The sequence below is a fragment of the Chionomys nivalis genome, chromosome 5, assembly GCF_950005125.1.
Source record: "Chionomys nivalis chromosome 5, mChiNiv1.1, whole genome shotgun sequence".
NCBI classification, from domain to species: Eukaryota; Metazoa; Chordata; class Mammalia; order Rodentia; family Cricetidae; genus Chionomys; species Chionomys nivalis.
The window spans coordinates 51,756,002-51,828,090 of record NC_080090.1 but is presented as its reverse complement, the minus strand read 5'-3'; the positions used below and the strand labels follow the sequence as shown (position 1 = coordinate 51,828,090).

Below are 72,089 nucleotides of genomic sequence, written 5' to 3'. Positions count from 1 at the left end.
GGTTCGCACCCGGAAGCTGGATTCGTCTTATTTGTAAAGCTCCCACTTACTTGAGTTTCTCCATCTTCATCATGGCTTCCTGGTTCACACTGTTCAGCTGCTGCATTTTGTCCATAGAGGATTTCTATGAATGCAATTTAATCTTGCATTAGCATGTTTTAACAGGTAAGAATGCATTAAAAAAAAAACAAACTAAAAACAGACTGCAAAATATTTATACACTATCCAAAAAAAAGAAAAAAAGAAAGAGTTAGAGCCAGGCCCCATCTGATCTGCATCCATAAGATAAGAATTTCAGTGTGAATTCCCAGAACCTAGAGGTTGAACATGCCTGTAACCCCAGGACCAGTGGGCAAACACATACATAGGCGTATCCAGAGAGCCCTCTAGTCAGTTAGATTAGCCCAAATCACAAAGTTCTAGTCCACAGAGAGACCTTGTGTCAAAACAATAAGGTAGAGAGGAAAGCTGGGTGGTGGCGCACGGCTTTAATCCCAGCACTCAGGAGGCAGAAGCAAGCAGATCTCTGTGTGTTCAATCAGCCTGGTCTACAGAGTAAGTTTCAGGACAGGCTCCAAAGCTACAAAGAGAAACCCTGTCTCAAATGACCAAAATAAATGAACAAATACATAAACAAATAAATAAATAAGATAGAGAGGCTAGCAGTATGATTGAGAAAGACACCTTATGAGCTCGCTGGTCTCACCCTTTTGGGCATATACCCACACACTCAGGAGCAAGACCACACACATACACCTGTCACCCAACACACAAGATAACAATAAGTTTAGGCATTTATGACAAACAAGTTAGGAACAGTTTTTTCTCTTCTTTTAAAAATGCTGGGCAGTAAACCCAGGGTCATGTGCAAGTTAAGTACAACCTCTGAGCGTATTATTCCCACGAATTTCTTTACCTGACACAACTGTTGCTAGATACATCTTATTATGGCTAGACACTGTGTTAAATGCTGGTAATTTTTAAGAATTTTTTTGATCCTGAACATGGTTCTATTTCTTTAAGCCATCAGTCATGAATGGAAAGCTATGACACCAACTAACTAAAGCACTGAATGTAATGGGAACAGAGACCATGACACCTGTCCCAACACAGGCGTGGCAGGAAGGGCAGTCCCTCGGGTTTCTTAGAAACTAAATGCCTGTGTTGTGTGTCTTTAAAAAATGAGAGTAAATAGGCAAATGAAAGTGTGAGTGTGTGTATACTTGGGTGTGAGTGTATATGCAATCGTGTGTGTGTATGCTTGGAGAGTCTTCAGATTCAGGAGTGTAAGCTTAGCCTACTTGAACTAAGAGTCTATCCAGTTCCAAGTAGCTGAATCTCAGATCTGGTTCATGTTACCTGGTACCTTCTAAGAGATCAGCACTTGCACATAAAGAGTAATGAGAATGAGTCCCCCAATATTTGTCCATAAGCTCCACAGAGTATACCAGTTGTACAATGAAAAATAAATCCATCTGTTAAAGTGATGGTGTTGAACTGCATCTGTGAGGCCAGGCAGAAGAATAACAAGACAGTCCAACCTGACCTTGCTTAAAAAGCAAGCAAATTTCAAATATCTCAGTTATTTGAAGAAGACTATGCACCTTTACAAACTTTGAAAAAAAAAAAACAACTATTTCTTAATGTCTCAACTACAACATTAAAACAATTCTATCTTCTGTATTATCAAGAATATATCATTTCAAAATATCATCTCCAAACTAAAGTCTACTTTGTATAAATATAAAACAAAATCCAATTTTAACAATTATCTTATAATTGACCAGTGACAAAATTTCAAGGCAGACTCATAATTTGTACGTGAGATTGCTGACCTGGTGTGTATGCATCTAGAAAATATACTTAAACCTTACATTTTTCAAAAGAAATTCTGAATACGTCTCCCGGCATGCTTCTCTGAAGTGGATAAAGTTGATAATGCCACTTAAAAACCGAACTGTCCGTTTTGCTTCTAAAAAAGAAAATAACACTGTAAACCATTGAAACAAAAGAATGCAAAGATATATCGGTTTTACTATATGACTTGGCTCACAGCATAGAAAAAATGTATGCTTTAACGAGGTGCAGAATTATCTGTTCTAACTTAGACTGGAATTATCTTTGTGTTTAGAAAGGAGGAGAGAGAAGGAGGAAAGCAAACTAGTTTGAGCTGTATAGGAGAGCAGAGACCATGACGAATCCTAATTTTAAAACAGAAAGTGAATGAATGAATGAATGAATGAATGAATGAATGAATGAAGCAAAACCTTTAGACAGCAGAGCACATGCAATATAGGACAGAAACCACCTTCAAAGAGGAAAGAGGGGAGCCCTGTGAATGCACTTGGCTCTTAACAGAGAATGCCAACAGCAGGCATGGGTCTTACGGAGGCAAGACGGTAAGATTTTAGAGTGGGGGCCAGAGCAACTAGAATTGCTGAGACTAAGAACTCAGAGACAGAGGCTGTGGAGAGTTAGAGAATTCTGGCGGTCTCAGAGAAGCTGGTTCTAATCAGAATGCAAACATGAAGAAATTACAAAGGCTGAGAGAAGAAACAGAAATATCTAAAGCAGTAAACAAAAGCATCAGTATTACATGGCATAAAATTTGTAATCTAAGAAAAATAAAAAGAAAAACCAGAATATGATTTATAAAAAGAAAAATATCAAAATACCTTGAAATAGCACCAATGACAAATACAGTAAAACAGGCCATGACAATGTCTCATTTGTTCAAAAACAAAGACTTATGAAGATAAAGACAGTTCCTAAAAGTATCCAACTCCAACTCAAAGAGATGAAAACAGAAGATATTTGAAATAAAAATTGTGCTGGGAACTGGAGAGATAGCTCAGTAGTAAAGAGCACTGGCTGCTCTTCCAGAGGTCCTGAGTTCAATTCCCAGCAACCACATGGTGGCTCACAACCATCTCTAATGAGATCTGGAGCCCTCTTCTGGCCTGCAGGCTACATGAAGGCAGACGTTGTATACATTGAAAAAAAAAATTGTACCAGAATGATTAGAAAAAGAAGTTTAAAGCCAGAGAAATTCATGGTATGCAGGCCAGCAGGAGCCACCTATGAGCAGAGGCAGGATTGACAGCATCCAAAGGCTGTGATGAAATCCCGCAAAAAGGAGCAACAAAAACTACTTTTTGCTTAGCAGGAGAGTAAGGTCTAAATCTCATGACAACCATAAATAGTGAATAACTCTAAGTTGAAAAACAAAACAAAAATTCAAAAATTCCCCAGAACCCCAAAATATATTTAAGTAGCTAGGAAGTAGTAATAAAATTTAAAAGCAAGGACAAGAAAATAAAGCGGACACATTAGATGGAATGAAGATAAGAATAAGAGTAGGTTTTCTTATCAGGAACAAAGGAAGTTATTATAATGCAGCAATAAATCTTTTCCTTTTCTGTATCTTCAAGGGATTTTATTATTGGTCTTTATTGGTCCTCCTTGTAGATACTGTTTTCAACTGTGCCAGCATACCTTTAAAGCACTGAAAAAGTCATCAACTTAGAACTCGGTAATTAAGAAAATTAGCTTTCAAAACTAAGGGGAAACAGGCATGTCAGGACACACCAGGAACCAAGACTCATGTTACTGAGGCCAGAGGCTTTTAATTTCTAGGGCAGCCTGGGCTATATAGTAAGATACTGTTTATAAAAACAACAAACAAAAAGCCGGACAGATGAGTCAGAGGCCAAGAGCACTTGCTGCTCTCACAGAGGACCTGAGTTTGGCTCCCAGCATCCATATGGCACTCACAACCACATGTAACCCTAGCTCCCGGGATCCAACAACAGGATCTAAGGGGACGAGGCATGTACATGGTATGTATCATACATGAAGGTAAAACACACTCACAAAAATAAATAAATCTTTCAAAAGCTATTTTTTAAAAAATTCAGTAGCCAAAATAAGGCAAGAATTGGAGAACATGGAAATATGTAAATATTATAAGGAAGAAACAAAAAGATTAAAGGTAAATTTAAGTCTGATCATATCAATAACATTAAACACAAATGAGCTAAGCACTCCAATTAAAGGGCAGTGAGGATGAAAAGAATAAATTCACAAAAGATTTCAATATCTCTATTAATCATTCAACACAGCAACTGAAAGAAAACCTGAAGGAATGTTACTAACCAACTGGTGCAAACTGTGGAGTGCCCTGCCCAGCGAGGAAACCCAAATGCAGGCTGTGTAACAGCACTGCAGGCCTGTGGATGCGCATGCAGGTCCTAAGACTCAAAAGAAATGCATCACAAGAGTTCACTGGACGGTGGCCGAGTCTGACACTGTGTCCTCTGTGGTATGCCATGTGCTGCAGTGAGCAGGAACAGTAGGGGTAACAGAGCAGATTATTCCAGAGAGAACGGCAACAGAAAGCACAAAGGAAGACAGAAGGGGAGCTGACAGAAAGTAAACAGCACGGGGCTCCAGCTGCCCACCTCACACATCCAAAACTAAGGACCCCGGCTACAAGCATGCCAACAGATGAATGAGGGAAGAAACTGGCTGTGTGAACCGTGCCTGATTTTATCCTATGGCAGAGTGATACCAACACAGAAATAAAGTTATCTTCCAAAATTTTAGGAACACTTAAAAAAATAAGAAATTTTAAGAAAAAAATCAATTTAAAAAACAGCTTTATAAAGATATAAAGGACAAAAAAGAAATACTTTCTAAAAATTTTTCTTATAATTTTCTTTTACATTTATTGGCAGAAAGGGAAAATGGTGAATTAAATGACTGGAAATTTACTTACTTGGACACAGAATATCAGTGATCTCAAAGTCGTTCACTCGGCAGATGGGCATAAAGGAGTCCCTTGGGGATGCAGAACAGTGAAGAGCAGGGCATTAGATGCTAACCCATGAACACAAAGATCTTAGTTCCAAACATATTTCTAGATCCATCGCTCAGTGTTCCAGGGCCAAGTCAGATCAGCAGTTCACTGCAGTGCACAGTCCTGCAGCATCAAACTTCTACATTGCATCAGTATTGGTTTTTATACAGGTTACAACATTCATTTAGTATAAAGGTAGTTATAGAATAATAAACAGCATATATTCTTGGTGATTCTAAGACTCTTCAAAAATGCAAAGCTACCAAACAATTCCAGACTTAGAGGACCTTAGAATGTCACCTGAGAGCATCCTGAAAAGTGCCAGAGGGGAAGACTGAACTCTGAACACATACGAGATAAAGTAGAGGGAGCCGTTCTTCCATACTATTAGAAGAGTTTAATGTAATGTAGTTAAAAAAAAAAAAATCACCCTTTACTCACAGATGAACTAATAAATTGATGACTGGTAAAAAGTTCTCCATTAAGTGTGGATACATGACTTCTATGTTCACCGGGATCTGCAGGAAATAAGTCATGAAATCTATATCAATTAGACGAAATGAGAAGAATCTTCTACTATAAGAAACCTTAAACACAGGGAATGGTCTAACGATATTAGTTCATTCCCACCAAATCTGAAAACAACGCAAATCGTAGGGCACAGCCAGAGTTGACAGGAATATATGATGCTCAGTCCCCAGAACCTCAAGTCAATGGAAATGACATCAGGCCTTAGGCTAGGCACTTAACTTTGTTGTTCTTTTTAACTGCTACAACCCTACTTTAGAGGGATACCTCGTTTCGTAAAGAAACTAAACCTTTGCAAAGCTCCATAGTAAACAGAGGGCAAAATCTTTGCTCTTTAAAAAACTCCAGTTATAGGCTAAGAGTGGTAGCATGTGTCTATTATACAAGTACACAGGAAGATGATGAGTTCAAGGACAGTCTGGGCTGTCAAAACAGTAAATATATATATAAACCTGATGAGACCCCACAGACACGACATTGTCACAGATCTTCAGATAATACCCTGATAATTTCATCACAAAACATGGTCAAGAAAAGCAGTCTTTCTGACTAGAGCTATGTGGTTTGTTTCATTTCAATTGCTTCAATCTTACTACCTCCTAGTTTAATCTTAGAGTCCTTCCTACAAAAACAATTTTTTTCCTAAAGACTTGGCAGTTGTTAATTAAAGTCTCTGAAGCCAAACACCTGTAAACAAACTGTACGGAACCAGCAATTTCCAAGTGTCATTTGGTCTTTCATTATAGTTTTCATCTTACTAAGGAGTCTCATGTAAGCTATTATGATGCCTAATATTCCTTTGTAAGTGAGATCATTTTTCTGTAATCCTTTAGATTTGTTGAAAATGAAGTCAACCACTTCTCAACCTTTTGAGCAGAATGCACTATGAGCAGACCTGCTTACAAACAGGAACCAAATGCTATCTCAGCTCTTAGCTCACCATGTAGAAGGCCTCCAACCGCATCGCATACACTATTTGCAAGGCTCTCATGTAGATTGTGTACAAGACTTCAGGCTACAACAGAAAAACAACTGTCAATGTCTCAGGCAGGGGCTGCGCCATTGCCATCCGCACCATCAAATGCTGCAGTCGGTGAACGCAACAAAAGAAATGGAGAGAAAATCACCCACTTTCCCTCAAAATACCTCACAATTCCTCCAAATTCTAAGACACCTTATATTGCATAATAATTTGTTCTTGTGTAGTGAATAAACAAAGAAATTGGTTACTTATGAATGAGAGTAATTTTATCCAAATCCAACCCAATCAATTAACCCAGCCCAGACAGGAAAGACGGGTGGGTCTTCCAGGACTCTGCCAGGGATGTGGAAATGCTGGAAACCTCAAGATTTTATTTTCACTTTTTGAAGAAAGATCATTTAGACTAGCCCACTGTTACAGCCAAAAGGTCACCTCAGATTTCAGTTTAGCTGCAATGCTTGGAATAATGGAGAAATAGCAAGATTTAGAAACCTTTTCTTCTACGTTAGTAGATCCCAAATGCGGGCCCAAGAATTTGTTTGCTCTTCTGTATTCAGGTTTATTAGAACAGAAAGCCTAAAACATGGTGAGAACGTGGCAGTGCTGACCTAAAGCTACATGACTCACCTCAAAGACCAACCATTTTCTCTGAGGCCATTCTTCCCATTTAAAAAAAAACAAAAACACTGAGATAAACAATTTTGTATTCGATATGATAAAATAAACCTTCCCATATTATAACTTCAAGGCCAACACAGGGAACTGGAGGGAGATTTGGGATTTTGCTGTGACACATAAACAGCTCATTTTTGCATTTAATAACCAAACATATAAAGAATAACACCTGTCAGAATAAGTCAATTCCACCTGGGGCATAATGTAAGAAAATTAATCTGTGTGTTTCCAAAGAAGACTGTTTTTAAGCATGCGTGTGTAGGAAGCTACTTGGAATAAATCCTGTCAAGGTCTCCAATAAATGATACCCTCATACCACCACTCCAGTAATATAAAAATTTAATATACTTTAATATATCTATGGTTTAAAGCTTTTTTTTTTTTTTTTAAAGGAAAACAACTGTATTAAAGTACTGAGTTCCCACTGGGCCTGTAGAAGTTGCTCCACATATAAACTTAATGTTATTTTAAAATTACACCAGGTGAGAAATTTTTCTCTAGATTAAAAATGACTGGCCTACAACAAATATGAGGGCACCCACCTTCCATTCCACACTACAGACCTAGCAGCTACTTTATTCTTAAATATCAGTATCTCCGTGTAAAGAGAGACACATTTTACCTTAGGGATTGGATGAAGATCATTCTTGGAGAAGTTCTTGCCATCGGCTCCTGTTAGTAATTTATTGCGGATATGATCCACAATCTCAGCTGCACTGTATCTGGGGAAGGACAAAGTTTCCATGATGAGAGTCTCCTCCTAGTGAGAAAGAAGAAAAAAAAAAAACGAAGATCAGAAATATGCATAATGAATAGTCCTTATTATCTAGAAATTGATACATAGGAAAAACTGAACAAGCTGTGGCTGAACTGTTCAGAGCAGTATGGTCATCAAATATGGGAATAAGGCAAAGAATTTTAAGCCAGGCATGGTAATGCATACTGGTGACCCCCAACACTAGGAGGTGGAGGCAGGAGGATCAGAAATTCAATGTAACTACATGTAAAACTCAAGATCAACCTGACTCTGTCCTGTCTCAAAACAGAACAAGATGAATTTTATTCACACATACATACAAACACACCCTGAAAGAAAGGTGATGTTTTATCCTAAAATAATTTTTATCACAAAGTAATAAGTCATTTTTTGCCAATATTCCCAATGTCCTATTCCATAAGGAATAGAGGCTTTTGACACACAGGAGGAAAATCATGTTGTTTTCTTTTTACACAAGGGCCAGAGCATTTAACAAGATGCTGAGAATTATTTATCAAAGCACAAGACAGACAGACAGCAGCAGCTAGATATAAGCAATACTAACACAAGGCAGGAAATAAAACTGCATTTTGATTTGATATCCTACTCAAACACACACAGTAAGAAGACTAATAAGATTTAAGATGCAAGCAGGGGTGAGAGCTGGGGCAGAGGGAAGGGAAGACGTAGAGGGAGAGCAGGAAAGAGAGGTTTTAATTTAAGGCAGGAATCCCTTTCACCAAAGCAAGAACTCAAAACACATAAAACAGCAAAAACCTATTTGTCCTAATGTGTGCAGATAATAGATTATTCCTACCAGTGTCCTCTTAAAATAGCACTTGTCATAATTCTGTCTCCCTTACACATCCCAGAGCACAGCTGGCAATGCTTGGAGATATTTTCAGTTGTCAGGACAAGAATGCAATGGCTAGGGGCCAGGCATTCTGCCAAATACCCTACAATGCTTCGGGTGGTCTCTCACTGCAGAGCTGTCTGTCCAAAGGACACTACTTCCCAGCGTGAGCAGAGACCCAGAGCAAACATATTCAGTTTTGCAAACAAACTGAAATGGTTTACAAGTTTTGAAATCTACTTTAGGGTCTCACTGTTTCTTCAAACAATTATGGCTTAAAAAGAGGCCCCAACAATTTGCCTCTCCTCCCAGTGAATGGAGGAAGCTCCAACAATTACCTCTCCTCCCAGTAAATGGAGGATGCCACCCCAAAACACAGCTGTTAAATAACGCCCTGGCTCTCAACCCTTCAAGACACTACAGAACGCAGGAACTCTAAAGATTATTCCCTTTCACTCTAGTGTGTCCCTAATAAGTAGAAGACACTTGCTCATGCTACTGAGAAAGCTGCTGCAACCTCAATAGGATACATTAGTCCCTAGTTACAGGACATTTCTTCCAAAACTGTGAGGAAAGCTGTGATGTCCCTTCTAAGCCTTCTCCGCTACACAATTAAAGACTACTTCCTTACATGTGGCCACTACTTTATGAGACTATTTTTTGGAAACCTTACCATTTTTGAGAGAGAATACATCTTTTCCCCACTCCTTCAACAAAAGTCAGTAGATTTGTTCCTAAAATGGGACTGGTTTCTGGCAAGTATCAAGCAGGCCGATATTAATTATGCAGTGGACACCACTAGGCGTCTATTCATAAAGTTCTGACACTACTTCCAGGTCAATAAGATCACAACCCACAGATTGAGGGGTTAACCCTCACACTGCTCCCCGCTGACACGATGGTCACAAGACCAGGCTGTTTTACTTACGCTTCTGACAGTATACTACACACTGGAGTTCCTACCATGCCCTCCTTGGACAACCAGTGCCAAGTATAAGGGAGGAACTTGGAAACAAAATTAGAGACTGCCTCTGGTCCACATGGACCCACACAATACAAACATAGACTAACACAAGGGAAGAATTGACAAAATAATATTTCAGGGGTAATAGGACAGTATGATAATATGAAGAGGCCCAGGAACCACCAGGTGTCTGGCTGTCCCAGAGTTTCTCAAAATCAGCTCTTGAGGGTTTTTATAAAAGTTTTATCATGTATGTATGATTGATTTTATCAATGCCAGCAACTTCCAGTCTCTCCCTTCCCCAGGATCAGGGGACAGGGGCTGAATGACCTAATCCTATAGGACTGCCTTAGTTTTCTGGTAAACCCCCTCACTCCCCTCCTGCCACCCTACTCCCTCCCCTACCCCCTTGCCCAAGGGCCAGAGTCTACCAGGCAACAGCTAACTATTAACTTATAAAAGTTCACTTATCACTGTGATGATTCCAAGCATTTTGGTATCTGTGCACCAAGAACTTTGGACAAAATGTATATTTCATACTATCATACTGTCCTATTTAAATTACCCCTGAAATATTATTTTGTCAGTATCTTCCCTTGTGTTAGTCTATGTTTGTATGTGTGTGGGTCCATGTGGGCCAGAGATAGTCTCTGATTTTGTTCCTCAGGTGCCGCCCACCTTTCCTTATTTATTTCGATGTGATATTTATTTATTTAAAGATATGGCCTCACAGGCCTAGAAGATCCCAATAGGTTAGGCTGACTAAGCACCAGACATTTGCCTGTCTCTCTCCACAATGCTGAGAACCAATGGACCACATGCAGAATTTCAAAAAAAAAAAAAGAAATATGTAGGTTCTAGGGGTTGACTCGGTCCTGCCTTTCCTAATTGAGCTATTTCCCCAGACAGGCAATATCTTCTGAAAAGTTAATACCAAAAGGATTCAACACTCCAGAATTAGTCCGTCTAGGGCAGAGTATTAATATAGCAAGGAACCACCTTGACTGACTGTGGGTAACTGTAGCACTCATGTAGAAGAAATGCATTACAATCCAGTGAAAGAAACTCGAAGAGCCTCCGCATGGCCCACTTACACGAGTCTGGATCTCCCCTGTACTCTTCTTACATCAGTATTTGAACTTTAAGCTATTTTCATTTCTACTACTGAATTTCATAATTGCAAACTTTTTTTCAGAGATAGGATCATCTCAAATTTGGATTTGGGCCTTTCACACATTAGTCATCTATTTCAGTATAAATTATAAATGTATGGGGCAGTAAATTATCCTACCCCAAGTATAGTTGTTTGGTGTGTTTCAAAAAACTACAGACCACTGCAGATTCAGGAAAGGCTTGGCAAGGTCCTTTTGTAGAAAGACGTTTCTAGATGTTTCCATTTGAAATGTGTAGATGCCGGCAGAGGCTTCTCCACAGTACAGTTCCTTCTCTGCAGAGGAAAGTACTTTGCATAAGAAAAGGCTGTATTTCTGATCCCTGCCCAGGTACAGATCACTACAGATGGCAATGACATGGGAGACTTCATCAGTAGAACAAGGCAGCCTTCATTCACTGTGTACCTCCTCTGGCCGCATTCCAAATCCCCAGTCACTCCCTTTCCCTACAGAAGCCCAAGCCCCTATCCCCTGACTAATCTCTTTATAATCATCTAGTCCAGGCCTCCTTTGTGTTTAGGCATAGATTCCGGGGGTTTTCTCTCAATATCCTGAGGTCAGTTTATTTCATGGTTTAAAATGATGCTTTCAGAGGGGGAAAAAGTAAATAAACATTCAATATTTTTCATCTAAGTCTCAGTTTTTTAAAGTGGTCATAAAAACATTACAAAGAGGGTACTTGCTAAAGCAAGCCACACCTAGATTAGTAATTTTAACACTGGAGTGGGTATATAATGTCTTCATGATTATTAGCACACCCTCTGCTGATGCTACTTATATACATTGCCATGGGGTTAAGCCTTAGAAGACATCAAACCCTCACAAATGTGCAATTAGCTTACCCACCACACAGATTTCAATCTTTTCCGCTGAAGTTTATAAAGCCTTTAATAATCTAATGCTCTTTCTGGTACAAGTCAATCCCTTCAAGACTTCCCCTAAACTTCCAATGTTTCATTATACCTGTCTGGGAATTTCTGAATTCCCTACCAAGAGGCTTACACCTGCAATTAGTGGGTATAATAACCTCTTCTCATATCCAAATCCTCAGTCTTTCATAGTACAGTTTCAGTTCCAACTCATTTGTGTGTGTGTGCGTGTTCAGATAAAGGAAGAAGTCTTTAATTTAACCTCTTAGCTCAGACTAAAGTACTTTATATATTATTAAAATGACTCTCTGACATGTTAGCTCAAATAGGACAGATTATCTCTAATGGCTGTGTCTCCTTTATTTATAACACTACAATGCTAAACACAGTATGTACTGGAATAACAAATTTTATACATCTAGTTTTGCAACGCAAAACCAAGCAAGTAATTCCCAATTTTAATGAAGTAAATAAGAAACTTCCTCAAAACCACGGGAAGGGCATTGTGTTATACACGAGTAGAGCCATATACACGCAGCTCCCTGATTTTTGGATTAAGAATGACGTTTTGCCTTTTGATTCATGGTTCTGGGTGCAATCAAGAGACGTTGGAGCAACGAAGATACAGAGCAAACTGGCAAGCATTCACAACGAAACAAGTCCCACTGATACCACTCTTGTGGCTCACGCCTGTAATTTTAGCAGTTGGAGGTGGAAGCGATAGGATCAGGAGTTCAAGACCAGCCTCAGGTACATAGTGGGTTCTAAGTCAACCGGGAATACATTACAGCCTGTCTCAAATCAACACACACAAGCTTAAGTCAGCGAACCCAGGCGACCCGACCCTAAACTTCCTGGCCGCCCTCCGGCGCCCGCTCGCACTTACCTGCCTTCCCAGCAGGTCCCGGAACAGCAGATACAAAACAAGCAACCAACCAAAAACACCGACCGTTGTCACTTTTCAAATCAGCCGCCTTCCCATACGAGGCCCGCCCCTTTCCGCAGAGCACGCTTCCGTGACGACGGGTACCCGGAGGGCCCAGAAGACCCGCAGTGGGTGGGGCTTGATTTGCGGCACAGCAAGCTTAACCCCAGGCCGGCGGAACCATTATTTAGGAAGCTAGCTTCTAGTCGGAACTACGACTCCAACGGACGGGGTGGTGTGCAGCAGCTAGGGGCCGTAGTTCCGGGCGGTGTTTACGCGGTTGTTAGTGACTTCCTCCGGAACTTTATCTCCAGCGTCCCGGTTAGCGAGCAGACGGTTTCCGGCCCCTCTAGTAGGATCAGAGAGTGACAGTCGGTAAAGGATGTTTTGTTGTCAACCGAATCAAAAGCATTGTTGAGAATCCTGGCGTAACAATAACAGTGTCACTATCGGATAAGCATTGATGGGGTCAGGTTCTGCCTTGGGTATTTGTACACATCATTTCACTTGATTCATGAAAGCTTGGCATGGGAACGCGAGTGAATGGATTGCTATTTTGCCTTAGAAAGAACTCTCTACGTTAAAGAGATTGCGTAAAGCCGCCCACCGTAGTTCAAAAGTAGTCTGGCTGAAATTTGGGTACAGTCCTCTGTAAGCAAGACTTGGAGATATGGGAGGTACCTAATCAATAGTTCATCTGAACAGCTCCTCCCTCATATTTCAGAACACTGCTCTGAAAGAAGTAATTTGGAATGATCTGGAGTAAAACTAAGTCTCTGAATCTTAGTTTCTTCTTTCTCTGATAATCCCTCCCCTGAGGCCAGGCACCACAAGTGCTTGCTTTCTACAGACCAACGTAATAGTCCTGTCTGCTTCATAGAGTAACTTTAAGATTCAGGGAGTTATTTCATAGAGTATGCTAAATAAAGTGTCTGGCAAAATTGTAAGTGCCCAGTAAGTATTAACTGTATTTTGATCTATTTGTACATGATTTGTAGTTGAAAAAAAATAAAAAACAAAGACAACAACAAAAACCCACCACAAATGGTAAGTGCTCAAAATATTTAAAACATTTATGTGTCCAAACAGGAAACAAATGAATTACACGAAGATCAAGAGTAGAAAGACTATATTGTCTTTCTCAGAAGAAAACGGAGATGAATGTGTGGACAAAGCTATTTGAGGGATAATTTTTACTATATATTTAGCAGTTAGTAGTATGTTAGAATTTAAATTTGTTAATAAAACAAACTAATGGTTTGTTCAAATTTCTTTATTTTATTGAAAAAATTTCTGCCTCCTCCCCGCCTCCCATTTCCCTCCCCTTCCTCTCCCCCTCCCCTCACTCCTCTTCCCCTCCCCCCCACTCCTTTCCTCCTCCCTCTCCAGTCTGAAGAGCAGTCAGGGTTCCCTGCACTGTGGGAAGTCCAAGGTCTTCCACCCTCCATCCAGGTCCAGGAAGGTGCTTAATTACAAGGATAAAACTTATTTTTTTTTTCCAAAAGTTAGTTACCTAATACTGGCTCTTTAAAAAAAAAATGTGTGTGTGCGTGCTCACTTGCGCGTGCCAATGACTGTGTGCAGGCACATGTACATGAGCATACATAGGGCAGAAGAAAACCTTGAGTGAGATCCTTGGAGACACCATCTACTTTCTTTGAGGTAGGTTCTCTAATTGGCCTGCAGCTCACCAATCAGACCAAACTGCACCACCAGTGAGCGTTAGGAGTGCCTACCTCCTCCTCCCCAGTGCTGGCATTTCAAGTGTGCACCCCCATGGCTGAGAGCTGCTGAACTAGCGCAGGCCTCACGCTTGGGAAGCCCATTTTACCTAACTGACTGAACTCTCTGCAGACGAATGCTTGTCTTTCCTGACTCAGCTTTAGCTGCAAAACCTTGCAGCTCTTTTAAGAGGTCCTGCCACGCCAGGTGGTGGTGGTGCACGCCTTTAATCCCAGCACTCGGGAGGCAGAGGCAGGCGGATCTCTGTGAGTTCGAGGCTAGCCTGGTCTACAAGAGCTAGTTCCAGGACAGGAACCAAAGCTACAGAGAAACCCTGTCTCAAAAATCAAAAAAAAAAAAAAAAAGTCCTGCCACGAAACACTTAAACAGTGTTGATGAAAAGCTGAACACATGCTTTTTGGTTTTCAGTTGTAGCAGGAAAAAAGCTGCACCGCTTTAAAATGCCGACTTCCTGGGCCGTTCTGCCAGTGCAAACTCTGACTCTTTGAGGCAGGAGGTCAGCTACCGAGAGAACGTTTGAGTGTTGCAGCTTGCTTGCAGGCAAGGACCTTGAAACGCCATAGAGTAGTGGCAATAAACGTGGCTACAGCCAGTACCTCAGCCATGAGGCTGAAATCTTGAAAAGCTAAGGAATGTGTTGGATCTAGCCATCAAAGCCATGGCTTTAATCCTCTCCTTAAAGACCCATGTAGTCAGAAAAAGAGAGATATACAGTAAAGAGAGATTCAAAGACAAAACCTCTAAATGGTTTACCGTGTGTTAAAAATATATGCAGGCTAAAGGTTAAAGTCCTTAAAAAAAAAAGAAAAGAAAAGAGTAGTTGGGTATGGTGGTACACACCTTTAATCCCAATGCCTGGGAGGCAGAGGCAGACAGATCTCTGTGAGTTCAAGGTGTTGTAGCACACGCCTTTAATCCCAAAGTTTGGGAGGCAGACTCAGACCAACCTCTGTGAATTCAAGGTGTGATGGCAGACACCTTTAAGCCCAGCACTTGGGAGGCAGGGGCAAGTGGATCTCTTTGAGTTCAAGGACAGCCTGGTCTACAGAGTTATTCCAGAACAAAGATATACAGAGAACCTGTCTCAAAAAGTAAAAATAAAAGAAATAGAGGTTAAAGTAAAGCCACATAAATATGGAAAATATACAGAGAATCTTGATACTGTATGCTGTCATGCACTCTTTGAATTGTTTGAATGCTGAGGAAGGAGCAACAGCTGCTAAAAGATATTTGCTTATAAATGCTGCTGAATTAATCCAAGATAGGTATTTTGAAAATACCTTGACTTTAAAATTGAAGTCAAAAGATATGTTACTTTGGAGAAGAGGATTTGCTTTTGTTTCCACAGGAAATGAGAGACTGTGGATTCATTTTGAATTAAGAAAAATCAGGTTCGATCAAGGAAGACCACCTGAGAAATCTCTGGTAGGAACAGATGGCCCAGATGACAGAGTTCTACATTCAGAACAGGTTCAAGACTGATGCCTGAGATGATCAAGCCTCACAGGATACTCCAGTCAGGAATTGATCATAACTCTAAATTTTCTTTAGGTCCCCATAAGATTATCAGCACCTCCAACCAGCTGGAAGTAGCCTGAAATACTATGCCCACATTCCCAAAAAAAGGACTATGGATATTTTCCTTTGGGAAAAAAAAAAGATGGGGAAGTAATGTGGGAGAATTGTCTGTATTCTGCTAATCATATTTTAAATAAACGTTGATTGGCCAGACAGGAAGTATAGGTGGGTCAACCAGACAGGAAGTAGAGGGAGGGTGATGAGAACAGGAGAATTCTAGGAAGGAGTGAAAGCCTTTCTTTTTTGTTTAAACAGACAAAGAGGAAATGGTGTAGGAGGGTCTTCTTTTTATGTGTTGCTTTCATTGATTAAATAAAGAGACTGCCTTGGCCTTTTGATAGAACAACAGCTTAGATAGGTGGAGTAGACAGAACAGAATGCTGGGAGAAAGGAAGCAGAGGCAGAGAGCCACGGCCATGAAGCTGCCAGGTCAGACATGCTGAATTTTCCTGGTAAGCCACTATCTCGTGGTGATAACACAGATTATTAGAAATGGGTTGAATCAAGATGTGAGAGTTAGCCAATTAAGAGGCTAGAACTAATGGGCCAGGCAGCAATTTAATTAATACAATTTCTGTGTGGTTATGGCAGGTATAAATTAGCCGGGTGGCAGGGACGGGGCTGCACCACCAGAGTGGCTGCCCAACATGGTCTACTAACTCCACATAAAACCTGAGAGGGCTTAAAAAGGAGAGAGAGAGAGAGAGAGAGAGAGAGAGAGAGAGAGAGAGAGAGAGAGAGAGAGAGAGTTTAACACAGCTTTTTGCTGTTTGTGGGTGGCGTGCCACAGAGAGAATTTCCTGAGTCAGCAGCCTTATAAGAAGGTGCACCATTTTAAAATGCGGCTTCCTGGGCCCTGCCATCGGTGCAAACTCCCGGCTATGGAGCATTTCTGGGCCCACTCAGGGTTGGGAATAAAGTAGTTGAGACTATGCCCATGGCTCAGCTCTTCCTGCCCAGGTAGGCAATGGGATCAGGTCTCCTAGAAAGTGACGGTTTTGAAATACCAGTTCCTGGCCTGTGCCGCCATCATGATCTCTATCTGGCTCCTGCAGAAGACAGAGCTTTTGAATGGAACATTTGGAGTAAAGTGCTACGATTTGTTTGATGGCAACTAGACTTGCTATGTGCCTGAAAGGGGGACATTGTGTGCTGCAGCTCAGAGGCACAAGCAGCTCCACCATGCTAGCACTGCAATGTGCAAGGCTCAGAGGCACCAGGGGTTCGCCTTGTTGGGCTGGGTGTGGCAAGCTCAAAGTACCTGTTTTTGACCTAGGAATGTCACAGCTTAGATTCTTAAGTGCTTATCGATTTAAAACTGCAAAGCAAAAATATTCCTGGATAGTAAAGAATTACAGATTCACAATAGGACAGGTTCAAACATAAAAGACCTCTAAATGGGTCATAATGTTAGACATACGTAGGCTTGGGAGAGAGAAGAAAAAGAATATAGAGAATAATGTTAATGCCTTAAAAAAGGGTAAAGTCTTTAAAGAGACAGAGTACCTAGTTATAGATTAAAAAAATAAAAATAAGCCACGTAAAAATGGAAAATTCACAGAGAGTCTGGATTATGTATTTTATTGTGTTTTCTTTAAACATTTTTTTATTAAAAATTTCTACCTCCTCCCGTTTCCCTCTCCATCTCCCTATTCCTCCTCCCCCTCCCTCTCCAGTCCAAAGAGCAGTCAGGGTTCCTGCCTTGTGGGAAGTCCAAGGTCCTCCCCCCTCCATCCAGGTCTAGGAAGGTGTGCATCCAAACAGACTAGGCTCCCACAAAGCCAGTACATGCAGTAGAACCAAGACCCAGTGCCATTGTCCTTCGCTTCTTAGCCCTCCTTGTCAGCCACATTCAGAGAGTCTGGATTGATCACATGCTCCATCAGTCCCAGTCCAGATGGCCTTGATGAGCTCCCATTGGATCAGCCCCGCCATCTCACTGGGTGGGCACACCCCTCATGGTCCAGACTTCCTTGCTCATGTTCTCCCTTCTTCTGCTCCTCATTTGGACCTTTGGAGCTCAGTCCAATGCTCCAATGTGGGTGTCTGTCTCTATCTCCATCCATCGCGAGATGACGGTTCTATGGTGATATGCAAGATATTCATCAGTGTGGCTATAGGATAGGGCCAGTTCAGGTGCCCTCTCCTCAGCTGCTCAAGGAACAAGCTGGGGACATCTCCTTGGACACCTGGGAACCCCTCTAGAGTCAAGTCTCTTGCCAACCCTAAAATGGCTCCCTTAATTAAGATATATACTTCCCTGCTCCCATATCCACCCTTCCTCCATTCCAACCATCCTATTCCCCCAAGCTCTCCCCACCTCCCCTTCTCACTTCTCTCTCCCTATCTCCCCTTACCCCCACCCCACCCCCATGCTCCCAACTTTTGCCTGGCAATCTTGTCTACTTCCAATATCCAGGAGGATAACTACATGTTTTTCTTTGGGTTCACCTTCTTATTTAGCTTCTCTAAGATCACAAATTATAGGCTCAGTGTCTTTTATTTATGACTAGAATCCACTAATGAGTGAGTACATATCATATTCATCTTAAGAACAATTTAACAAAACCCTTTTTCCCTTTTTATTTATTTATTGTGAGTGTGTAGATCAGAGAACAGCTTTCAAGAGTTGCTTCTCTCTTTCCACTGTGTGAGTTCCAGGGAAGAAAAAGAATCATAGGGTTTAGTTAAGTGCCTTTACCCAGTAAGCCGTCTTCTCAGCCCAAGAGCCTTTTTTTTTAAAACAAACAAACAAACAAACAAAAAAAAAACATGGTGCCTCTAACAGAAGAAAGAAATAGCCTCAAAACGTGTTTAAAAAAATAAGTGTACTTTGATTCTTTTTGCCCTCCCCATGTGTTCATATTTTCTATGAGGAATAAAGAATGACAAAATATCCCGTTCAGTTTTTACAATCTGAAAGCAATATCCCAAAATTTGATGTTGCAATACTGTCTGGTCATATCAGTATTTTGACTATGTCACATTGTGGCTGATTTATAAATTCTGTGGTGGTATCTTTGATAACCTCGTTCAGTTTACTCATGAATCATGAATAATATTTACTGTTGCCTTAAAAATGATGACCATCCATCAATAGCGGTCTGAAGTGAAATTTTAAACATACATTTTAGAGCCGGGTGGTGGTGGTGCATGCCTTTAATACCAGCACTTGAGAGGCAGAAGCAGGTGGATCTCTGTGCGTTCGAGACCAGCCTGGTTTACAAGAGTTAGTTCCAGGACAGGCCCCAAAGCTACAGAGAAACCCTGTCTTGAAAAACAAAACAAAAAAACAAATTCATTTTATATTAAGGATATCTGACAGAAACCTTTAAATTACTCATTATGAAGAAACAGTGAATATAGGGATATATACAAAAGCATGAACATGCAGGCATATGATTCCACACTTGTCAAACATCTCATATGAGAGAAATCACTGGTGCATCTCACCAGTGAGCTGTTTGTGGCTTGCTGCCATTACAGGTAACACAGAAAATACAGAAATCTTTATTCTTGGGTGTCCTAATATACTTTGAGTATATTTACTAGTTGATTTTGAATAAATAGGTAAGGTGTGTAATAGTTTGTTATATTCTTGAATTAGCATTATAGAGCATAAGTTCATATAAATAGCTGAAGCATAGCTACACTACAAATACAGCACAATTTAACATGAAAAATTCCAGTAGCATATTTGTGTGGTCAGTATACTCACTGGGTGGCGCTGCTGTATCGATTTTAACCTTACTGAGCCTTCCATTCCAGTTCATTTTAAATAAGCAATCAGAACTACAGTGATAAACATCGGACACAATGTTCTGCATTAAAAAAAATAGATTCTAAATTTATGAGCTTTAAAGTACATATTTAGCGTCCCGGCTCAAGAAGTTAACTGGCATTGAATTCAAAGTGGTGTCTGCTTTTTGTTTTCTTTAATCATTCCAAGCTTAGTAACCTGCTTGCCTCTTCAGCCATGTTCATTTTTATTGGAGGTTTTGGAAATAGAGCTATACATTTGAATCACTTTAGGCAGTGTTTGTTTTCAGGATGAAGTAGTCTAGAGCTGTAAAACACCCAGCCTTTGCTGCTCATGATGAACTCTGAATAAATGTAAGGAAGCACAGATCTGACATTGTCCTCTAACCTCGGAGAATACTTGCCTCAACTTTCACATGAAGTTATATTACTTTAATGTAGTCAATAAGGGACCCTTTTGAATCAGCAAACAGATTTGATATCATAAAAAATGCTTGCTCAATATGATTATTAATTCAAACTTTCTATTCTGGTAAATTTCCAATTTTGAATATGTGATAGTCTGTGGTGTTTACAGTATCTCAAGGGAGCTGACAAGGATTTCTGAGGAAAATTTCAAAAATTAATGTATTCTGTCAGCTGTGGTGGTTCTTGCCTTTAATTTCAGTACTCTGCAGGGAGAGATAGTCAGATCTCTATGAGTTTGAAGCCAGCCTGGTCTTCGTAGTACCAGCCTGGTCTAGATAGTAAGTTCTAAACCAACCAGAGCTATACAGTGAGACTCCCTCTCAAAACAAAAAAGAATAAAAATCAATATATTCTAATTTTAAAGTTAGTTATTTATGTCAGAAGTAGTTCTTATGTCCACAGTCCTAGCACCCAGAAGGCAGAAGCAGGGGGGATCTTTACAAGTTTGAGGTTAACCTGCTCAACAGCAAGTGCCAGGAGACCAGGTCTCAAAGTAACAACAATAGAGTAATCAATTATTACGTAAATTTCACAACTGTGTCTTATCTGGCCTCTTATAGCTAGGGTATATTATACCTATAAATTGTGTACTCATTAACAACAGTAATCTATTTCTTACTGCTTATGTAGTCTCTTAGTCCTGAAAGCTGGACAGTCTAAGGTCAACAGGCCAGGAAATCCAGTGTCTGGTGTGGGCTGTTTCCTGACTCATAGTTGGCCCTTGGTAGGGATGTGATTACCTGATGGAAGGGTCTTCCCATTCGTCTTAATAATGAAGGCTTTACCCTCAAGAGGTGATTGTATTTCAAAAGACCCATCTCCAGCTCTGCAAACACCAACTTCTAGGCTGGGTGTAGAGCTCATACCTGTTATGCTAGCACTTGGGAGGCAAAGGCAGGAGGATCGGGACATTAAGGTCAACCTATTGTACCTAGCAGCTTGAGGTCATTCTGAGCTGCATGAGATTATGTCTTTCAAAACAAATTAAAAGATAAACAAGTTTCCAATCAGTTAATCAGCCTTGTAGAATCTTTAGCTTAGGGGTGCTTTATTCTGGGAGCTTTACAGGCTGGGGGTGGGTTTAACTGGATCCTTTGATCTAATTATCTTCCTCCCCTGTGTTGTTTGGGGGATCCTTCTTCCACTAGCTCTTGGATGGATTCACAAGGATATCTTGTGCCTTCTGAAGTGTTTTGTGTATGACTTTCTGTATTAGTTATTACTAACTTGTATTTTCTATCTTCTCCAGGAATGCCTCAAACTTGCTGTGCACCAGAGGATGACCTCTAGTTGCTGACAGCCATGACCTCCACCAGTCTTAGAATTTCTTGATTGTGCAAGGCTGGAATATTTTAGATTCTGAGCCGCCAAATTTTCTTGGTTTATCTTAAATACCCTTAATAGCCATTCGTTGTCCACCTCAATGCATGACCTAAAATCCCTGTGACTGCCATATAAAACATTCCCTACTCTGGCGCACAGCATCACTGGAGAGAGAATGAAGTTATGGGCTCCCTCACTTCTTTTTTTGTCTTAAACTCATTCCAGCTTTAGTCATTTGTTGATTGTGTCTGCTTCTGGTTCTATCCATTGACAAAAGTCCCTCTACAGCTTTTCTCTGAAAGTGTGTGAAACAAAGACGTATAATAATACACTTATTCCACCTGGGAGGTTAATTCTCTTATGAAAACTAGTTTTCTTTGAAGAATTCTTGGTTTTTTAATTTTAGGAAATTGTCTTTACTTTTGTTATTTTATTCCATTTTTCTTTATATGTCTGTCTCTCTGTGTGTATGTGTGTGTCCATGGAAATCAGAAGAAGATGCTGGATGCCCATGGAATGTAGTTAAAAGCATTGGTGACCTGCCTGACTGTGCTGGGCACTGAGCTCTGATCCTTCAAGAGCAACAATGCTCTGCACTGACAAGTGTCTCTATGGTCCCTGCCTGAGGGATCTTAATCACACTATTCTGATTGAGCTTCACAGGAGTGAGCCAGCTATGCTACAGATGTCCCTATCCTGACAACGGGTTACTTAGATCCCTTTTCTTACCTGGCCACAGCAGGCATATGTAAAGTCACGTGAGGCATGAGTATATTTCACCCCTCTTATGCTGTCATTTTAGATTTGGCAGAAATCATGGTAACAAACCACACAGATAAAAGAAGGCCAAGCTGAGACCTTCAAACTAACACTCTAACCAATCAGAAATGGCAGACATCACAAAGAGTTTGCATGGTAAATCTTGTGGCTGATACGGTGAGGCTGGCCGGCCAAGAAGCCTCAGAGATCTGCGTGTCTTCAGCCCCTCAGCACTGGAACTACAGGCATGTGTCACCACACCTGGCTTTTCACGTAGGTGCTGGGGGTGAAGCTCATGCCTTCATGCTTATGTGGCAAGAGTTTTACCAATGGAGCTGTTTCCCTAGTGTCATATACAGAACTTCTGAACCTGTGCTGAACACAGCTCATGGCTAGGTCTCAATATTGAATCCAGTTATACTACCCGCACTTACTTTTGAAGCAAAGGTCATCTCACCTTCCATTAAATTCTAGCAGTTTCCTGAGGTGTTTGTGTCTCTCATTCTTTCCTGCAAGGGAGCAAATGAAAAAAAAAATCATTGAACTGGAAAACATGCAGGACCAATCATCATGATGCCTCCCTGCAATCCCAGCTCTTGAGAAATGGAGAGAGGAATGTGGAAAGTTCGAGGCTCACCTAGAATTTTCTGTGTGGCTGAAGTTGGCCTTGAACTTTTTAGATTAGGGAAAGGCCACGGTCATAGCTATCCTAACATCTACTGAATTCTAAGTGGCTCAAATAACATTAATTTATTGTCCCACAGCAAGAAGTATTATCTCACAGTATCAGGAAATCAGTTAGTCCTGAAAACTATATGGATGAATCTTTTCCCTATCTTTCATCTTGTGCGTTTCTGCCAACCTTTGACATCCCTTTGTTGATAACCACCTCCATTTCTGCCATCATCTTCATATGGCATTCTTTCACTATGTGTGTCTGTGTCCAAATTTCCCCATTTAAAAAGACATCAGTCGTATTAGATATAAACCACCCTATGACCTCTTTTACTTTATGTAAAAAGACTCTACTTCCAAGTATTCAAATGCTGAAGTTAGGAAGTTAGAACTCCATCATATCTCTTGGAGGAGGGCACAGGCGAATCCATAAGCATGATTCACAACATCATAAGCCAAAGGTCTTCTTGGGTTGATTCTCTAAATAGTCTGAAGGTTCAAGCCAGGACGCATGTACCAGCCTCCCACAGAGCAGAATTCAGCTCTCTCTCTTTAATGGAGTACTAATTACTCCTTGACATGTCGAGCAGATGTGACTCATTTTATGTTTCTTAGAAATGGCTCTTTAAAAATCATCTGGATATGTTCAAAGAGAACAAATGGGAATTAATTCAATTAGTGGCGCTTCAGCCCGTGCACATTAAAGGCTTCAGCAGAAATGGAGGCTCCTCCTAACTTACTTAACCAGCAGGGCCTGTGAATTGGAAAGCTGCACAGAGAACATACAAATATAAAGCAGGGGACCAGCTTAACAGTTAAGAAACAGTTAAAAAAAATGTGCCTAAGTTTCAAACTTCTGATAACATAAGAGTTATCCTATGGTTAACCATATTTAAGATGTATAGCCAGTTCTTCACTTTGGTTACAGGGGTGCTTACATGGCAACTCTAGGAGGGCCCATATGCTTCGGTTTTGTAGTACCGTGCATTGAAGGAAGACCAGTATCTACAGCTATGAACAGGTGATTTTCAGTAAAGTCAAGGAGTGCACTCAAGAGAATCTTAGTAGGTAGGGATGCCAACAAGGTGTCTCTGTCATACTCCTTTTTGCTCATATTCCAGATCTCTAGGCTCACCACAGAGCTCCTAACGGAGCACTGTAAGAGGTTCTGAGGAGGGCTTCACAAAAAATGTGGAAGAGGCTGGGCGGTGGTAACGCACACCTTTAATCCGAGCATTTGGGAGGCAGAGGTAGGCGCTTGTCTTTGAGTTTGAGGCCAGCCTGATCTACAACAGTTAATTCCAGGACAGGTTCCAAAGCTACAAAGAGAAACCCTGTCTCGAAAAACACACACATACATAAAAGAATGTGAGAGAAGGGCAAGTTTGTAAGCACGGGAGGAATGTCTCACTCTGGTTTAGATACTCTGATGGCTGGAATTTACCAGTATAGCTTAATTTTAGGGTCTCAAATCATCAAAATAAAGCATAGTTGCACATTGGCCTTTAAAATACATAATGAAGCTTACTGGGGAAAACATACTTTAAAGGGAATTAATCATTCCTAAGGCTCCCTGAGAATGTATGTAATGTTTAGAGTAGGGAACTCTAGAGCAGTTCATGATGCCACAGGAAAAAAGAGAGATTTCCCCACCCAGAAAAGCACCTCAACAGGACTGTGGGGGAGATAGAGATGGGGTGGGGCCTCTTTAAGAAGTAAACATATCCCCAAGGAACCAAGATCTCTGTTTTTATAGAGACCAACCTTAAAGGAACCATTGAAAATTAAGGAAGCCACTGAAAGCTGAAAATGTGATTAATACCTCGGACCAGTGTGTGGATATTGTCATGCAAAAAGAGGTCTGAATTGAATGCATCTTTTCCCTGCCCCTGACTTAACAGAAAAAAAGAAGGCTGAAAAAATAAAAGCAATGGATGCTATGCTGTACTTCCTTCATCTCTTTCAAAATAGACATGCCTGTGTTTCACAATTAAAAGTGACCAGAATGTCACAGTACCTAAGATGTCATGGTAGAAATGAGAGTCGGAGCTGTAAGATACCACAATTGGAGACTAGTTAGAAGAAATAAGGTTGGTAACATTCTGTGCATTGTGGACATTCCTGAAACTGATCATCCTGGTCCCAGGAGAGACAGCAGAGTGAAATGCCAGACATAGTGTGTTTAGACAGAGTCGGATTCGCTCTCTGTCAGGCCTGGAACTCTATGTAGCCCAGGCTGGCTCCACTCAGAGCCTCCCTCCTTTTTCCTCATCCCAATGGCTGGGGTGAACTGCTCTAGAGTCCCCATACCCAGTGTTACCAGAGTTGAAAGCTTCTTGTTACCTAAAATATTCTTATTGACTATCCCCAGTGTTTGACTTTCTAATTCTTCAACAATCGTTGCACTAGCTGTTAAATACCCAGAAATCCTTCTATCTAAAAGCTAACAAAAATACTTATTTGATTAATCTATACTTTTTTCTTGTTAGGCAGACATTACAATGACATTGGCGGTGTAAATATAAAAAGAGGTATTTTGTTTATGTGTGCATTTATAAGCAGCTACTGTACTGTACTAGAAGGTCTACGCAGTGTGGTTAGCCACAGTAGGAAGTGACTGACCTCAAGAAGCCAGTAGAATCTTTATAGAAAGCCCAAGGGGCATTCAAACTAGTCTTTAAAGGAGCGCCATGGGAAGCATGCCAGCCTTTAAGCTTTTGTTCAGTCCAGTCATACAGTTGCTTATCCACACAATGAGTAGAGGATGAAAGGAGGAACTGGAGAAAAGATCTTGTCTGGACATCCTGGGAAAGCAGCAGGGATCCTGGGGGAGAAGCACTGCTGGAAGGTGGAGAATTGAGATAGTGATAAAGGTCCCTTTGCCCAATCTTCCCTCCCTACTCATCAGTTTATTCCAGGCTTTTTTTTTTCTGGGAGGGGGGGTTCGAGACAGGGTTTCTCTGTAACTTTAGGGCCTGTCCTGGAACTAGCTCTTGTAGACCAGGCTGGCTACACCCACAGAGATCCGCCTGCCTCTGCCTTCCCAGTGCTGGGATTAAAGGTGTGCACCGCCACCACCACACCCAGCATCCCAGGCCTTTTAATGTTGAAGTTGTACTTAGTGGGAAAAATTTAGCAGTGACCAAACAGATTAGTCACTGACTCTTAAAGACTTCACAATTTGAAACAACATATACAGCCCTGTAGAGAGAGGTACACACCAGTAGGCCAAGACTTGATAGAGCTGGTGATGCTGGCCTCAAGACGAGCACGTGAGCACAGAGGTACAGCACGTCTACATTCTCTCATAGCTCCAAGAGCGCTTCTGGAATGCTTATGTTTTAAACAGTTTGAGTGGTGATGAGGTGGGTAGTTGAACAGCAGCTAGTTATGTTGTTTGGGGAAAGTCTCTGGAGATCTTAAAAACTCAGTACTAAAACTAGAAGTTGGAATGAATTACCATTTTCATAGTATCATCTTTAAATAACGATGCTCTCAGATCACTTCATTCATCAGTGATGATGCCGCTGTCCCATATTGGAAGTACACATTTGAAATGCATTCTTCAAAAATATTGCAGGTGAGTTGCCAGATAAAGTACTGGACTGGTGAAATTCAATTGCAGATAAAGTATGAAGATCTTTCAATACAAGTATGTTCCATGTGGTATTTGAATTTTAAAAACATCCAAATATTATACTTCAGTGTTATAGATTTTAAATAAAATTTGACTATATATTCAAAAAAAATTTAAGTCCTGTATCCTTACTTCCATGTCAGCTTTCCTTTGGAAGGTAGATAGTGGAAGATCATACAGTGAGTCAGCCATAGCCCTTCAGAGCCAAAGGAAACTCACAGATAATGACTTGACCGAGTGAAAGGGATTCCCTGGTAAAAAATAAACTGGGAGGTGCTGTGGAACTTCCCAGGAAGCCATTAACAGCCACAGAAGCAAGGGAGACCTCTCACTGGGCTGAGAAAACTGGGGAGGTTAAGACACACTGTGGAAGAGGAGCAGGAAGGTTACCCTAGAGAGGGCAGGCCTTGAGGGAGAGTGGGGGCCGGAAGTGGAAAGTCAGGGGGCAGGTAGTGTGCAGCTTGAGTATGGCCTGGGGGAAAGGAACAGCACCAAAGATGGGAAGCTAAGGCCCAACCAAGGGAGCCAGGTCAGAGCTACAAAGGGTGGAGGATGGAAGGCTGGATGAGGTGAGGAGCTGGGCTTGGTGCTTTTTGATCTATGATGTAACTGCACACCAGTATAAGGGTGAGCATGGATCACCCCTTGCTCTTCACTTCTAAGGAGATCTCAGGCCATCAGTGTGTCTTTAGTGTGTATCTTAAGAAATGTATTAAATAGAAAGGAAGCATTATGCAGTAAGAAAATCACAAACTTAGATGTAAAAAGATCATGAGTTCAGATTACATACCACCTCCCCTTCCTGATGTCATTTCCTGTCTCTGCAACTCACTTAACCTCATATGTAAAAATGACTAAGAATGTTCTTGTTATGCCTAGAAATCGTGAGTAACTTTTGGCACACAGTAAAGGCTCACTACATTACCAAGTGAGTTGCCATTTTACCTGTTACTCAGTTCCTTTCAGCCACTAAAAAATCTTACTTGATGTGATGAATATACTCTTTATTAGTAGGTAATTTTGTTTCAAAAATAGTCACTTTCCTCTTTATAAAGAAATGGTGTTCAGGAGGTGGATGTAGCTCAGTAGTAGGGATGTGTTCAGCATTCCTCAGACCTAGATTAAATCTCAGCACCATAATGACAAAAGCAGATGGAAAGAAGGGGGTAGATGGGGACAAAGGAGAAAAGGGGAGCTTTTGAATGAAGAATACTATACCTACTTGGACTAAAAGCAAAACCATGACCAGAGAACAGAAGTAAATATTCAGAGTATTTGGTCCAGACAACTGCCTTAAATTGATTTCCTCAACACCAAATACATCTAGATTTCCTTCCTAACAGGAAACCAACACAGTCAGACTAGAGGTCCCAAGAGGACCTTGTGCCTTTACTTCTTTCTGAAGGGAAACTCAGAACTGAAACTTGATTATCTATGATCTGACTAAACCAGCTGAAAGTCCTATCCAGTGGGTAAGTCAGGGTCTCACACATGGAGAGAATTTGATGAACTTCGCAGAACACTTGGACTTGAGACCTGGGAAAGTCAGAATGATGACAAGCACACAGTCACAGGAGAGATTATTCTCTGTAAATACTCATTCTGAGATTCGTGGAGCTGGCTTGATGACTAAGAACACCTGTTGCCTTTCCAGAGTAGCCAGATTCAGTTTCCAGAGTCTATATAGCTATTCACAGTCATCTATAACTCCAGCCCAGGGATCCGATGCCCTCTTCTGGCCTCTGCAGGCACTGGGCACAGACGTGGTGCACAGACATAGACACAGACAAACACTGATATACATAAAATAAAATAAACCTAAAAAATATCAAAGATCTTTCTGGCTAACTGAAAGTGTTCTTGGTGTTACTCCTGCCCCAAACCCCACCCCAGTCACCTCTGTTTATATAAAATAGGCTACAACAACTAAAAATGTTGTCCACTCATCCAGAATGTTCTGTGCTGTCAAAGGTGAAAATCGCCATGACTTAAATTGTATGTGTGTATTGGCTTAAATTATATGTTTATAGACAATGTCCTCCTACTTTGGCATTTTTCATTCAAAAATAAATTCTCAGTACCTCCCTTTATTCATCTTTTCTCCTCGGCATGTCTTGATGGATGTATAGAACAGGTTGGCAGCTGAGGAAGAAATACCCTTTGCCTTGCCTTTCCCACCAGCCTTGGGGTTTGATTATTCCGATGCTCAGCAACTTGAGCTGTGTCCTTGCTTTTTTCCCATACTCTGGGCTCAGGCTCAGTAGCCATGATTGGAGCACAGCTGTGAGCCAGCAGGGTTCTGAGTCCTGTGAAACAGGCGTATGAATCTGTCTGTCCCAGAAGACTGGATCTTCGGCCATTTGCTTGGATATTATTTTTGCATTGCTTCTTCCTTTATCTTACTAATTCTGGATTTGTGCCTGTAGGGAATCCAAAATGATTACCAGTGAAATAAAGGTAGCCTTTTGCTCTGCCAATATGAATCACTTTGAAACTGACGAATCCCGTTGAGGCTGATCACAGCTGTCTCTTGATAATGGGGAGAGCGTCTTCAGTCTTACAACAGCTGCGTGAGAGATTGTAACTCAGAGGACAGTCAGCACCCACCATTTTCATCCAGTGATGTGCTATAGGGCTCTAACATCAAGACCTGCCTGAGGCTTGAGCATCGAGAGTCGTTTTGAAGGGCAGCGCGAGGGAACAGCTGAAGGATTTAAACTCTCAGAGTCTGGAGTTCTGATCAGTTACATTCAAGACAGAAACATCTCAGGTTCCAGGTCTGGAATCTGTGAAAAGATGGCAGCATCAGAACTTGGTGCTCATTCATAAGTAGTCTCTACCACAAAAGGACTTTGTCTTATCAGATGAGAATGACAAGGCCATGGCTTTCCAAGTCTTAAACTGTCAAAAAACAGAAAACCTGAGTCCCACTGTTGGGGGGAGTAGGAAGTCAGTGACCCTCTCCCTCCTGTGAACCTTTTTGCCCTGTAGAAAAGGGGGATTTTGCTGGTTGCCTTATGAAACAAGGTAATGGAAAGAATATGAAGTCAGCATTGAGAGCTACAAACTTGGAAGTAGAACCGGATATTTTAAAGTAATCTATGATTTTTTTTAAAAAAAATCATGAGTCATTTTTGGAAAAGTCAATTTTTACCATTTATGAAAATAGTCACAGCAACACTGCATATACCAGCAATGAGAAAGATCTGTGTTTTCCTGTCTTTCTTGTAAGGAAGAGTTACTTCTACTTAATCAAAATAATAACACGGTGATTTTTATTCAGAATCCACAGTGCAGACCAAGAGAAAACAAAGAACAAGAATATTATTCTTAGACTATTTCATCCCTTTAAACAGCCCTCTTCTGTGAGAACCCCCAGCTTTTGTTTTCAGGTACCCACAAGCACAGGGAGATCCCTTGATGCAGTGATGTGCCTCCAGCTTTGCAATGCACTGTCACATACACCCTTCCATTCTTTACTGCAGTAACTATCCTGTGTGGATATTATCGTTAATTTACCAATGGGACAACTGGGATGCACAGAACCTCGGTAACCTTGATAATACACTTAACTTGAAAGTGTAGAAGCAAAGTAACACCAGTAAGTCTTACTAGAGACCTCGCCCATCACTGTCAAAGGCACCTCTCAGTTCATCGTCTCTCTTTTTCACTATTGTAGGAACCCTTCACATTTACAACAGATGTGCAAAGATCGGGACACTTAGCTGGCTGTTTCTCAGCTGGCTTCTCCATAATCTTAGCAATTAAAGAAAGGAGACTGGCATTGTAGACACTAGGTTGACACTCAATAAAAGTTCACCCTTCGAACTGAGGGTTCTGACGTTGTTCAACTGAACTTTCTACTGAGATGTTTGGTTCAAAAGTCCATACCATATGGTTCATTTTTGCAGCCTTCCAGAGTTTATCACAGAGACAAATGAGAAAGCACTATTGGTTCCCTAATGCTTGAGTTGTAGAGCAGAATTAAGGGAAACAATGGCCATCTTCTCTACTGGCTCTATCATGGATTAATTTAATTAGTCACCTAACTGAGCATAGTAGCAATTTGGAATTGAATCATTATAACTTACGATTAGTTACCTTTGCAGCTTTGTTCAAACCTGTCCTGTCACTCTGCTACTCCAGAAAAGGGAGAGATACTAGAACTTGAGGGTAAATGCCCTCTCAGTGGGCAAGGCTTGGCCATGAGTGTCAAGGTCATCGATTAATGGTGAGAAGCAGAGAAAGGAGACAATGTGGTCATATTGGCAAGAGCGCACAAACGGGTTGGCTTTAAACAGAGGAAGACAGAGGTCAACAGGGTTGTGTAACTAAGCACTATCGGCCAAGGGCAGGTTGGCTTGAGCACTGTCCCAGCTCTGCTTCTGCAAGGTTGTCTGAAGGAGTCCTTCCAGGCTTGAGGGGGCAGTCTGGTGACAGGCCAGAAAAGATTCCATTTCTGTGCTGGGCCCTTTTGGGACCTTTAACTACACCACAGCCCCCAGGATAAGCTGAAGGCTGCAGAAGAGCTAAAGTCTGCCCCTAGCCCCCAGAATAAGATGAAGGCCGTAGGACCCCTCTTTAGGGAAAGTATGAGCTAATGGAGAAACCTAAGGTACATTAACGCTGCTGACTGCACCCCATTCCCCCACCCAACTTCCCCTATCAGCTGGGCAATATTTCAAGAAGTCCCACAGGGTCAGAAGATGTCTGGAGGACATAACTGGGGGGGGGGAGCTGTTTCTCTCCCCCTTAGATACTCATAGCCTATCAGGAACTAATAGCTGAGCTTTACCTCACTTTTAGCCAATTATGATACAGGATAAGTAATTTTGTATTTTGAGACTGTAACCTTGTGACTGCTTTGTGGTTTTTTGTCTTTATAAACCCCCATACAATAGTAGACAGGGTCCTTCTCCCTCCATCTGCTGTATCAGACTGGGAGGCAGAGGACCGGTGCTAGCCTGTACTTAAATGAAACCTTGCTTTTGCACTCGGAAGTGTGGCTCTGTGGTGGGCTTCTTGGGGGTCCTAGGACTCAAGCACAACATCTGGCTCCCACAAGAGCAATTCTGCTCCAGCATGCAGGCTTGCCTTCAGGAGTAATGACCTTTATTTGTTTTTCTGGAGATCCAAGGTGACTCAGAGGAAAGATGAAGGACAATGACTTAATCTCTGTACCTTCAGGGAAAACAAAGCAGAGACTCCAAGTTAAGGCACAGATGTCAAACTTCTGTGCTGCTTTCAGCTACCTTGTGGACGGGTCCAGGTGAGGAGTCAATTCCTTTTTTGGGTCTTTTTTATTAGATCTTTATACAATGTATTTTGACCATATTTGCCCCTCTGCCTCCCTCCAGATCCACTCACATTTCCGTAATTCACCTACCCCACTTCATGTTTTTTTTTTTTGTTGTTGTTGTTAAACCCATCCAGTACAATTTGTGCTGACTTCCACTGGAATGTCATTGACTTACATTGTTGAAGAAAACTGACTCCCCACCTCCTGGTTTTTCGATAATGGGTTTCTCTGTGTAACAGCCCTCGAAGTCCTGGAACTGGATTTGGAGAGGCTGGCCTTGAACTCATAGAGATCTGCCTGCCTCTGCCTCCTGAGTACTGGTATTAAAGGCATGTGCTAGCACCGCCCAGCTGAAAACAAACACTCTTGTGTGGGACTTTGTGTCCCGTTATGTCTGGAAAACACTATTTCCTTGTAGTCACACACCACCTCTGGCTCTTAATATTTCCACCCCCTCATCAATGCTTTAAAAACTTTTTTCAATCAAAATAGCTTCTAGGTGCCTGTTTCAAAATAAGCAACACATTTTATACTCTATCCCATTTCCTCACTGGTCTTTGTGCTGTGCTTAGCATAGTAATGCTCATTAAAAAACAGTTGTCAAACCAATTACAAAAGAAATTAATGCTACAAGCCTGTCATAGTTAACAGTAGTGAAAGCGCAGATGTATTTCTCTTCCAAATGAGCAAATCAAGTCTCTAAGCAAAGCTAGTATTGGTGGCATGGCTGGAAAAGGATACTCTCAGCATCTGGAAAAGGATACTCTCAGCATCTGGAAAAGGATACTCTCAGTATCTGGAAAAGGATACTCTTAGCATCTGGAAAAGGATACTCTCAGCATCCTACAAAGCAATAGTGGAGCAAAGCAAAAGTAACTGAGCAAGGTCATTTCCTTTCGGAAAAAGGATACACCAGTCCAAAGCAGGATAGTGAACACACAGATTTCTCCTACAACGGGGCAACCTTTCAGAGATACTCCAATATTTCTAAAATTCCTCAAAAGATTTCATTTTTCTTTAGGGTTTAGGAAGTATCCAAAGCTTGTCACTTACGACTTTTTCTTTTGAGCCGCCCATTTACCTTTGTTGTAAGTTATGTTCATCGCTTAATTATTTTACCAGAATGATTTTATCTTTCTTTAAAACTAAAAACACAGTATGAATAGTTGACCTCTAATGGCTCAACAGAGATGCTTTCACTCGGGTTCAATCCCTGGAGTTGATGCTTTGGGGAGGGGCAATTATTCATCTCTGTGTTTTTAGTTGTCTTTAAAAGATTTATTTATTATGTATACAGTGTTCTACCTGCATGTATGCCCGCATAGCCAGAAGAGGGCACCAGATCTCATTATAGATGGTTATTGAGCCTCCATGTGGTTGCTGAGAATTTAATCCAGGACTTCTGGAAGGGCAGCCAGTGCTCTTAACCTCTGAGCAACCTCTCCAGCCCTGTGTTTTAAAATGGTGGGTAAACAGTGGACAAATGCTCATGAATACCATTTCCTTCTGCTGAAACCATCAGAGACAGACTGTGGCGCTGCGTGCACGGAGCAGCTCCAGTTGATATTTGTGCTTGCCTCCAACAACAAGCTTGTAGGTAATTTGGGGATACACTTTTATGCTTTTGTTTATTTTTCACATACTTTATTGCTTAAATTACTTTAATAATCAAAACATTGTTGAAAATGTTTGTGTTTTCCCTGACGTGTTATTTGAAAAAAAATTATCCCAGTTAATTTTAAATGAAAAAATTAAATTGAAAACCAAGTATGCTTTCCTTTGGACATACATCCCTGATTACAAAAGCAAATGATTTTAACTTGAATGTAAAATTAAATGGTAGAAGTTAATGGTAGTAGCATAGACAAAGGTCACTTTCTCCAGATAACCTGAGCACCTAAGCCTGCACAGAGGCCTTCTCCCTGCCCTTAAAAAACATTCGTCTGCCCCACTCAGAATCTGGGTGTCTGTATTGATCTAAATGACAACTCCCATTTATTTAGAATGATGATGAATGCATTCTGAAATAAGCTCAATACCAAATATTTCAAATTCTCGAAATCCTTCTTGTTTGGGTGTGAGAAATATGCAAAATATCTACATTAACACGTCTATGTCTTTGACCTTTTGACTTCACACATATTCAAGAAAATAATAAAGATGTGGTAGACATTTATGAAGACGTGGTGTAAGATTTTATGATCCTACCTCCCCACTCATAAAGGATTGGTTTTCCTTTCTCAGAACAGCGACCCTGAAACCCCCTGCAGCACTGCACCATACCTGGTGCCTACACCGATGGCTGAACCTGCAGCACTGCGCTCTACCTGGTGCCTACACCGATGGCTGAACCTGCAGCACTGCGCTCTGTCTGGTACCTACACCGATGGCTGAACCTGCAGCACTGCGCTCTGTCTGGTGCCTACACCGATGGCTGAACCTGCAGCACTGCACCATACCTGGTGCCTACACCGATGGCTGAACCTGCAGCACTGCACCATACCTGGTGCCTACACCGATGGCTGAACCTGCAGCACTGCGCTCTGTCTGGTGTAGGCACCGATGGCTAAACCCGCAGCACTGCGCTCTGTCTGGTGTAGGCACCGATGGCTAAACCCGCAGCATTGCGCTCTGTCTGGTGTAGGCACCGATGGCTAAACCTGCAGCACTGCGCTCTACCTGGTGCCTACACCGATGGCTAAACCTGCAGCACTGTGTTCTACCTGGTGCCTACACCGATGGCTGAACCTGCAGCACTGCGCTCTGTCTGGTGCCTACACCGATGGCTAAACCTGCAGCACTGCGCTCTGTCTGGTGTAGGCACCGATGGCTAAACCCGCAGCACTGCGCTCTGTCTGGTGTAGGCACCGATGGCTAAACCCGCAGCACTGCGCTCTGTCTGGTGTAGGCACCGATGGCTAAACCCGCAGCACTGCGCTCTGTCTGGTGTAGGCACCGATGGCTAAACCCGCAGCACTGCGCTCTGTCTGGTGTAGGCACCGATGGCTAAACCTGCAGCACTGCGCTCTACCTGGTGCCTACACCGATGGCTAAACCTGCAGCACTGTGTTCTACCTGGTGCCTACACCGATGGCTGAACCTGCAGCACTGCGCTCTGTCTGGTGCCTACACCGATGGCTAAACCTGCAGCACTGCGCTCTGTCTGGTGTAGGCACCGATGGCTAAACCCGCAGCACTGCGCTCTGTCTGGTGTAGGCACCGACGGCTAAACCCGCAGCACTGCGCTCTGTCTGGTGTAGGCACCGATGGCTAAACCCGCAGCACTGCGCTCTGTCTGGTGTAGGCACCGATGGCTAAACCCGCAGCACTGCGCTCTGTCTGGTGTAGGCACCGATGGCTAAACCCGCAGCACTGCGCTCTGTCTGGTGTAGGCACCGATGGCTAAACCTGCAGCACTGCGCTCTACCTGGTGCCTACACCGATGGCTAAACCTGCAGCACTGTGTTCTACCTGGTGCCTACACCGATGGCTGAACCTGCAGCACTGCGCTCTGTCTGGTGCCTACACCGATGGCTAAACCTGCAGCACTGCGCTCTGTCTGGTGTAGGCACCGATGGCTAAACCCGCAAAGCCCAGGGAGTCTCTCTCTTCTGTTGCTTTATTCAACTCCTGTGAATACTTTTCTCCCTAACCACAAATTCAAAGAATTTTACCTGAATGACATTCCTTATTAGTATAGTCATTTTTAGGACTGTCCTTGGTTATAAGTAACTGGCTTAGATTGGCTGGTAGCTCAGAAGATCAAAACTAACCTTTGCTCTGTAAAAACATGACATAGAAATCAGGAAAAGCAGCTTTGGTGACAATTGGAAACCTCTCCTGGTCTCTTCAATTATGAAGTCCTAAGAGCTGACAGTGTCAAAAATTTCCTTTGTGTGCATATGAACAATAGTTTCTCAGACTGATTGTCCTGTGAGAGAACATAATATTAATATAAGATTTTTTTAAAATAAGAGAATAAACTTCTGCTGGCAACAAAGAAAGGCATAATTCAATCACTCTAAAGAAACCTCTCTATAAATACATCGGGAGGTCTGGCTTTGTGAACAATAGATTGTATGCAGCTCCATTGTACAGTGTTGGTGAGACAGTTCAGAGTTGGACGGAGTCAGAAGATAATGGAATTACATAATCAGGGTTTTATGTCAGGAAGTCCTGAAAGATCAATTAGCCCAACCATAGCATCTCACACTATGAAAAATGAGATCAGAAAGATCATCTTCTTAAAGGCCATATTGCCTTGAGCCACAGTTGTTGAAGAAAAACAATGATATTTGCTGAAGGGAGACATGATTTGGAACTGTGATGACAGATATAGGGACTGTTGCAGTGGGTCCTCGCAACGGGGGAGAGCAGACTTAACTCTGAATATAGTATAGATAAGTGAGAATTTATAGCAAGGGTAGGGTGGGGTAGGGTGTGGCAGCTTAGGGGCTGTGGGAGATTCTGAGTAAACCAGCTTAAGCAGAATCGCACCAAACTATCCAGGGTGATCAGTTGATCCCTTAGGACTGGGGAAAGATGGAAATCTCTTCAGATTTCAAAGATTGGGTTTCTAGCTAAAGTGGCTTAGTAGCAGAGTTCTTCTGCTAACAGTGGGTATCTCAGAGAAGTACAGGATAAACCTAGTGGAAGCCCGACTAAAGCTTGGCCAAGCACAGACTCTTTGGCTTCTCAAAACTGCAGCTGCATTCAGAGCAACAGAGACATATTAGGTCCCTGATGGTTAAGGACACAGGATCTGGGGAGCAATGAAAGCATGCAGCAAATCTTACTTTTAATTTTATAATCTAATTAGACAGTCTTTCTTTCCAAGTATTCCATAGTTTTAAGTTTTTAGTGAGGAAAAGACAAGGCGAAAAAAATAAGCTAAATAAAATTTGAGTGCATTTTTCTAAATTCTTAGATGTATAAATCCCCCTCTTAGAGACATCAAAGAGCCAGTATGGGGGAAGATGCTACAAGAACTGGCCACACTAAGAAATGTATGAAGAGGCACAGGGTATTATGTGTGTGGGGACAGCCAGCAAAAGTGTGGAACAGGAAGTGGCAAAGATCTCGCTAGATAGGGGCACGGTCTGGCAGACAGTATGAGCAGGCACCTGCACTTTATCCCGCAGAAGCAGTAAAGGGCGGCACACCAAGGGTTTTTAAATCTTAAAATATCGCGTTAAGTTATTGGGTATTCTGGTATAAGAAACGTGAATAAAACGGTCCAGGCAAGCAACACTTCAGTCTCTTGAGCGGCAGTCATATGGGCGAAAGGCAGATTTCGGAGTGCACAAAACTGTCGGGGATGAGGAGAATAGGACTCGCTTTTCTCATTTGAGTACCTGAAAAGAAGAAATTTAAAGAGAGAGTAAAATTCTTTTTGCTTTACAGTCTGAGGTGATCCATCTTATTTCAAAAGGTGGCGGGCAGCCCCACGGCAGCAGGATTTGGGCAACTGAAGAATGCTTAGTGACGGGTGTCCTCAGGGTAGGAGGAGTGAGCAGCTAGATCTACCCACTTTTTCATCCTGGAGAGAGAGGCCGCAGAGAGCAGACAGGAAGTGGGCGCAGGCAGTGAAGCCTGAAGGTGCATCTCCAATGACCCACTTCCTCCACCAAGGTCCCACTTTCTTATTGCTCCACAGCCTTTCAAAACAGCACCGGCAACTGGGAAGCAAATCTTCAAATGGTCTGTTTAAAAAACATATGTGAGCCTAACATTTATGACAGAGTCAGAAAATGGGAGGATACGTGTGAATTACCAAGTTGCTGTTTTTTTTTAAGAATGGATGAGATAAAATGAATAAATAAAAATATTGTATAACAAAAAGTATTGACTCTACTAAAAAGCCTACAAAACACAAAGAGACTTAGGAAAAAATTATCAGAGGGGACTAAGCAGCAGTGTCCCTAGATATACTGACTCAGAGTTGAATTCAGCAAGCCAGTGAGCAGCAATGCTAAATGCTGTGGAGAGACCTAGCTGGTTAGATGGGAAAAGTACCTTGGGATCCGTGACAGAGTCCTGTTGTCTTTCCCAGAAGCAGAACTTGGGCAAGGGAACAACAGATAAGTGACACCAGGGCTCTTTCTAGCCTGTTGTCAAAATGTGAGCTTGAGTGGTGGTGCACACCTTTAATCCCAGCACTCAAAAGGCAGAGGCAGGCAGATGTCTGAGTTTAAGGCCAGCCTGGTCTACAGAGTGAGTTACAGGACAAGCTCCAAATCTACAGAGAAACCTTGTCTCAAAAAACAAAACAGAACATTCCCCTCACCCCAAAAGACATGAGCCTGAGTATCTCTACTCTCCCCGTAGTATTAAAACTATATTTGCAAGTTTGTTTGTCCTGCTGTTATTTCTTTAAAAAACAGAAGAAAACGGTTGACAGAAACCTCTGAGCATATAACCACTCCTCTCTTGGGTCTAAATTTGTGGATTCTACAGTATTGGTTACTAGGAAAGAAAATGAGATGAAGGGAGGTCTTAGAGACACTGTGTCTTTAAATTGATCTGATTTCTACAGAAAACCTTAATACCTTTTCTAGATTTGTAATAATAAATGATACTTATGAGAGCAATCAGAAAACATCAGAGTTTGGTTTGAGGAATTCAGGTTACAGTGAGAAATTAAGGTCTTCCCTTCAGGGAATACACTGACAATAATAACCAATGAATTTAGAAGAAAACCCTACTTTTAAGGAACTGAAATCCAAGGAAGCCAAGCAAAAGTAATCTACTCAGTCTTATAACATTTGGAGGAGTAAATGTGATGTCAACAGGTCACAATGCCAATGCCAAATGGTGCTTACAGAGCTGTTGTCTTTAGAGCAGATACCACCAAGAGATGTGAATAGAGAGAATGGATATTCTGTTAATCCTAATAATATCAGAGGAGCCATGTGGGACAGAATACAGAATGTCTCTCCCATCCAAAAGGCATGAGAGAGAAAGGAACAGATTGGACATCTTTGCTCCAAAGGACTTCGAGGGGGATTCTCAGAGACCTCAAATCTGTAGTCTCCAGTTGCAGCATGCAATCTGGGGACCTGAATCAAACAAGCCTGTTCCAAAAGCCAGCGTGGATGACCATTGTGACACTTTCCTCTGTATATAGTTATTTACAAAGCAAGAAGCACAGGTCTGTGATTTCTGAGTTCCCTGATCCAACAGGGCTGACACCATGACAGAAAGCAAACGGAGTGGAAGAGAAGCCAAGTGGGGGCTGGGGAGGCCAAATCCCAAATAAGGAATAGGCAGAGAATAAGGCCGAAAGCAATGGAGACCACTCTTAAGATTTTCTTTGACCCAGAAACAGAAGTGACAATGTGATAAGAACAGGGAACCGGAGATTTTGTGAGAAAGAACTCTGAGACAATGGCTCCCTTTACCTGAGACAAGGCCTCCATTCAGGCCTTCTGCTTCCTCATGGGTTCTCATCCCCAACACTTTGCTTTTACAAATAATAGATTTCCTGCTCAAAAAAAAAAACCCACAATTATAAATATCACAGAGAATGTGCATAATTACTATAGAAATAAAAATAAAAGGGACAAGATATACTCTCCTTAAGAAAGCAAAATCTGTAAAATTCAATTGGCATACGGTGTTGCAGATGTGAGCTAAAAATATAAAGACACTAAAGACAATGAAATCTGGGCTTGCAGAGAGTCAAGGACAGTAAAAGAAAAAGGAAAACAAGACCTCATTCCTCAAAAAGTTAAAAATAATATCTACAATGTATCTGAGTCTTTTTTTTTTTTTTTTTTGGTTTTACAAAACAGCATTTTTCTGTAGCTTTGGATTTGGAGCCTGTCCTGGAACTAGCTCTTGTAGCCTAGGCTGGTCTATGAGTCATTTTTAAAAATATGATTACTATTACTAAGAGCATGCTTGATATAAAACATTATCTCCTCAAAAAGAAAGAATAAAAGGGAAGGTAATTAGAGATATTATTTGGAGGATTACATTAATGACATCTAGCATGAGTAATAACTAAGAAGACAAGAGGAAAAGAAAGAAAATAGGATAGAGTGGGTGAGTTAATTTACATAAATAATTAATTTGAATACAAATATATGCATTTGTGTATATATACGTGTATATGCTTGCAAATATTTTAATAATAATTGTCCTTGGATCTTTTTCACAGGAAACAGAATACAAACAGCAATGGTGAGGTGATGAAGCTTGAAGGAAGGAAGGGAAGACCGAGTGAGAGGCAGACTTGATGGTGAAATCCAGACCATGAGCTGTACACAGGGCCATCGATATGACTACCCATGGCCCGGACTAATGGGAGGAGCCCATGAGTAGAAAAGAATGAGACAGACTGAATCCAGTAACACACCAGTGATTGACAGAACTGGTACAGACACACAGGAGGATATGGAAAGGGGTGGCAGTTAGTCAAAGTGAGGCAAGACATGCAAACAGTCTCCACATGGAGTGCACGCCCAGCTCTGAGGGGTGATTTCTGACACAAATCAGTTCTCTGACAAAGCAGATGGGCAACATTTCAACTCAGTTCTGACGATATCTAGAAAGCTCCAGCATTGGCTCTCTCAAATTAAAAGACCCAGACATACAAGACTACACCACTTCAGATTCTAGCTGTGAGTTCCAGGCCACCAGTGTTTCTGATTAACCAGTTATAAATTAAAAGTTTTCATTCTGTAGGCTGCCATTTTCTCTTGTTGACCATGTCCTTTGCTTTAAAGAAGCTTCTCAGTTACAGGAGGTTCCATTTATTAATTGTTGTGTTCATTGTCTCTGCTACTGGGCTTATAATTAGGAAGTGGTCTCCTGTGACAATGTGTTCAAGTGTACTTCCCACTTTCTTTTCTATAAGGTTCAGTGTGGTTGATTTTATGTTGAAGTCTTTGATTTATTTGTACTCGAGTTTTGTGCATGGCGATAGATATGGATCTATTTTCATAGAACCATTTGTTGAATATGCTTCTTTTTTTCCATTTTATATTTCTTGCTTCTTTATCAAAAATCAGGTGTATGTAGGTGTATGAACTGATATCCAGGTCTTTGATTCAATTTCATTGGTCTTCCTGTCTGTTTTTATGCCAATACCAGACTGTTTTCAGTACTGTGGATCTGTAGTTGAGTTTGAAGTCAGGGATTGTGATGCCTCCAGAAGTTCCTTTATTGTACAGAATTTTTTCCATATGAATTTGAATATTGTTTTTTTTTGAGACCCAGAAAGACAAATATAATATGTACTCACTTATAAGTGGCTTTTAGACACAAAGCAAAAAGTAAAAAGCCTACAATTCACAATCCCAGAGAACCTAAACAGCAAAGAGGACCCTAAGAGAGACATTCATGAATCTAATCTACATGGGAAGTAGAAAATGATAAATTGGGAGTGTGGGGTTCATGAGAGAGGGTAGAAGGGAAGGGAGGAGGAAGGGAGGGGAGTGGAGAAAAATATATAGCTCAATAAAAACAATAAAAAAGAGCTGAAAAGAAAAAGCATTCCCAAGACTCTCTTCTCTTGATTAACATTTTGTTAGGAGGGCCCACGGAACTAGATTTACCTTACCAGTTTCTTCAAAGGGGTCTGAGCACAAAAACTTCTCTACCCAGGTAATTGAGGTGTGTCCCCTCCTGACACATGACTGCATTCACCAAGCCAGAACTCTGAATTGCATTATCCAGCAAGTTTTTATAGAACTAAACTCAGGCCTCCTGCCCCCTTCAGTCCTAGGAATGTATAAATGATGCTGAAAGTCACAGTCTTCAAATTACTTGTCCTTCAGTAACCAACCCTGCCTTAGGGTTGTCTAGGAGCCACCTATCACCTCTTTAGTATAAGCTCAGCTCTGATCCCCAAGATGGGTTCATTATCAACAGTTAATCCATAGTCTATCCTGAATAAATCCAAGTGTAAGAGCTCTGTGCCAGGAGTTATGGGAAAAAAATTATTATTATCCCTATCAACCCACAAATAAGTCCATCAGCAAAACTTGGGAACTTTTATTGACTTTAGGTATTTAAGTTAATCTTTGACTCAACACTAAGCTCTATAGACAGCGATACGTACTAAGAAGATGGGGTTAAATATGAAAGCAAGAAAAATAGTAGCACTATTTCTACTACATCTGTGGGGTAACCAACTACTTTCTGATTACATTTGAGGCCTTTTCCACAGGAGGAAATTTCATGACTGCTACTATATTATCCTAAAGAAGACCCCATGGGCAGGAGGTAGGTTCTAGGGTAGTACAGGCTATTGCTGTTTTGCTCAGTGGTCATTATGTTTGTACCCACAGGCTTGGCCTGATCGTGACACATTGATCAGAGGAGCTTCCTTTTGCAGTGGACAGCAGGTAGTACAAAGATGCATAATTCCTTAAAGTGCCGTCGTTCTCCATCTTTCGCCCACTTCTGTCACCGAGGGTTATTTTATGCAAACGAACCCTAAGGTCATTTACCTAAGGTACCAAATAGAAATTACATAACTCAGGTAAGAAGATGGGCATGTCTTTTAATGTCCCAGTCTTTATTAGATGGCTAAAACAGAGGCAGTGGGTGGTTTCTTTTTAGCCAGATGGAAGTAGTCAATGCCAGAGTGATGGAGTCTTTCCCTATTAGAACGGAAGCAGTCATGTTCAGAAGAACTCTGGGAGGGGTGGGGGGTAAGCGAAGATGGTGTGCGTGTGTGTGTCTGTGTGTGTGTGTACACACATTTCCATAGGTATTTATCGCTTTTTTAGGAAGCAAGAAACATATAGTTTTCCACTTTTGTGGAAAGGAGCCTGCAGGGTTTCCTTAGCCAGATCCAGGGTTCTTTAACCCACAGCCATTGTAGCGCACGCCTCTTCGTGGCCAGCAGGGGGCATCTGCACCACAGATTTGGGTTGCATTGAGTTTAACCATCCAAGTTTAACCACCAAGTCTTTTGGAAACCTGGTTTGAAAATGCTGCTCTATACATCCCAAGCTTCCAGCACAGTGTTTTTCTTCATGGATGTACCTGAAATGTGTCTGGAGTCTAAAATTAAACCTGCCTGTGATTGCCAGATGCGTTACAAGCACGGGGCCCCTAAAGCCCCCTCTGTGTCTCTAACATACTCAGATGTAGCCTTGCATTATTTTCAGCTTTCCTGTCTCCTTAGAATATAGCCTATGTGAGCGATGTGGATAACTGGATCTGTGCCCCACTTGAGCCCTGCTTGCCGGTTTTCTTCTCCCTCTCCATTTTCCTGTTCTTATTTTTGGGACTGGAAACGGACGCAGGGCGTTGCCCAAGCTAGGCAAGCACTCACCACGCTTCCTCCTCAGCCTCACACCTCTCTATCGCCAGTGACTTTATAGGGAGAAACCGAACTCAGCCATTTTATGGTCCTTGCAGTCGTCTGGTGGCTTTATGTCTCCCCAGCCAACCTAATTAGTCGACTGTGATTTGAAGCAGTCGTATTCAGAAGATCGCTGGGAGTTGGGGCGGGGGCATAACTGAAGATGCTCGCTAACAAACATTGGGGTGTGTCTGTGCTGTGCATTCCCATGGGTATTTATTGCTTTTTTTAAAGGAAGCAACAAGGCACATAGACTTTTCCCCTTATGTAACATCATGTTTTCAATGATGGAAAAAACCATCTACAACATAGTTTGCACGGTGTGCAACTGTGCTTTTTGGAGTTGTTCCAAACATCACCAGGGCCAGAAACACCATCTTAATCCTTGAAACATCTAGAATCCGAGCTTCTCTATAGGTTCTCAATCACATTTTCTCCAGGGCAGTTCTATTTCTAAAGAGGCTTAGTGGTTTCTATTTGTAGGGAAACCTGGTGCTGCCCTTGCACACACATGCCTCTGAAGGTTAGAACTTGGAATTCCAACCCCCTGGCCAGCATACCCACTCAGGAGCAGACTGAGCCTTGCACAAGGCTACGACTATTCAGACGGATGCAGCTTGAAGTCACTGGAGTGACTCATCTCTAGAACTATCTTCCTCTGAGCCTGCAATTAAACTCTCAGCCAGGCGTTTCCAATTGATTTTATTTCAGAACAAGTTTTTGTTTTTGTCCCCCCCCCACCTTGTAACACAAAAGGATAACAAGAGGAGGGGGGAGGTAGACCAGAGAAGATACAAATCATTCCTTGTTAATCAGCATTAATGTAATTTAACCTGAAAAAAATGCCTAGTGTGCTGTCAAAGAAAGCGAGAGATTGTGGCTGGCGAGGTAAGCAAATTAGAAAGTTTCCTCTACAGATAGAGATACTTCGGAAACCAAATTATGTCAGATGCATTCAAGTTTATCTTTAAAGGAGAGGGGGAACTAATTCGGCAAGGTTGAGCTTATTTGGTTTTCCTGTGGATTTGTGCTATTCCCACACTTGTGTGCGGCTCCAACGGGAAGGAAGGCAGTGGAGGTGAAGCCGTTTTCCAGGACCCCTCAAGCAGTGTAGCAACTCTGTGTTCTTTCTGTTTGTTTTGTTGTTCTAAGATGCTCAGTATTCAGAGTGGCTAGGACTCCATCATTTGTCAACTTTAAACGATTACTGCTTGATGAGCATAAATGTAATAATATTCATGCTTTTCTGTGTGGCTGCAAATGAATAATTAGGTCAGGTGACTTCCTGCTAACTTTCCAATGTCCTCTCCTTCAGCCTGCATACTAAGGCAGGAATGAGGTGCTTCCCAAACAGTACTTTCCAAAGAACACTGCACACACACACACACACACACACACATTCCCGAGGCAAAAAAAGAGGAAAAGATTACCTGGTGTTCCGGTATAGTTACCAGCTCTGAGAAAGGAAAACACACATGAACATGTACATGTGTGTATATAGTGAGTATCGTACATCTCAGGGTGGCTATGAAGGGCAACCCTAAACTTCTCATATACCTGCTTTTGCCTCCTAAGTGGTGGGATTATAGACCTTTGCCACCACACGCAGTTTAACTGGCTCTGCGGGTCAAACCCAAGGCTTCTCACATGGGAGGTAAACATCCAGCCAACTGAGATTCATCCCCAGCCTCAAAATGTGATTTTTAAAAAAATAGCTGATGTAAACATCACTTCTCTAGATCACTCCACCCACACAAAAAACCAAACCCACCGAAAAAAATGATTTAGAAAAAATAGTTCTGGGGTTTTGGGGATGCTTTTGAATTGCCTTTTCTCTACCTTTAACTTTTTCTTGTACCCGTGTTAAATATACCACGGGCTAGGTGTAGCATGGTGTCCCTTGTCACCCTTCCATTGGGAAGATGGAGACATGACAGCCTCGTTTAATTCAGCAGTCTGATCTCGATGTCACATTTCACAAGTCAGCCGTCCATTCATGGCCTTCTCTCTGTCCTGAAAGACCAGTCAGGTGAATGTCCGCCAGTTTGTAAGGAACACAAAAGGTTTCGCTCTTTTGGGTGATGACTGGCCATTCTCCAATTCTACCTCTGCTTCCTCTGAGAAGTCCCCTGGACTCTTCTTAATGGGGACTGGGACTTCCTCTGCAGGGCCTGTTCCCTTCTGGAGAGCCGAATGTAAGATTTCAATAGTCTATAGGCACCTGGACAGCAAAGACCACAAGGTCTATGGGTGTTCATATGTTTACCATGTGTTACCTAATACAACAAACATAGTAAGTTTGTAAAATTAGTAAGACATGTATGCATGAATGAATGAGGGAGTGAATGCATGCATATACTAAAAATGCCCAACTGCTTTGTTCTAACTACCCTCTAATACATGACTATTACTCATGCATAGGAGATTATAAGCCAGTATCTTTCTACTTTACAAAAGAAAATGGCTCAGATAAAGCAAAAGAGAAAAGGTCAGAGAAATAGAAGTGTGTGTGTGTGGGGGGGAAGAGCAGGAAGCTCCCAAACATGAGCGCTCATCACTAGTGTTTATGTAAGTGTTGGTGGGTGTAATGTTGTGTAGAGGTCGGCGTTTGCTATTAGCTCTCCTTATACGTGCAAAGGAAGAGGTATATGGAGGCCAAGAGGTGGAGGACCCTGTTTACCAGATAATGTAGAGAGAAGATAAACCTTCTATCTCTGACTGTAATGCTACATATTGACCAGCAGAGGGCAGCTCCAAGTGCTGCCTACATTTCCCAAACAACCCCCAATAATATTTTTGTTCCAATTAATGTAATACGGATAGTCTTACTTTCTGAGTTAGAATACTCAAGGAAGCTTTCGTGGTTTAAAAATAGCCTATGCAGGCGGATTTCTGTCAGTTCGAGACCAGCCTGGTCTACAAGAGCTAGTTCCAGGACAGGCTCCAAAACCACAGAGAAACCCTGTCTCGAAAAACCAAAAAATAAAAAATAAAATAAAAATAGCCTATGCAATTTTTTGACCCCTCTATTTGGTGCTTTAGGTAGGAAACAGGTTAAACCGGGCTGAAAACAGCGATGATGCAGCTGAAGCTAACTTTGCAGAAGCAGAAATGTGTCCAAATGCTGTGCCTAGTGACTCACACGTTAGCCCATTTAATCATCACAAAAGTCTGAGAACTTACCATTCCATCAGTACCGATTTACAAGCCAGAAAAACTTAACATCAGATAATTTAAGCAACTTGTAGAGCCTGGAGTCAAGGGAGAGTTATCTTATTCAATGTGTTATATAAGACATACCCATCATAACACTTCCAATTTTGACCACAATGCTTTGTTCTGTTGAGCTCTACTTGATGTTACTGAGTGCTAGAGCTAGCTTTGCTCACTGAGAAGCTTCTAGAGAAAGAGTGGAAGCAAAGAAAGATATAAATGAAAAGATATCACAGAGTTAACTATTTTTAAGACAGTTGCAGCATCGTATTTTGATCTCAAAGGAAGCTCAGTGTAGTAATTGGAGATCTGTGGGGTTTGTAAGTTACAAGACCAGGCTTCTTAAACTTTGGCTTTAATATATATCCACAGTTATTCATCTTGGCCATGTGTTCCACCTCTTTGTCATCTCTGTGCATAAATTAAGAATGTTTGCACTATCAAAATCCTGCCTGGCTACGGTGTGACCCCATCATAGCTCTTTAAGGCTTTGCTGATGTTTGACTTGGAGACAAATGTTAACAGATTGGTAAGAAACAAAATCAGGTTAATTTTAGTTCATCATGACAAATACTATTGAATATTTGCCAGGTTGCCAAGCAACAGTACCAGGCAGAAAGATTAAAAGGCACTTAAGACTCAACTCCTACCTTTAAAGGGTTCTTCTATACAGCTTGGAAAACAGGCGCGGATCAGTAACCATAATGCAGTACAATGACCCAATAAACCCTAACTTAAAAGCACACGTGGGATGCCACAGTGACAAAGGAAGGGCAGTCTGGGGTGTCCTGGGAACTCGTATCTGAGATTAGGATTTTAGGGCTGATGAGATGTCTCGGCTGGTAAACATGATTTTAAGACAGCCCGATAACCAGAGTTCCATCCCTAGGAACCACAGCAAGCCTGAAGCTGTGGATTACATCCACAATCCTGGCACTTCTACAATGATGGGAGGTGGAAACAGGAGAGTTACCTTGAATCTCCCAGAGCATCGATTGGGGTCCTCAGAGTAGCAGAAATGGAAGACTTTGCCTAAACAAGGTGGCAGGAGAGAACTAATGCCCAAAAGTTGTCCTCAGAACTCCACAGATATGTCTTGGCAAATATGAACACATGCACACACACACACTATAGGTACATATATGTATGTAGATAGATAGGTAGATAGATAGATAGATAGATAGATAGATAGATAGATAGATAGATAATTTCCATGGTCTGTTTAAAGTATAAAAATAAAGAATAAAATGAAGGTGATTTTCTTCAAAAATTGGTTTTAAAACTAGGTGAAAATCTTTACATCCTGTCCTATGATGGAAGACCATCTGGAATTCTGACCATATCTGCTCACTAAAATGCTGAAGTTAAAGGACTATTGAATCTGTAGCCCATCTACTGGAGACTCTTCTCCTCTACGAAGGCTGCTATGAAGAGGATACTACAGCAGCTATAATGGGACAGTGAGCAAGGATTTTTAGAACAATTCAGCCAAGCGTAGTTTAGTTTTAGGACTTGAAATGGCTTACAAAGACATCTAGCATTGCTCTGTCATTTCATAGAAAGGGAACAGAGATCTGTCAGTAAAAATAAAATCAAAACTGTTCAAATGTGATGCATCTAGTTCATGGCCAAAGCCAGAACCTTCAGGAGCCTGCTCCACAGTTCAGTTAGTAATTATATATTTGAGAATTCTGGAGACAGACTGATCAGGCTTCACCACAAACTGACTGGTTGAGATATTTAAACTTGCTGTCTTTCAGTTTTCTCCTTTATAAAATGGGAATAAGACTGGATTACCAATCATATGGAAATTAGAAAATATGAACAGAGCATTAGGTTGGGATGAGATAATACAAATTAGTTGGCGTCTTCTAAACACTATTGTTGGAACTTGGGCATCCTCCTTTCTACCTTGATGTTCTTTTTGTCGCAATAGGAGTGAAAGGAGCAAATGAGGTTCTTTGCATTTTTCTTCCTCTCATGCAGAAAGAAATCACTGTTTTAGATTTGTGCACACATGTGTCATTCTTGTTCTCTGACATCTATCCTTTTCAGGGCCAAGGAGATCAAGATCAAGTTGGGACTTCTCCTCCAGAAGCCAGACTCTGCTGTTGACCTTGTCATTCCATATAATGAGAAGCCAGAGAAGCCAGCCAAGATCCACAAGTGAGTCATGAATATGGATTCCACATCTTTTCCCCCAGACGATGGCTGTTTTTTGTGTACAGCACTGTCATTCATCTGTAGCGCTACCCTTTCAATTACTCACTGAAGATCATCTGAGTCCTCAGAGAGTCAGTTCACAAATATTTTATTTTTTAACTCCTCCGTGTATAGATCATAGCATTAAATACTTGCAGAATGAAAAGATGAACAGTACTTTATAAAGTGGCACCAGCCCCTCAGTTATTGACTATAAGGGCAAAGCATCTGATAATTTATTGGCTGGGATCAAGTAACCCTGATCCAATTAGTTAAGAGCCCTGCACACTCACCAAAGAGTAATGGCCAAGCCTTTTCCTTGGAAGGGAAATGGAGCAAGATCACACTAGCGAAAAAGCAGACAATTAAGGACTCAACAGTTTCTTCTTGAATATACAAGGTTCCCTTCCAGGTCAGCAGAAGAGAACCACAACTTCAGGGTAGGATGGAGATTTGCCTAGCTGTTCCCACTTACTGCACACCAAGCATTGTTTTCCCAACTCATAGAAAACATACTCCTGACAGGGATTTTACAGTCCTCTGTGTCTCAACTTCAGCTGTGTATATCATCCCCACTCACACCCTTCCATCAGTGGAGGCATGACAGGAAAGCTTGATTCTACCCCCATGAATCCACCTACTTTAACACAGTAACACCACCATACCATCACATGGTCCATCATCTTCCATTAGCTTGCTAGACCCTTACTGTTCAGACAGATGCTCTCAACCTTCCCTTTATAGCAGAGGTACCCATAGAAAAGAAGAAGAAGGGAAGCTAGAAAGTTAAAAGGATGCCATCTCCTTCTTTATGTTACCTAAAAGCTTCAAGATCACAGACGTGTGGGTAAAGTGCAGGAGTTCTTTTTAACTTCCATTTCTCTTTCTTAACTTAATATTTGTAGAAATTGGCCAACCCATCCTGTGTCCAAATGACCTTCAACTTAATATATTTGATTGACTGGAAGATGCAGAACTAGGTTATTCTGTTATAAAGTCATTTTCCATCATCTTAAGTGGATATTTCCATTTTTCTCCTTTTATTACTTCAAAGTGTTCCCAAACCGGAAGTGAGGCATAATTGGATTTTCTACATTTAAAAAGGGGAAGCTAATTGAATGTGAAGCCCGAAGCCACAGGCTGCCTGTCCTAGTAGACAGCAAGAACCACACTGCATAGCCAGCAGGTCAAAAAGTCTATTTTGAGGCAAACAATATAGTAATTATTGATCTGTTGGGATTAACATTTCAAACGTAGCTCTCTATTTCCTGTTTTGATCTGTTGTCTAGAATGCCACACAGACACCCAAACCACTCGGCTCTTAGGGAGTCGAGAGAGCTATGGTTGGAAAAACCCAGCGTTGAAATTCATTGGCTTATTTGCTCTTCTTGTCTTCTATTCCCTCTCTTCTTCCAAAAACATTGTTTGTCTTTGAGAAAAAGAACAACCCTTCTCATCCCCAGGGGCTGCTGTGGGTGACTGCTGCCTTCCACTGTGAACTGAACAAGTGCCCCTTGCAAGCACGCATGCTCTGCTCTGCCTCTTTACTGGGCTTTTAGCCTTCAGGGAACGGCCTTGCTCTTCCTGAGCTCAGTCAAACTCATATCTTCACTTACACATTTATCTGTTTTTTTTTAACCTGATTTATTTTCTGAGGAGAAAAATCTCTTAATTGAACATATGTATTTTTAGCTTCTCTCATCTTCTTTGGGCAATTACTTTGAGGAAGTACTTTCTATTTTGTAATATGTTTTAACTTCCCATCTGATTTAAAAAAAAAATAAGACCCTGGAAAACAACAGAAAATAAGCTGTCCATAGTCTTATGTCCCAGCTTCTATTATTACTTCAGGATTCAAAAACTGGTCCTGGGTCTTCTTCCATTAGAAGAAAACAAGTATTATTTCATTCTGGCAAAAGTTCTTTCCCTTATGCATTTGGCTTTTACACATTTCTCTCCTTTGCTTTCATTGGATGATGTTTGCAGACTTCCGTCTGCTCTGTCAGTCTTATATCCTTGATGAAGGCATTGTTCCTAAGGCTGGGTGTCGGACTTTACACAGACTTGACCTGTTTTGTCTTAGCTCCCTCTTTATCAGAACGCTCTTCCTGAACTCCTGGTCCTGTCCCCCCTTCCCTTCCCTTCCCTACTTTGCCCATCTCTGCCTTTTCAAAGGCTCTGCTGCAAGTCCTCAGAATGAATAATAACCAAAGTTTGTAAGCTACATACATTGAATTTGTAATAGCATTGTGGTTTGTAATATGGTGAATTACAAAATGCCAGGAGCAGATACTCTTTCAAGTAGGTTTTCGTACTCTAAATGTCCTTCCTTGACATCTGTTATTAATTTTTAACTGAAAGTATTGATATTATTGTGTTTACCACTTTAAAACCCCCAGAATGACCTCCACAAATAGCTAGTCCAAACCCTGGCTGGTGATGAACAGTCACAGCATGGTGTCCTGTGTGTTCCTGCACCTGGTTAACTGTAGAGTGAGTCTTGAAAGGGAATATGTGCAACTTTACAGATACAAAGAAAAGACATTTCAAAAGTATGTAGCATATTCATGGTGCCAAAATGCCATGGGGGTAAGGACACAAGAAATGGGCATGGACTTGAGCCTGCTTGTGTTCTCTAGGACAGTAAGGAAGAAAAAAGCAGGCACTCACAAATGACACCAATGAACTCAAGGTTTGTTTTCTTTCTTTTTTTTTTTTTTTTATTATATATTTTTTTTTATTCTTTTTTAATTAAAATTTCCAACTGCTCCCCGTTTCCCATTTCCCTCCCCTCCTCCCACACATTGCCCCCTCCCCCCTCTCCCCTCCCCTATCCCCACTCCTCTTCTCCTCCCCCCAGTCCATTCCCCCTCCCTCTCGCTACTGAAGAGCAGTCCAAATTCCCTGCCCTACAGGAAGACCAAGGTCCTCCCACTTCCATCCAGGCCCAGGAAGGTGAGCATCAAAACAGGCTAAACTCCCACAAAGCCAGTTCATGTATTAGGATCGAAACCTAGTGCCATTGTCCTTGGCTTCTCATCAGCCTTCATTGTCCGCCATGTTCAGAGAGTCCAGTTTCAACCCATGCTTATTCAGTCCCAGTCCAGCTGGCCTTGGAGAGCTCCCAATAGATCAGTTCCACTGTCACTGTGGGTGGGTGCACGCCTCGTGGTCCTGATTTCCTTGCTCATGTTCTCCCTCCTTCTTGGCTCAGTGGTTAAGAGCATTGCCTGCTCTTCCAAAGGTCCTGAGTTCAATTCCCAGCAACCACATGGTGGCTCACAACCATCTGTAATGGAGTCTGGTGCCCTCTTCTGGCTAACTGCATACATAATAAATAAACAAACAAATATTTAAAAAAAAAAAAAAAAAAAGGTTTGTTTTCTTTATCAAAAGCAAGAACCGGGGAAAACGTGATCAAGGATAATCAAGTATATACCACACACTGTATAGATCACCAACTAAACCAAAACAAAAAAGAACCCAAAACTATAAAATCCAGTTGTTGATGCTACCAAGTTAAATTCTTCCCCAAGGCTGGTATTGACCTGTGTTGCCAACAGGTGTAACAATGGTTCATGGCTCTGTTCATTCAAATCTAAATAGTGAGTCATCTGCGGTTTTCAACAAAGCTACCTCTGGGTAAATGGAGCCAGACTTTGGTTACCTATCAATTTGGCCCCTGTTTAGTGAAAGAAGTCCTTCACCATGTATTTTGCTCATGACCTATCAGGTTTATAAACATGGATTGAATCTTTATCCAATGGCCAACAGATGGGAACTCTAGATGAGTTACTTGCCTTGTTTTGATGTCCATATGCAGGCCGCAAATGGAACATATTTTCTTCATCTTTGTAGCCAACTTCACTTATTCCTTCAGACTGCTGCTGTGGGAATAAGAAAGAATGGGAACGTTCTCTAGGAACGACACCCGACCTTGGCAGGGGTTGTGTGTGCTATTAGTATATGAACTATCTAGCAAGTGGAAAGCATCTAGGAGGGGAAAAGCTGTTGTTTCCAAACCGATGTGGTCAATTCCTGAATCAGGTGGTATTTGCACTGGACATTATAAAACACATAGTCAATCACTCCTATAAATGTTTATCTTGTTTTTCGTCTGAGCTAGCTTCTTCCCTGTCACTCACACCCACACAGGGAGAGCTCTGTGCTCACCCTCATGGTCAGCAATGACCTTACCAACCGGAATGCTCATTGGTTATTTAGAACTGCATCTATCTTGTTTCCAAAGAAGTCACGCTTAATGAGGGCTGGCAAATTCTGAGAATCAGGACAGGATGAACCTGTTACCTCCTCGACTGGTAATCAGAACGCTGGGCTACACGCCGTGGGGGGATCTGTCCTACTCAACTATGTCCTCAAATCAATTTGGCCTAATTTCACCCCCAAGCAGGCTCGGCACATGTCCCTTTCAGGAATTTAATCTTCCTCAGGATGTGCTGCTGATATTGACCATTACTTGGCTTTATAATGAGACCATTTGGGACAAATTGCATCTGGTAACATGTATAAGTCCAGGGCACCTGCTCATGGCATTGTTTCCTCCTGTGTGCTTTTATGCTAACCAAAGAACAAGGGCAGGAAAAGCTATTTCATTTTATGAGACTGTTTATAAAATCAGGAGGCTCAGGGAATGAACCAGGCCTACCCTTTGCTCTGAGTTAGTTTCTATTGTCCCATTGTATAACAGGCTCTTGATTCTGAAAACATCTGAACTCGATGGTTGTCTGCTATGTGTAAAGTATTAAACACTTTGTAAATAGGTACGTGCAAAAATAATATGTATTATTCCTATATATAATATATATAATTCCTATATATAATATAGGTTACAACAAAGTATAAGCACACAGACACACACACACGTGTGAATTGTCACAAACAGTTACTAAACAACCTAAGACTTTGGGGATAAAAACGCATTTTCAACTTTGTCTCGTAATGATTTTTTTGCCAGTCTGCTTTAATTGGATGATAAAGACCAAATGTAGTAATTCAAGCATTCAAACTCAGTGAACACAGGAAGATAAAGTCAGCCAATTGCCCTCAGACAACAGCAGCTCACCTTTGCATTCTGATGAAAGAAGAGAACTGGTGGTTAACAAAGTACAGCTGTGGGCTTTCTGTGGATGCAGATGTTCAGGTAACATCAGTCAAAGCATAAGTTATATCTTGGTGACTAAACCTTTTAAATAAGTGTCTCCAGCATTTAAGCTTGACATTCTGATTTAGGAGATACTAATGCTTTTCTTTTGGGAAATAAATTCTTTCAAAAAGTATCTCTCCATTAATTGGAAGGAGAAAAATTAATAAATGTAGATTTTATTTTTCAATCATACTTCTAATATAAAACAAAATCAAGCTGTCTTCTATTAGCCTTAGTGAGATGACTTTGGCATTGGAGTGCAGAATCAAATACCATGTTGATTAAGTCAGTAGCTAATGTGTGGCATTATGAAGCTTTACCTTCTGTGACAGGATGATTGAATTTCATTAACACATATTTGAAATAAAGATCATCTTTGGACTCCCTCCTATGGAATATATAAATAAAACTGTTAGGCATGACCACAGAACAAATAGACTCCAAAAAAGACCTGTCTGGTCAGATTGTTCAAAAAGCAATAAAAATGCACTGTAGAATCTTGAGGGTGGGGTGGGATGGGGGTAAGGGGAGATGGGAAGAGAAAAGTGTGAAGGAGAGGATGGGGGGAACTTGGGGAAACGGGATGATTGGGGATAAAGAAAGGTTGGATAGGGGAGCAGGGAAGGACATATCTTAGTTAAGGGAGCCACCTAAGGGTTGGCAAGAGACTTGAACCTGGAGTGGCTACCAGGTGCCCAGGGCAATGTCCCCAGTTAGCTCCTTGGGCAACTGAGGAGAGGGAACCTGAAATGACCCTATCCTATAGCCATACTGATGAATATCTTGCATATCACCATAGAACCTTCATCTAGCGATGGATGGAGATAGAGACAGAGACTCACCGGACTGAGCTCCCAAGGTCCTAATGAGGAACAGAAGGAGGGAGAACATGAGCAAGGAAGTCAGGACCACGAGGGGTGCACCCACCCACTGAGACAGTGGGGCTGATCTATTGGGAGCTCACCAAGGCCAGCTGGACTGTGACTGAAAAAGCATGGGATAAAACCGGACTCTCTGAACATGGCGGACAATGAAAGCTGATGAGAGGCCAAGGACAATGGCACCGGGTTTTGATCCTACTTCATGTTCTGGCTTTGTGGGAGCCTAGAGAGTTTGGATGTTCACCTTCCTAGACCTGGATGGAGGGGGGAGGACCTTGGACTTTCCACAAGGCAGGGAACCCTGACTGCTCTTCGGACTGGAGAGGGAGGAGAAGAGGAGTGGGGAGAGGGGGAGAGGGACGGGATGAGGGGGAGGGAAATGGGAGGCGGGGAGGAGGCAGAAATTTTTTTTTCAATAAAAAAAATAAAATATAAAAAAAAATGCACTGTAGATACCAGATAGCCAACAGCGCATCAGACCCAACTGGCAGAAAATAATCCTTCTACCCTATCCTGACTGTTGTCTCATTTCCATCTCAGAAACCAGGATCGAGTCGTTGTCATGCATGTGGTTAACTTCCTTCTTACACTGTCACCCTTCTCTGTCCTTCTCATCGATGTAGGCCCTCGCTGGATGAGGCCCTGCAGTGGCACCATTCCCTGGACAAGCTTCTCCACAACAACTGTAAGTTCACGTGATTCTCATGAGGGTCAGAATGGGGACAGACACAAAACACCTTCATTCTGCTCGTGTCCTTCTCCAAGTTGTGATCTGAACACGGAAAGGGCATCCTGAGGCTGGAGTTGTCCAGTTGGCCAATAGGGAAAGTGTTGCGGGAATTCTAATAGGTCTTACTAATAAAAACTCAGTCAGATACTCGGGTAAATGTTGCAAGATCAGAGAAACAGAATAGCCAGCCACTAGAGAGACTTTTTACTTCTACCGAATCCTCAGACTGAAGGGGGCAAGATCCTGTCTCCATGAATTCTCAGAACGAGTGTTCTGATCTCCTGACTCCTCCTGCCTTATATTCCTCTCTCTGCCGAATCATATGGCTCTTGTCTCCACCTCCCTAGTGCTGGCGTTAAAGGCATGTGATCCCAAGTGCTGGGATCAAAGGTGTGAGCTCTGTTTCTCTTTTAGATTGATTCAATTTTGCGTAGCCCAGGGTGGCCTTGAACTCACAGAGATCCATCTGCCTCTGTCTCCTGAGTGTTGGGATTGAAGGTGTGTGCCTCCACTCCCTGGCTTCTATGACTAACTTGTAGTTTAACTCTGCACTCTGATCATCAGTCAAACCTTATTTGCTAAATCACAAACAACATATCACTACAGGAGAGCCACCGTAGGAGCATGGGAGGACAGATGTTTGGGTTTCTGTTCGTGCCTCTCCTAGTTTGCTGACGTAAGCCACATGACATGGCTTCCTGGTTGAGATAGGTTCTTCTCCAGTCCAAGCTGACCCTCAGATTCACTGTGTCTGAGGATGACCTTGGACTCCTGATCTTCCTCCCTCCAACTCTGAAACACTGGGATTGCTAATAGGCATCACCCTCCCTGTTTCTGTATGCTTCCTCATGTTCTTGTAAGTGAGACAGATAAACCTCTCTTGCTTTGCCTCATAGATTGAGAAGGGTTAGAGTTAGTCTTTGAACAAGCCATGGACATTTTAGCTCAACCCACTATCAACTGCTCTCCTGACCTAAAAGTGCTCTCTCCATTTTTGGCCAACTCTCTTCACGCTCCGCTTCCTCTTTTGTTAGCCTGCCTTTGAGAGCTTCATTTGAGATGCAACAAAGATACACAATCTCTTTAAGATGAATTACCTTGTTCTTAGGTCTTTATCTACTGAAGCTGTCTTTCCTGACAGCTAACCCCACTGACAAATACCCAGTCTCTCTTGGCTGTTTAGAAGGAATTATTTGCTCTAAAGTTCCATAGTCATTCATCAGCACATCTTTCCTGGTGCCTAGTACTTTCTGTCTGTCTTGTTTTCCTTCCGGGATAGGCCACAAGCCCATTGACAATCAGGAAATAGTCTTTTTCTTCTGGGCAATTTATAAGATGAAGTGCATAGTCTGTGGGTAAATAAATATCTGTTGGCTGATTCACTCTAAGTTTGTGACCAACTTACAACACCCAACTTATTTCTTTGCATCAAAAGAATGGAATATGAAATTCTGTTAGATGCTTAGAAAAAGAAATGGGGATTTAAAGAGTCTTTCTTATTAGCGCCATCATGAATAAGAAGAGTCGAGTAGATGACAATGACTGCGTGGTGGATTGTATATGAATATCTTAAAACAAATTTCTATTTTTATCTTATATGTGTGTTTTTTCTATACATACTTATGTGCACAATATTTATGTCTAGTGCTGGTGCAGGCTGAGAGAGGGTGTCATATCCCCTGGAACTGGAATTATAGATGGTTATGAGTTGTCTTGTATGGGCAAACTCAGGTCTTTTGCAAGAGTAGTAAGTGTTCTTAACTACTGAACCATCTCTTACTTGAATATTTTCACAGTTTGTTGATGTTGGAGAAACGTATGCTTACAACCAATAAACCCAGCAACCTCTAATTTTTGGAGCAAAGACCTAGAGCCTCTAACTTGAAAAATCTGAATCACATTCACTTCTGATTCTCTTCTGAAGGCTTTTTTTCCTTATGTTAAAGAGAGTACCATGTTCTGATACATAACATGCAAGGTATTCAGTAAATATTGTTTTGAATTAATGAGCAAACTGAGTTTGCATCTTGGGACCTAGAAATTCCATGAATGTAGAATAGCCACATAGAATGAAAATATTTGTATTTGTTTTATTTCAGTTATTCTGGGGTCAATCACATTTTGACACGGTAAGCTGATAAATTACATAGCCTAGATAGCAGTATTCACTGCAGTTATAAAGAAACAAGAGTTAATGGAACTATATTTTCAGAATTCTTTAAGGGGAAGATAAATATCAATGTGTCTGTATACAATTGTTTTGACTCACACTAATTCTTTTTTTTTTTATTCTTTTTTACTTAAAATTTCCAACTGCTCCCCGTTTCCCATTTCTCTCCCCCTCCTCCCACATATTGCCCCCTCCCCCCTCTCCCCTCCCCCTATCCCCACTCCACTTCTCCTCCCCCTAGTCCACTCCCCCTCCCTCTCGATACTGAAGAGCAGTCCAAATTCCCTGCTCTACATGAAGACCAAGGTCCTCCCACTTCTATCTAGGTCCAGGAAGGTGAGCATCCAAACAGGCTACGCTCCCACAAAGCCAGTTCATGTATTAGGATCGAAACCTAGTGCCATTGTCCTTGGCTTCTCATCAGCCTTCATTGTCCGCCTTGTTCAGAGAGTCCAGTTTCAACCCATGCTTATTCAGTCCCAGTCCAGCTGGCCTTGGAGAGCTCCCAATAGATCAGTTCCACTGTCACAGTGGGTGGGTGCACCCCTCGTGGTCCTGATTTCCTTGCTCATGTTCTCCCTCCTTCTGCTCCTCATTTGGACCTTAAGAGCTCAGACGGTTGATCCAAATTGGGTCTCTGTCTCTCTCTCGATCCATCGCCAGATGAAAGTTCCTGTGCCATTCTCCTTGGCCTCTCGTCAGTTCTCATTGTCCACCACATTAAGAGAGTCCGGTTTTATCCCATGTTTTTTTCAGTAGCAGTCCAGCTGGCCTTGGTGAGCTCCCAATAGATCGGCCCCCCTGTCTCAGTGGTTGGGTGCACCCCTCATGGTCCTGACTTCCTTGTTCATGTTCTCTCTCCTTCTGCTCCTCATTATAACCTTGGGAGCTCAGTCTGGTGCTCCAGTGTGGGTCTCTGTCTCTATCTCCATCCATCGCTAGATGAAGGTTCTATGGCGATATGCAAGATATTCATCAGTATGATTATAGGATAGGTTCATTTCAGGTTCCCTATCCTCAGGTGCCCCAATGAACTAACTGGGGACATTGCCCTGGGCTTCTGGTAGCCATTCCAGGTTCAAGTCTCTTGCCAACCCTTAGGTGGCTCCCTTAACTAAGGTATGAGTTTCCCTGCTCCCCCATCCAACCTTCCTTTACCCCCAATCACCCTGATTCCCCCAGTTCCCCTCATCCTCTCCTTCACACTTTTCTCTCCCCATCTCCCCTCATCCCCATCCCACCCCACCCCCCAAGATTCCCCTTTTTTGCCCATCAATCTTGTCTATTTCCCATAGCTGGGAGGATATCTATATGTTTTTCCTTGAGTTTACCCTCTTGTTTAGCTTCTTTAGGATCACAAATTATAGACTCAGTGGCCCCTATCCATGGCTAGAAACCAATTATGAGTGAGTACATCCCATGATCTTCTTTTTGGGTCTGGGTTACCTCACTCAGGATCGTATTTTCTATTTCCATCCATTTGCATGCAAAATTCGAGAAGTCATTGTTTTTTACCGCAGAGTAGTACTCTAATGTATATATATTCCACACTTTCTTCATCCATTCTTCTATTGAAGGGCATCTAGGTTGCTTCCAGGTTCTGGCTATTACAAATAATGCTGCTATGAACATAGTTGGACAAATGCTTTTGTCATATGCTAGGGCATCTCTTGGGTATATTCCCAAGAGTGCTATTGCTGGGTCCAGGGGTAGGTTGATCCCAATTTTTTTGAGAAACCGCCACACTGATTTCCAAAGTGGTTGCACAAGTTTGCAGTCCCACCAGCAATGGATGAGGGTACCCCTTTCTCCACAACCTCTCCAGCAAAAGCTATCCTTGGTGTTTTTGATTTTAGCCATTCTGACAGGTGTAAGATGATATCTCAAAGTTGTTTTGATTTGCATTTCTCTGATCGCTAAGGAGGTTGAGCATGACCTTAAGTATCTTTTGGCCATTTTAACTTCTTCTGATGAGAATTCTCTGTTCAGTTCAGTGCCCCATTTTTTAATTGGGTTAATTATCCTTTTAAAGTCTAGTTTCTTGAGTTCTTTATATATTTTGGAGATCAGACCTTTGTCTGTAGCGGGGTTGGTGAAGATCTTCTCCCAGTCAGTAGGCTGCCTTTTTGTCTTAATGACAGGACTCACACTAATTCTTAGGCCCACATACTCATACATTTTATTTTAAAGGGATGGGGGCTACTAGAATAAAAAAGACTAAGGGTGGGAGCTAAGCCAGAAGTAGATAATGTTAATACTTAACATCGTTGAGGGACCAAAGTTTTTCCAATTGCAGACAGATGGTTATCTTAGTGTGAACTTGAGGTCTGAGGATTTCACAGTAATGTTTTCTACTTCTCAGAGAAGAAATTATGCTTGTATCTATGCATTTGTTCATATATATGTATAATATCCTCAAAGCGATAAATGGCAAATCATTCAGTAGCTATTTTAGCCAATGCTTTCTTTAAATGTCATACCTATCCATTCAAACTAACCGCATCAATTAAATGGCTTAAAGTATGAGAATGAAAGATGCAGCAGAAAGAAAAAAAAAACTGTGACTTGTAAGGCAGATGAAGCTATGAGTAAGACAGTCTGTTATTACTGTTTGTCTGTTGCTTCTCCATTATATTTCTATCACTCTCTCCTCTCTGATTCTCTCTCTGACTCTCCTTTCTCTATGTCTTTCTTACTGCTCTGTCTCTGCTCTATATCTCCAGTCATTTCTAAGGAGGAAGCCTAGAAGGACAGGTATGCCCAGATAGTTCTATGCCAGCATCTAGACATTTCAGCATCATCAGCCTAGAGAAGCAATATGTGGCCTGTTCCCTGCATATGGATTACTGTAAATCAAGCTATGGCTGTCCATATCTCTTATGACATGCTCTTTTTTAATCTACTGAAGCTAATAATTAATACCAGAAATAATGACATTAACTGTGATTGATGCAAAAACAAGTAAAAAAGGCAGATACATTGAAAAATGTTCTGCTTGTAACACAATGATCCCTTTCTGCAGTCTTGAATTGAGAAATTTACATGTTTTAAAGTTGAGCATGGTAGCTCATATCTGTAATTCAAGCACTTGGGAGTCTGAGACAAGAGCATTGCTATGAATTTAAGGCTAGCTTGGGACACATGGTGAATTCTGGACCCATCTGGACTACAGAATAAGACATTAAACAACAACAACACACACCACATACACACATTAAAACTGAAGGGGTAGGGGTAACACTTTTGCTGATTCATAAGGAACATTTGGAATTTTTGTGTTAATATAGGCCATTGCCTCTCAGGGTTGACAGAGTTACCCAAGCCTTCATTAAATCAAAATTTTCTGTAGTGGAAATAAATCAAAGCAGACTGCTATTCAATCTTTTCTCATTAGCAAGGACCTACTTACTCAAATTTATTTTTCAATTATTTTATGCATTAATAATGCGTGCACATGCATCTGTGTGTGTGTTGTTGGGGGGAGGCCAGAGGGCAGCTTCCAGGAGTTGGCGCTCTCTCTTGTCACTGAGGGTTCGGAACAGAACTAGCTCATCAGGTTTGCCAGCCCACGCTTTCACCAGCTGAGCCTTTTCACTGGCCCTAAAATTAATTTTTAATCATTTGGGGTCTTTGGCTTTTTTCTTAAAATATACCACATTCTTAAAGCTTTGCCTTCAGTTCTAAGAGAGAAGCCATCTGTTTCCATTTCTTAGGTCTATAGGGCACACAACAAGCATGTTGATCTTTAAGAAAACAAAAATTGATTGCACAAGGGAGCTTATATAACTCCTTCCCCAGCACTGTCAGGGATACTGATTCTCCCACTTGAGCATTTTTAAGAGCAAATGGATAAAGTCAGTCTGTGGCAACACGGTTTTTATTTGGGTCCTCTTTTCCCAAGCGTTGTAAAAGGTCAGAGTATTTTCTCAGACACCCCTGTGGACTGGACTGTCCCTCAAGGCACAAAGCAGCCGGCCCAGGCTCATCCTTCAGCTTCCATCTTCACAGCCTGCCTTGGCTTCCTCTTCTTTGCTTTCCTGTTTTCTTCCTTCTATGTCCTGGTTACCATTCTTGTCATCTCACTGATGGACAGCCATGATTTCCACTTGTGACAATGATAATAATGAAAGTGATATATGAAAGATACTTTTATTCATGTATGCTTTGTTCATATATATGTGTGTGTGTATGTGTGTATATTTATTACTGTCTGTCCATCACTTCTCCATTATATTTCTCTCTCTCTATATATATGCATATATACATATATAAAAATTTGCATATATTAATCTATTTAGTGATTGCAATCATCTTGAGACTTAAGTGCAACAACCATTCCTATTTTTCAGAAAAGGAATCCATTATTCCAAGAGCTAGGTAGCTTGCATCTGATGTTCAATACTGTAGCAGTAACAAAATTGGGTTATTTACTTTTTTTTTAAGTTCATGTTCTTTGGTCCTGTGGGTTGGAGGGATATGCTGATTTCATAGTTCACTGAGATCCACTATTAAGAATTGGGTGCATATATTTGAGGAGAGGGATAGGGAAGGGGAAGTGCAGATAAGAAGAGCTAAAATAAATAACAGTCTCATGAAAAAGATCACTGAACAGCAGGTAATTCCAATTGGGGTGGGGAGACAGGGGAGGGGGTGAAAGCGATGTCTCTCCCCCATTGACAGAAATCCTCAAGGGTGAGTAGGTGACAGTGGGAAAAAAGGTGATGTCTCGGAGGAGGCAACATTTGGGTTGGACTTGTAATGGTAACAAGTAGTAGTGTTGAATTTGGCACAAATGACGATGAAGAAAGCCAGTGTGTGCTGAACTTCATGACATTATGCTTGCCACCATATAAAAGCCACGCGCGAGCTATTCAGTCCTGTACCACAGTCCTGTCATCCAGCTTTAATTATTGTTTGCATTTGACATACAAAGCAACAGAGGCTCCATGAGGCTAAATGTCCTTTCATAATAAAAGTGTCAAGACTCACCACTAAGCAATCTAGGGTCTGAAGTCTGAGTTTTGAACCAATGAATCATGTCATAGTTTTTATAAATTACCAATGCTATTTCAATGTCTTCTCCCAATTCATCTCTGCTGAAGTATTTATACTAATCTCATTTTCAATATTTTATAACAATCTGATTTAGAGTCTTGGATTTGTTTAATGCTCCTACTATCCTCAAAGGGGTTTTATGGTGGTTCCCCTTTTATAAAAGGCTGTTCCTTTAATTTCCCTAATGTCAAAAATTGCTATCTCTCATTAGGGCCAGCTCTGAATTATAATGTATTGGTGCCATATGATGTATGTGTACCATACCCACAGAATGCTTATGGCCAATCACCAGATGCATACACAGGCATCCCACTAATCAGAATCCTGGTTAGTGGATGCCTGGGCATGCTGAGAAGTAATTTGAGGCTCTGTGCTGGCTCATACAGGCCCTGGAGTGCCTTCTTAGGGTTGTATTCTAGAGTTCTGTGCTGTGAAGCCCCCAGGTAAAAGAAATGGGGTAAGGAAGATATGTGTACTTTATAAAACAGAGCTATTTGGCCTGGAATCAGAAAAATTCTGACTCAAAAAAAGGTGTCCAGGGGTGACAGGAATTCAACAGAAAAGCCTCTGAGGAAGAGAGCAGTAGAAAACCAGAGTGCAGAGAGCTGACGAGGAGTGACTGCGGACGAGTCTGCCAAGAGAATCCCTAGATACTGAGAAGCTAGATGGGAGAAGGGGTTGCTTTAAATGACTCCCGGCCCAATGGGGCATAAAGCTATTTTGTTTTGACAAGAAAACCTTACAATAGTATTGTGGAATTCACCAGAGCGATGAAGTCAGTATTCAGGACACAGGTCTCCATGATGGAAAGCTGGTTCACCAGTTCACTTCCTGCTGTGAACCAAATGCTAAGACCACTGCTAGGTTTTGGTTGAAATAGTTTTATGTGTAGTGTGCATATGCACATGTACACATGCCCATTCTAAATCTACAAATAAGTTTAGATTTAGTTTTCTTAATTATTCATCTCCACTACCTTGTTAAGTTCTCTTCATGAGCTCTCTCCATCCACCACCTGAGAGATTAGAACTGAAGGATGGGGAGGAAACAGGAAAGCATAGAGCCCATGATTATCACATGTACACAGATAGCACGTACAGCCCTCTACAGACTCACAGTCGCTCTGTTACATTCGATAGCTTCTATACACTGACATAAGCTTAACTGGTGGTCACAGTAATGACCTGTATGTGACAACTTCACCTGGCCTCGTCATCCAGATGTTAATCTGTACATTTCTATTTCACCTTCCTTCTGCCTGAACTGAACTTAGGCTCCTTCTGGGACTCTGTTGCTATGCTCCAAAGGCTTCTGTTGCACAGATGATCAATGAGTCTTCATTGTTTTTTCTTTCTACTTTCTGTGGAATCTCTAAACTCTTCTACGGAACCAAGCCTATTTGATTTACCAAAGTGATGTATTGCATTCACTCAAAAGTCACCAGTAAAAAGAGGAAAAAGAGGCAGTCGTTCATTATAAATATTACTTATTGTGACAAACCGAGTTTTAAATTTTTGGGGGGGGGGGCTCGAAATATAGATTTGTGGTAGAGTGCTTGTGTAGTATGCATGAGGCTCTTCATTCTGCTTTCACTACTAACAATAAAGGTTTTCTTCGGAATTGATGTGTGTCCTAAATGTCATCAGTATTGACTGCAAAACCTCAGTGTCATGGACATTTGCCACCTGAATGCATTCGCTTGTGTAAAAGACAGTGAGGCAAAGGCCTCTGTCCGATGTCAGAGTGGATAACAAGCAGAGATCTCTGCTGCCTCTGCGTCAGGCATCCCAGCCTGCCTCCATGCGGATGAAGGGGTAAAGGCAGATGAACTAAAAGTCAGCTCAGGGGACAGCATGATAGAGCCTTCCCATGTCATCTCTAGCATCTTTGTCCCACCTTATGTTTGTCTATTAGTTCAAGTGCGGTGAGAATAGGAAGCTCCTAATGGAAGGTTTCTGTTCCAAGAAACCGAATCACACATCTTTTGAGAAGTAGTTTAGAATAACAGACAAATGTGCGCAGCTACAGAATCAGAACCTGGTTTAAGTTCCAACCCTGCTCGTACTTGCTGGGCGTTCTGGAGCAGTTGCTTGACTTCTGTGACCTCATTTATAAACCAGGACACTTATAGCTTCTGCTCTTTGTGTGTATAATAAAAATTAAATGAGTTTCAATTTATAAGATTTTTTTACATCAACGACAGAATGTACTGGAAGTAAAATTGGGGTTTTTAGCTAGATGTAGTTTGTCAAATCAATTAATGAAATCCCCCTACTGACTTTTCACTTCCTAAATGGACTTGCCAGCTTCAAAGGTTTCCTGAAATCTGAGTTCAGGTAGAAAAACCTTGAGTTCTGGGTGCCTGTGAGAATTACAAGAAGATCAAATCCCTGGTCAAAATGGTGGAGAAGGCAAAGCAAATTTATGAAGAATTCATCCAGACAGAGGCCCCTAAAGAGGTTGGTACTGGTGGGTAGGTGGCTGAGTGAATCTATTTAAAAGCCAGATCAACACATTCCCAGGCACAACTTCATGAGCTGCCGGCACAGCATTGGGAGCTGAAGGCTACCTGTGCTTGTGATTAGAGTGCCAGTATGTAGCTACTGAATACAAGGGCAGTGTGATAGCGTCAAGCACGTCTGACCTAAATGCTGTACAGACCACTGTGCAGCAATGGCTCTTCAGTACCGTACAACCAACCTTAAGGACGAAGGAACTCAATGTAAGATTTGGGATAAAATGTGGGGACTATTTTATTCTATTTGGAATGACTGACTGCAACTGTTTTGTAAAATTATAAGAATTAAATTAAAGCCGGGCGGTGGTGGCGTACACCTTTAATCCCAGCACTCGGGAGGCAGAGGCAGGCGGATCTCTGTGAGTTCGAGGCCAGGCCAGCCTGGTCTAGAAGAGCTAGTTCCAGGACAGGAACCAAAAAGCCACGGAGAAACCCTGTCTCGAAAAAATCCAAAAAAAAAAGAAAGAATTAAATTAAACAAACAATAGATGCGGAAAAAAGTGCATGAATGTTCCAACTAATTGATGCCAGTGAGTCCCCTGTTTCTAGCCTTTGACATTCGTCCTTTATTGAGACAGCAGGACCTACTATTCATGGAACCAAAATAAAACAAGGTAACAGGTATTTAAAGTCAATATACCACTAATTGATTGATGAAGACCAGATATGCTCAGGTTTCAAGGAAGCTTTGGGAAGTCTGTCTACTCTTATCTTTGCTATTGATGAAACCAAACCAAAAAGCTTATTGAAAAATTCAAAATGGCCACAGCCAGACCTGTCCATCTAGTCAGTTCCTCTAGTCCATGGTTCTCTTGAATCCAATGTGGACACTGAATTGTCATCAAGGTTTGAAGTCCAGCACATCGGTGACTAAGTGAGCTATTATAGATGATTTGTAAAGGGAAAGATTCCTGTCATCTCTCTTCTTATGCATATGTAACAAATCTTATAGAGACAACATGAAATACTTATTCCTTTGGCTGTGTAACATCCTTATCTGGTCCTTTCAAGAGATGGATGTGGGTGTGGAGACATTAGTCAGTTGGAAAATCACTTGGTTAGTGTGTATGCAGCAAGTCCCAGATTCAATCCCCCAGCACAAACTAACCACTCTGTAGATAAAGCACTGGTTCATCGCTGTGATTGTTATCTGGTCAGAACTGCTGCTTCCTGGTTTGTTTCCAGGGAAGACTGGTTCTAAAGCTTTGCCAAGAGTCCTTGGTCACTGATTCTTCTTCACTGTCATCAGAAGGCAGGGTGCCTAATGGGTAGAAAGTCTGTGAAATCAAGTATTAATTCACTTGCATTCAAATCTGTTTGCTAAAAGCACTTAGCAGAGCCAGGCCGTAGCAGTGCACACCTTTAATCCCAGCACTGGGGAGACAGAGGCAGGTGGATCTCTGTGAGTTCAAGGCTAGCCTGGTCTACAGGAGTGAGTTCTAGGACAGATAGGGCTGTTACACAGAGAAACCCTGTCTTGAAAAACCAAAAAAAATAAAAAAAGAAAGAAAGAAAGAAAGAAATACCCAAACACCTCTTACTAGAGATATGATCTTGAACCACTTAACTTGTATATATATATATATATATATATATATATATATATATATATATATATATTCTTAAGTTATTGAAGGATGAAATAGCATATGCATAAATTGGCTACAGGTGGAGGCCACCTAGTAGGTGTCTAATGCCAGTTGCCTCTGAATCCGAGTCACGTGCTTGCTGCAGCATCAGCTTCCTTACTTCACTGCTTCCGAAACAGCAGTGGTCTTTCTTCCTTTTCATGACATCCCTTCTGTCCTGTGTCTTGCTGGTGAGAATTTTGCCGCTCTGGCCCCTCATCCAATCCTGAAACCTACACTGACTCAGTGACCCTGTTTCCTGGCCCACAGGTGAACTTCGATCATTTTACTAAGGACATCACCATGAAGAACCTGGTGGAACCTTCCCCAAGAAGTTTTGACCTAGCCCAGAAAAGAATCTAGTGCCCTGATGGAGAAGCATTCGCTGCCCTGCTTTGTGCACTCCAGGTTTTATAAGGGGCTAATCAAGTAGTCAGCTGGTCAATTGTCAGATTATCAGGCTTCAAATATCGCCCTGTGCATTGACTTCTATCCTCTGTAGTAACACAGCATCCCCCAAACACCTGCACATTTTCCCATAGCAGCTTTGCTCCAAGATACCCAAAAAAGGCAACCCCTAGACAGTTGCCAATTCTTTCGCTCATGTTGGTTCAGATGTGGATTTGTGGGCTACTAAGGGCCTTTGCGTCTCTTCTTTCTGACTGCTTTGTAATGAAGATCTGTCCACCAAGTTTCTGTCAGCCTGAGTCACAGAAAAATATCCTGCTTACCATAAAGCCGTCTGTGAAAAGAACAGGTGTTAGATTGCTCTTTGAACCAGGCTGAAAAGAAAAACATATGCCAGGGTCCCCTTTCAAGGGCATTTGACTGGTCTTGTTTATTGTTTTAATTCTCATCTTCTAACGATTTCTGAATTCAGTCAGTAAAAGGCAGGATGCTGTTTAAAAGGCAGCCATCACTCGATTTTCCCATACTGGCCTCTCGTTCCTAGCGTTCCTTTATACATTCTAAAGAAGAGAGGAGCTACGATGCATAGAGTAGACTTTACAAAGCCAGTCTGAGCACAGTCCATTTCAATTCAGCCCTTACACCTCCAAACCAAGAGGGAAAAGGTCAGCCTTTGCCTCTCCCAGTTAGAAATGCTAGTACCCAAGAATCTGATTGAGCTGCTTGGAAAAAAAATCTCTGACTTTAAATATCTTCTTCATATTAATTGAAATATCAAAATGTCTAAAAATGCCCAAAGAGTTTCACACTCATCCAGGTGGCTCCTGTTTGGGAGACCTCAACTGACTATTACAAACTGTGTGAGTGGCTAAGTTTGTCGAAGGAGGGTGAGGTGTGGTGGTGGGGGACACCTCAAGGGCAGTGCCCTGGGGCTATGAAAGAATGCAGGAAAGCATGCTTCTGCAGTCAACAGCAGCATCATATATCCATATATCTGCTGTATCTCTATATAATTTCAAATTTAAAGACATATATATATATATATATATACACATTATTCTAACATTTAAGGCAATAAATGGGCGGTAAGTATTCTGGCTCCAAAGGAGAGGCCAAATGTATTAAGATTGGCCTAGAAACTTTCTGGAGAAAAAAAAAATAACCCTTTCTGTGTTAACAGCAGTTTCCATGGCAATGAGAAGAAAATACATTTTTTTAAATCTGAGAAATTAGAAGAAGTGGGATGACCTCTGGAGGAAAAGAATGTGTGACACTTATTTAGCATCCTTCCCACGTCCCGCCTCCTCCCTCCCTTCCCAGTTTCCCTTGAGCAAATTGCCTGAGAAAGTAGGAAACTTAGTGTGTGAGCCCCGGAGTGCTTGTGTCTCGTGCTTCTGAGCACAGCCACAGCCGAAAGTGGGTCTGGGATGTAGGAAAGTGTCGGGACTAAATTGTGGTCAGTGCACAGAAGGATTCGCTTCTTGTTCTTGAAGGAAGCCTACGATTAGCCTCAGACCTGACCCATAAGCTGGGCTTCTGTCTGAGTTTGATATAGTTCTGGATTGAGATTGATATTTAAATCAAATCAGGAAAAAGAGACTATCCTTCCGAGAGTAACTGAGGAGGCTGTGTCTTATGTTTGTCTGTTAGAACAGGACTGTTTGTATAAACAGACTCAAATGCGTACACACACACACACACACACACACACACTATCTCCTGTATAGATGATACCTTTTGAAAGGCAGAACCAAATGTATGGAAATATTTTTCTCTTTCTCATACTCCCACCACCACCACCCTTAACTGTATAAACTGAACTTTAAGCGGGTTTTCATTTCAAATGCATTAGGTGAACTTAATAAAAAAAAAAGTTTTTATTTTATCCCATTTATGGACTTCACTGAACTGATTGTGTTCTCTGTGTAAAATCCTTTTCGACAAGAAGAATTTGACTATTCCTGAAGAGCAGTAGATATCCCTTAGCAAACCAATTAATAAACTAGTAAGCACCCCTTTCTAGGAATTTGCCAAACGATGCTGTTATACAAGTGGTGGTTTAAGAATCACATAGGTGGCTAGTTCATTTGTAGGAGTGACTTTCACTCCCCAAACTGAGTCCCCTACTAGGCATTTCCTTCACTTCCTGGGAACTTAGCAAATTTGGAGCACAGGGACACATGGAGAAGGAGAATAAAGCAGAAAGAGGGAAGAGCAAAGAAGAAAGCACTGGTCGGCCCTGTAAAATCAGCCCACTGGCTGGGAAACACAGAGGGACAGCCCAGTGTGAAGGATGACCAAAGTGCATCTCGCTGTCTTCCTGTGGGTTTGCAGAGAGGTTTTTCGGGGCTCACAATGAGGCAGGACAAAGACATTCATCTTAAGATCCTACAGGAAATTGAGTAGAGACAAGAACAACTACAGAGGGTGCATTTTCCATGGAACTTGTGGGTGCCAGAGAGCAGGGAGTGGAGAGGTCAGGCTGGAGCATCCAAGTATCCAAGCCTCAGAGCTAGGGAACTCTAGGCAGGTTTGGGATATAAAGTCTTGGTGTAGAGGCTCTCGAGCATCGAGTCTCTCTATTCTACCCGCATTCTACCATCCATTCAACATTCTCTTAGTACAAAGCTTGATGGTGAATGATTTAAAAGCTACTTCTGGTATTAAAGACACTTTTTCTAAGTAAGTACGGTGGCTAAGGAGAGGACTTAATAGCCAAAGAAGAACTTTTTGTAGCCCCAGGAAACCATCTTGGAACCGAAAAGGTTGACTTTCCCCACTGGGGAGATATCCGGGACACTAAATGAAAGCTTATAGCAGTGAGTGATTAATACAGCACACATTCAGAATCTTTGAGGCTTTAATCTTGTTTAATTGCTTAATAATAATCATACTCATCAAGTAGAGGAGCTATGTAGCCATCTTACTCAGATCCAGTTTAACATTTTCGTACCTATTCCCTTGTCCTGACTAATGTTGGTAATCCATACATTCTGCACATGGCCCCATTATTACACAGTGCCAGGTGACAAATCCCAGGGCAGAAAACGCTCTTTTATGCTATTCCTCTAATCATTACTGTGTTTTACTTCGCTCTCTGAAGATGAAGAATTGGATATGTTCTCATGCTATTTACCACCTATAGGTCTCAAGCTGCCATTTGTAATCCACTGTCCATCACTCAGAGTTCTCCATTATGCACAAATTCTCACAGGAAGAATAGCACATTTTAAGACAAGGGAGAAAACAACCAAGAATATTGGATCAGACTGTTTTGAACTTTGGTTAGCTACCCATTTTCTGTAGCTTTCCTTAGACACCAGACACAAAAGACAGAGGATCTGACAGAGTGGAGCATGCGGACCCATTGGGCAGCTTCCCTGCTCACTGACTGAATGACACCTCACATACCCATGCATTTAAAACTCTCTCAGGGGCTGCAGGTATAGCTCAGTGGGAAGAATGCATTCCTGGAATGCACAAAGTTCTTGATTCAAACCCCAGGACAGCATATACTGGGCTTGGTGGTACATGCCTGGAATTCCAGAATTCAGGGGTAGAGTCAGGAGGACTAGAAGTTTAAGATCATCCTCAAGAAGCAAATCTAAGTCCAATCTGCCCTATATGAGACCCTGTCTCAAAAAGAGATAAGTAAAAACCTAGGCATTGTTGTTAAAAGCAAAATACAAACTCACTTCAAAAGTCCCTAGGTATTGACTGCCTGCCATTTTAGATCTTTTAAAGCAATGTACACTGGCATTACAGATAGTCTCCCATGGATTCTCTCAGAGATCACTTGGACACTGAACAGGTTATTCTAACTAAAAATTTGACTGCTGTCACTTCAGTGACTATCCGAAGTCTTCAGCCGTCACACATGGTTCTCCAAGCTGGCAAGTCAACCTGCTACCTAAAGCTCTTAAAGCTCCCGCCATGCCAGTCTGTCTCCTAGTCAAGGCCTTTCGTTTTGTTCCACTGACTTCACCCAATTCACACAGAGACATTTCTGGAGAATTTGGCAAACAAATGTCACCTTCTCCAGAGACACTGTCTTAATCCCATCCAGACCATAGCTAAGCACCAAGGATGACATCCTTCCAGAACAGTCAGGAAATCCTCTTGGAGGGATGTTAGCAAAATGAAGGTTTTAATTTATGAAAAAAGCATGCAGAAAAATATTCAGATACCATCTCCTCCTAAATTCCTAGGAAGAGGGATGAATAAAGAATATTAGGATTAGTATGGCTTCTACCCTCAGGAAACAATGGCCTCATGCACAGACATCCCAGGTGAGAAATACTGACTCAGAGAGGAGCAGCAAATGCTGCTACCAAACAAGAAGGGAGACTGCGGATCATCAGTAACCATGGAATCCGTGGGGCCAGTCCCTACTCTGTTTCCTTCAAGATGTCTGCATTGCATTCCCTGGGCTCTGACACTGGCATCTTTTCTAAATTAGTAGACAAGGTAGTTGAAATCCAAATGAAAACATTTGTTTAGATCCTAACCCCTCAAACCATGCAACGGACTGAAAGGAGACCTCAAAGATCCAGAAGGCAGGGACTGATAAAAACAAAAACAAAAACAAAACCGTGTCCCTTTGAACTGTAAGTGCAGGCATCAGAAGGCTGGGAGAATGGCTTTTCTGGCCATACTGTCGTCTCTGTCTGATTGACTCAGTCTCCTGTCGCTTGGACTCACATGATTTGAGCTGGGGGCTGTATTCTTACTCTGCAAAACCCAAGACAGCACAAATAATCCCTGAGCTGAATCATTTTACCCTTTTGTATTCTGTAGCACAGAGAAGTGATCCGAAGTAAATGACGTTAGTGATACAAGAGGTTTGTAACCTGTGAAACAGAACTGCCTCTGGGCTCCCTAATTGGGCCAGTTTGTTTCTCTCGTTTTCTATTCTCATCTTCTTTCATTTACTGTGACAAACGCGGTAACCAAAAGCAACCAAGGGGAAGAACAGG

At 41.7% G+C, this 72,089-nt stretch overlaps 1 protein-coding gene and 1 pseudogene across 1 annotated transcript in view; one reads left to right on the top strand and one right to left on the bottom strand.

The window, feature by feature from the left end:
• Window positions 1–12,616, bottom strand: part of Nuf2 (NUF2 component of NDC80 kinetochore complex) — a 26,839-nt gene extending 14,223 nt beyond the window's left edge. Inside the window, exons 1-8 of the mRNA XM_057770291.1 lie at window positions 12,545–12,616; window positions 10,909–11,064; window positions 7,666–7,803; window positions 6,327–6,401; window positions 5,300–5,376; window positions 4,778–4,839; window positions 1,875–1,972; window positions 51–124 (exon numbers count right to left, since the gene is read on the bottom strand). Of these exons, the coding sequence (XP_057626274.1) occupies window positions 51–124; window positions 1,875–1,972; window positions 4,778–4,839; window positions 5,300–5,376; window positions 6,327–6,401; window positions 7,666–7,788 (509 nt within the window). The 5' untranslated portion in view covers window positions 7,789–7,803; window positions 10,909–11,064; window positions 12,545–12,616. The remainder of the gene's footprint in view (window positions 1–50; window positions 125–1,874; window positions 1,973–4,777; window positions 4,840–5,299; window positions 5,377–6,326; window positions 6,402–7,665; window positions 7,804–10,908; window positions 11,065–12,544) is intronic.
• Window positions 12,617–34,122: 21,506 nt separating this feature from the next.
• On the top strand, window positions 34,123–67,138 carry LOC130874127 (regulator of G-protein signaling 5-like; annotated as a pseudogene).
• Window positions 67,139–72,089: the final 4,951 nt, after the last annotated feature.